Source organism: Papaver somniferum, chromosome 7 (assembly GCF_003573695.1).
Source record: "Papaver somniferum cultivar HN1 chromosome 7, ASM357369v1, whole genome shotgun sequence".
Taxonomy (NCBI): Eukaryota; Viridiplantae; Streptophyta; class Magnoliopsida; order Ranunculales; family Papaveraceae; genus Papaver; species Papaver somniferum.
The window spans coordinates 65,496,916-65,569,004 of NC_039364.1; the positions used below are offsets into that span (position 1 = coordinate 65,496,916).

The 72,089-nt window shown below is 38.1% G+C and overlaps 3 protein-coding genes across 5 annotated transcripts; 1 reads left to right on the forward strand and 2 right to left on the reverse strand.

Annotated features, from left to right (window-relative positions):
• Nucleotides 1-1,656: 1,656 nt before the first annotated feature.
• LOC113294712 lies at nucleotides 1,657-5,877 on the reverse strand. Its single transcript, XM_026543089.1, has 4 exons — nucleotides 5,824-5,877; nucleotides 5,593-5,751; nucleotides 4,717-4,938; nucleotides 1,657-1,689 (listed from the first exon to the last, which is right to left on the reverse strand). Exons 2-4 carry the CDS (start codon nucleotides 5,737-5,739, stop codon nucleotides 1,657-1,659), a joined length of 402 nt encoding a protein of 133 aa, XP_026398874.1. The 5' UTR covers nucleotides 5,740-5,751; nucleotides 5,824-5,877.
• Nucleotides 5,878-24,322: 18,445 nt separating this feature from the next.
• On the reverse strand, nucleotides 24,323-32,367 carry LOC113297505 (endonuclease MutS2). 3 transcript variants are annotated; one of them, XM_026545990.1, is made up of 22 exons: nucleotides 31,946-32,367; nucleotides 31,743-31,871; nucleotides 31,209-31,376; nucleotides 31,027-31,110; nucleotides 30,740-30,790; nucleotides 30,205-30,261; nucleotides 30,050-30,132; nucleotides 29,139-29,262; nucleotides 28,993-29,052; nucleotides 28,124-28,378; nucleotides 27,956-28,000; nucleotides 27,794-27,874; nucleotides 27,521-27,668; nucleotides 26,905-27,032; nucleotides 26,711-26,758; nucleotides 26,465-26,595; nucleotides 26,234-26,316; nucleotides 25,990-26,093; nucleotides 25,524-25,594; nucleotides 25,029-25,333; nucleotides 24,735-24,895; nucleotides 24,323-24,545 (listed from the first exon to the last, which is right to left on the reverse strand). In XM_026545990.1, the coding sequence occupies exons 1-21, from the start codon at nucleotides 32,216-32,218 to the stop codon at nucleotides 24,738-24,740; spliced, it is 2,586 nt and encodes an 861-aa protein (XP_026401775.1). In that variant the 5' UTR covers nucleotides 32,219-32,367; the 3' UTR covers nucleotides 24,323-24,545; nucleotides 24,735-24,737. The 3 variants fall into 3 exon arrangements, with proteins under 3 accessions (XP_026401775.1, XP_026401777.1, XP_026401776.1); XM_026545992.1 differs by having other exon boundaries at nucleotides 24,323-24,895; XM_026545991.1 differs by lacking the exon at nucleotides 27,956-28,000 and having other exon boundaries at nucleotides 24,323-24,895.
• Nucleotides 32,368-32,393: 26 nt separating this feature from the next.
• Nucleotides 32,394-35,517, forward strand: LOC113297506 (O-methyltransferase MdmC-like). The gene is made up of 9 exons (XM_026545993.1): nucleotides 32,394-32,821; nucleotides 32,911-32,964; nucleotides 33,152-33,235; nucleotides 33,526-33,651; nucleotides 33,900-33,967; nucleotides 34,446-34,515; nucleotides 34,668-34,733; nucleotides 34,818-34,895; nucleotides 35,002-35,517. The coding sequence occupies exons 1-9, from the start codon at nucleotides 32,513-32,515 to the stop codon at nucleotides 35,041-35,043; spliced, it is 897 nt and encodes a 298-aa protein (XP_026401778.1). The 5' UTR covers nucleotides 32,394-32,512; the 3' UTR covers nucleotides 35,044-35,517.
• The last annotated feature ends 36,572 nt before the right edge of the window (nucleotides 35,518-72,089 follow it).

Below are 72,089 nucleotides of genomic sequence, written 5' to 3' on the forward strand. Positions count from 1 at the left end.
ATGTTTGATTATCTGAAGACTCTCACTGACAAGATGTCAGAGAAAACTCAAGGAAAGGGAAAGGAAAAGGAGAAATCCTCAGATGCTGATCCTGAGGTTGTTCCAATTCATACGGTGGATGACGACGAAGTCCGCAAAGCCGCAGACGATCCATCAGCGAAGGAACCATCAAATTTCATTACTCGAGAAGATTTGGAGCGCCTTTTGGAGAACCGTGGAAAGGATAATACATCACATGTCCATTGTCACCAGCCTCCATACCCTGCCACTACGCAAAGGATTCCTCTTCCGAAAGGTTATACTTCTCCGACCTTCACTATGTATGATGGAACTGGCAACGCTCGAGAACATGTCTTTCTTTTTCTGGAAGCCTTAGGGGAACACGAACACAACCATGTTGTTCTCCTCAAGGAATTTTCAAAATCTTTGAAAGGCAGGGCATACACCTGGTACAACAACATCGCACCAGGGACTATCAAAAATTGGGGAGAAATGATTAATGCCTTCTACAGAAAGTACTTCTTTGTGTCAGAACAAGTCACTCTCTCTGATTTTGGAAGAATGTTTCAAAGACACAGTGAAAATCCCAATGACTACGTGAAGAGATTCAGAGTCCAGGCCCTGGACTGCCATGATCCAAATGTCATGGAAAAAAAACTTGTGGACTTGTGCATCAATGGCATGATCCCGGTCTACAGAGCTTTACTGGAGAGTCTTCGTTTCCATACTTTCTCGGAGCTTCACGAAGTTGCGAAGAGATCGGAAACTACTGCACCTGCTCTATTGGAAATAGCAAAATCTACAAAGGCTGAAGAATCACGAGACACTCGAGGAAGCATACCTCTGATCAACAAGCAGTACAACCTATGGACCTCCACAAACGCTGTTGCAGAAGGGATCAAATGGAAAGCCGAACCTCCGCATAAGCGTACCACAACTCCTTCAAAACACAAAAGAAGGATAAACAAGATGCACAAGCCCATGGCCAATGTACAGAGACTCCTAATCAAGATGCACCCGACTTTCCCCTTCCCATTGAAGAGGTGATCGAATTACTGGATGCCTGGATCCAAGACGGTGCAATCAAATTGCCATATGTCAGGAAAGGGACAACAGAGGAAGACATGGAAAATCCCCGTTACTGCCGCTTCCACAGGTTCGTCAATCACCCCACAAGTAGCTGCGAAGTTTTGGAACGCATATTCAGGGAAAAAGTTGAGTCAGGAGAACCTAATCTGGGGGCTGAAGGAGTGCACATAGATCCCCTCCCAGTCAGGACTTTCTCCATCTCTGAAGAACTAGTCAAAGAAGCAGTCCAGTCATTGATAGAGCATGTCTGCGAATTACTCTATCTGTCGAAGGCGCAAAGTGGAGACATGTTCACAGATTTGAACCACATAGTGTCTGGAAAACTCCTATTGATTCCAGAAGTACCTCCTGAACCTTCAGCCACTGACAAAGAAATGTATGACTGGGGACTGCTCACCACGGTGCATATTAAAGGAAATGAATTCAAGAGGGCATTTGTTGATGTCGGCACTGCCATCAATATCATTCCTTTGAAAACTATAGAGCTGCTGGCATTACTCGACAAGAGGCTACTCACACTCCCATGGCAATGAGGGATCATGAAGGGACTTCCAGAGACGCATATGGCTACATCATCCTCAAAGTCAAAGAAAGCTCAATCTGCACAAAGACCAAGTTTTACATAATCCGGGAAGACCCATGATATGACATGATCCTTGAAAAAACTTGGATTAATGCCGGAGGGATGGCTCCAACGCCTTCAGCACATCCTACTGTCGAAGAAGGCTCTGACTTGGGAGAAATAGAGGATACCCCACCATTTAAGCATCTGTAGGAAGTTAAAACTTTAATGGAGCTCACACATAAACCCGGAGAAAGGGCACACGCCATTGTCAAAAGGTTCCGTACTCAGGAAAGTCTTATCCCTCTTCATGCGACAATAATACCAATGTTCAAATATGCTACTCTAGTCCGGGGACTTCTCCCTGCTAACAACTTAGCAATTAAAAAACGCTACGAGTGGATAGTATTACCTCAACAATATTACACCAAGTGGTTAAGCACAGAGCCTCTTCAAATTGGTCATTCTATCGAGAGATTCATTGGTGAAGACGTGGCTAAGCATGACAGACAATATGCTGGATACTCCCCTTTGCACTGAGTGTCCATATGTGCCGCAACCATGGAATCAACAGAAAATATTCAAGGCGCGGATCACTAAACCGAACAAATTCAAGGAAGGAGATTTGGTTTTCAAGGAAACTATACGTGATTTCCATTATGCAAGGAACTCCAATTGGGAAGGACCATTTATAGTTGTTAAGTCCATAACCGGAGGATACTACAAGTTGATCAACACAGATGGCAGAACCCTGCCAGTAATTCACGAGAATTGGCTTAAGGCATTTGTCTGAAATTATTGAGCATTTGAGGTACTGGACGTTTGAGCATTCATGGCGTCTGGGGTTTGTCACTTAGAATTTCCTTTCATTGTATTTTAATTCCTCCAAAACGTTTGCAATACTTGCAATCAGTATTTGAATTCAGCAATTTATCCAATTCAGTTCATTTTACTTAAAGAAAATCTCTACCAAATCCAAAAAGAAATCCTCAATCATCTGCCCAGTCTAAAACCAATCGATATCAAAACCACAATAAAACCTCACATCTCTTAGAAGTTCAGGAGATTATGAAAAGGAAAGAAAATCAGCAAAGAAAGACTTCCGCTCATTGATAGGCACATTTTTGTGTCTTATATAATCTCAATTGTATATATTATTAGTGCTCGATTTTATATTTATTATGTCTTTTTATGTCTTTGTAGGTATTTATAGAGAAATAAGCTCTTGCGGCGAAATTGGCTCGAAAAGTGGTGTTTTACACCCCAGGATAAAGTACTAAAGGCACCCCAGAAAAATTACTAAAGGCACCCCATGGGAATGTGTTATTCGGACTCCAGCAACGGATAAGGGGCGACCACTGGATAAGAGGTGTCCTTCTTCTGAAATTCAAATTTCATTTTTGGCGGGAAAATTTCCTTCTTCACTGGCAGATTTTTGATCGAAGTTTTGAACGTGTTCTAGGGAGATTCAATGGCTGATTTTTGGTAGGAAATTGTGATATGGCCTAGCAAACACGTTGTGGGCTTTTGGTTCGATCAGAATTAGCTAGAATCGGCTAGGCAATCCACGAGTTGCAAACAGGGAAAACACGTACAGGGAGAAGATATCCACGGGTTCTGGAAGAATTTGTACGTGTTCTGATGATGTGTAATGACTTGAACGACTTGTTGGAGCGTGACAAAGATAAACAGGGATATTTTTCACGTAATTGACAGCTTCAGATACGTGATCGAGATAAAAAAAGGAAAGAAAAATATATCGTTTACTGCCGAGTAATGGGAGAATATTTGGAGTGTTTGATCAAGATTTTATGAGGCTATTGGGTATAAAAAAGATTCTCGAGAGTCAGAGAAGGGGGTCGAGACTTTTGGGGCAAGCTTGAGGGTGAAGGTCGAAGCCACAGAACCGGAGCAGAGAAGTGCAGTCGAGGAAGAAGAAGACAAACCGTCACCTTTTCTTTCAAAACTGCAACAATTTTCCAACAATTACTTTTTTGTCCGTAACAGTCAGCTCTGTAACAGCGGGTTCTGTAACAATTATATCCGTTACAAATTCGATTTTTCTTCAATAAAACACATATTCAGCCATGCATTATTATTTTGAGCGTGTTTTTGATATGAGGAGCTAAACCCCAGCACTGTTACGACGGAGGAAACCCTATTTCACAATCACTTGGTAACTATAATTGATTCTTTATGACTTTTGCACTTGTTTTAATCGATTTATGATTTTTCTTGATTAGTTGTGATTTTGTTTGATGGCGCATGCTGGGTCTTAGGTACTTTTGATGCGTCATGCTTGAGATTTACATCTAATGCTTTATAAAATCTACTTTAGGCAATTTATTAGAAAATAGTCAACAGAAGAGCTATAAGTGTTATGAATCATTATATGAACCAATTGAATGTGAAGTATGGTGGAATCCGAAGTCCTAGTATCTCTCGATAGTGTGACAGTCTTGTGAATATATTTTCATTATTTTTAGTGTTTTGTATTGTTAAGTCTGAAACCAAATCTTATTAAGTCCGAGTTGAACGAACTTTTATTTACCACTTGAAAAACTACATCACTCATCTGCATCCTTCAAGACTTGCAAGGCTGCCTTCTCCATGTTCAACTCCTCAGTCAGCTTGGCGATCTTGTCTTCTTTCTCCAGCACAAAATCATTGGGAAAGGGTATGTTATTCTCACACGAGTTCTTGATATCATTTATCTTCTTACGAAGCCACTTCACGTTGAATCCAAGTCTTTCAGAATTCTCCAAGTTGAACTCCCAATCAAAGAGTACATCTGGAGTCACAGTATTTCTGGACCTAGCGCATATATCACTTACGACACGCAAGACAACACTTACTTGCATTGTTAAAGCATAAGCGCGTCCAGGATCCCTGTTAACAATGATGTGACCAAACTTCTTCCGTATTTTCTCGTACAAGCCCGCATATCCAATGGGAACGCTGAACCCACCAACTAGTTCATGATATGGGAGTGATGCATCAAGTGGAGGATCAAAAGCAACTCCTGCACTTGGATATTAATACACCACTATACGGTTCTCAGTTACTGGAGCAACTTCTACAGTCAAGGCAACAACTTCTTCAGTATTCTCTACTGGTAGCTCAGTTTCTTCTATCACTGAACCAACAACAATCGGGGATTCCATAACTTCAGTGGAAACCTTCTCATGTCCTTTAAGTTCAGGGATGGTTGTATCTTCATCAATAACTCCAGGGCAGCTCGAGTTATCCTTATTGGTTTCAGTATCCTCAACTTCGGTATTTGACTCCTAATGCGAAGATTACATGAGGTTAGAGAAATATAAACATGAAACCAAATGAGATCATAAAATACAATATACAATCATTCCAACATCATCAAGGTTCATCATTATACACTCAAGGAACGCGCAAATAGCAATAAAGTCATGAAAATACGTTTTGCGGCAAGCTCGTCTGAAGAGACTGTACTCTTCCCTGTACTAGATGACGAACTAGGATCAATCTACAAGGAATCTGAGGATGAGTTATATACCATTCTCTTAGTATTGATGTCATCTACCACATATCAAAATTTCACAACAATCCGATGAACGAGCAAAGAGATGTGGTCAAAACATCGAACAACGTACAGTGTGAAAAAGTTCTGAAAATCTCCTGGAAGTTTACTGTTTCGCCCTTTTCAGGCCCTGAACACGCTCAAAACTTAAAAATCTTCTTCACTAAAGCTTGGAAATCCTCTGGGATTAAAGATACATATGCAGACCATGGAAATCCGACTTCAGATGAAGGTTTTATGGTATTTTTGCTAAAAGACTGGGTTCTGAATTTTCTGACGACGAATTTCGACGAAGTTTTTCGTATATGCACATGGATTTTCATTCATTCATTCACAAATAAACAATTTCATACTTCTATGAAGAGGTTACAATATATGTGCTTACTTGGGGAGTCTCCGAAGCGATCAAAGAATCGGGATTGCCCGTGTCAACATCAAGAGGCTCATTGCTTCCATTCGGTTCCGAACCTTTGGAATTTTCTTCATCTCTATTATCAGAGGATGACCAAGTATCAGCACTCTCCACCTCCATGGAGACATCCTCCTGGACATATTCTCAAACAATTAGCATTTTACATATGAAGCATTATATTTGGCTATGAGGAAGAGTACTCACGTCATTTTCTTCTTCAACGCTCGAATCAGAAATTGTCTTCCCAGCAGCAGAGAATTGAAGACCATCAATACTAGACGGAGCAAAATTCTGTAACCAAATAAAAAATGATGTTTTTACGATCCTAGTAATAGGGTGGAAGAAGTCACGGCAGAAAATTGTCGAAAACTCACCAAAGAAACATCCGGGGACTTTATGGTGTTAGGCAACAGCTTACAATTCTTGTTCCTACCTTCTCCACCATGAATAACTGTTTCAGCTTCTGAGAAATTCACTTCAATACGAGGTCTCAAAGCACGAACGTCCTGCAAAAGAAATTGAGGTGATAATCAAAGGCAATTATTTCAATTTTACAAAGAATGTGCAAAATATACATACTAGTGAACATCCTGGAGATGTCTTTCGCTGATCGCCATCGGAGATGTGTTTCAATCTGGGTCGAGAAGCAATCATATCAGCAGAAGGAGGCTCTTTCACCAAAGGTTTACTAACCCTTACGAAATCATGTAAGCGTTCAAATTGCTGGTTCCAGAAATATATATAACCCGGAGTTACATATGTAACTCGGTCAGCACAAGGGAACCAAAAAGAGCTTCCTTCGACATGTGTACGGTCTAAACAAGTCTTAATCTGTTCCACCGATGGTTTGCTCCTCCGAAAAGTTGGAACGCATTGATCCATACCCATCTGACGGGATGCTCTGTCAATATTGTAGTCCTCCACTGAAAAGTCTCCACATGTTGCTGCTATTATATAACCTGGAGTGCAGCTCAACATGAAGGATCTTTCGCCATCGCTCAAGTCAGCACCAGATTTCAAAGCCATGCTTTCTCCAGCATTGAAAGTTATCAATTGGGAAACATGAGGGGGAATCAACACCCAGGGACGAAAGATAAACGCAGACTCATCATGTACTACATCAATGAAGCGCGTCTTCGATTGAGGTTGTTTTGTTGACCAACGCATAATCCTGCCGTTATCCTTCTCGGGGAAAATACGTCGAGAATCAGCAGCATTCAACCCTTGCAAGATACTACGGGGAATAGGTGCATACTTCTGGAAGCGTTCCCACATCAAGGCCTGGAGAAACATCGTATTGGCATAGCATTCAATCATCATAAGCCGTTCGAAACACTGGATTCTATAACCAAGGAGTCCAGGTTAGAGTACAAAGAACCCAAGAATAAGCTACCTATGGGAATTTGTTCACCTTGAGCCATCTTAATGGCAAAAGGGATTACAAACGGCTTTAGAAAAGTTCCGGCGTCTTCAAACACGTCCCTGGACAGCCATAAACACAAGAAAGCAGCAATAGAAAACATACCGTCAGGTTCGTCGAGAGGGTCATCTCGTGTCCACCAGTGTGTTAACCAGTGAGCATAACAAACTTTGCCAGAAGCCTTGTTAATTATCTCCATCTCAGCTGTTAAGGTGTTGGAAATTGCTTTCTCCTCCGTCAAAAGCTCTTCAGGAAAGTTACCTGTGATTGGAAAATGCAATAAAGCAACTATATCTTCCAAGGTAATAGTAAACTCTCCCCAGCTGCATATAAAGGTAAGAGTTGGAATGCACCAGCGAGCGAGAAGGGCCACAATACCTCGTGCATCATGAAAAATATACAAATCTCTGGATGATTGAATATCTCTGGTAACATGTGCTCTATCCATCATAGCTCTAACACGAGGAAAACCCAGCATGTGTCTTGCCCATCCAGAAAATTTATCTAAAGGTCGTCGAGAGAGTTTGAATTCTATAATTGAGGCAAGGAAAAGTCCTCGTTCAAGGCAAAACCGAATAGCTGCTCGAGGAGTCACCAAATTCTTTTGAATAACCGTTCTGGGATTTATCAAAAGGCGGAATGCTGGAGTTCTGAGACGTCTTTCAGTGTCTTGCTGAACCACGAAGAATGCATCATCTATATTTGGAAAATTTTTGATTCCAGGTGCTTCTTCTTCTTTCATCACCAATAGAAGTCTCATCCACACACGTATCAGCTCTGGAAGTGGTCATTTTCCTGGGAGTCAGACATCCTTGCGAAGTAGATGTAATGTGCACAAAGCATTCTACTTCAGTATATTATCATACCAGGTGCAAACTTCAACAATAGATGGGTCATATAATCGACAACATGATACTTATGGAGACATCTACAAAATGGTAATTCTTGACTCTACCTCTTTACAATTCCACTAACAATAGTGATTGGGCCGCAAGAGTTAACACTCCAAATAGTTCGTTCCTTGAAACCTGCAAAAGAACGAAGCTTATTAATTTTCGGAACTGATTTTTCATAAAGTATAGACACAATTTTCATAGTATAAACATCCAAACTGAGCTTTGAAATTTACACCAAGACAATATTTCATCATGAATAAGTTTTTCTAATCTCGAGGGTACTCAAAACCCATGTTTTGATTTTACAAAAACAAAATTAACGTGAATTACTCACGTAATTTTCGAATTTTTATCTCATGTGGACAAACTCACGTGAATAAAATATGTCAATTTTCATATATGTCACGGTTCATGATAAAAAAAAATCTATTTTCCTTCGTACGATTGTTTTTCTTTGAAACGAAGGTTCTTTCGGTTTTGTGAAAAGTTCACATCTTTTAAGATAAAGTTTTGGTTTCCATGAAAGCTCATAAACAAAATTTTATCACTGGACACAGGTCTATTTAAAAGAAAAATCTCTCCCAAGTTAGAGATTATTGCTAGTCTCTTGAACCAATGATCGAACGAACATATGTTTAATAAAATAAGGGTTTTTCTACAAAACTCACACTAACATATACACATGTATAGAATTTTAACATGATCAAATCATGAACAACTCATGAAATCAGCAAACAAAAGAAAAAATAAATTACCTGGTCGGTGTCGGCCGGAAGTTGGTCGGACGGTGACGACAACTCCGGCGAATTTTTGCTGCTCCTCCTGATGCTCGGGCGTGAAGATGAGAGGAGATGAAGATGTTGGTCGGTTGTGGGAGAAATAAAAAAAAAAAAGGACTAATCCCTTTTATATCAAATTTTATTTCCAAAACCTAATCCCATAAGGATTTCCTTTTCGAGCCCGGCCCGTGAATCCTAGACCAACCAAGGTTCCACCATCAAATCAGCGGTTCTACGCCAATTTATGCTCGCTGGATGACGCTCTATTAGGCCACTGGGGTTTTCGCTCAAACCATGGTTTGCTCGTTTAGTTTAAATCCGGTAACATCTTATCTTATAAGTTCAATTACTTACTTTGTCTGTACCTAGAAAATCACCATTCAATGCTGACTGAGGAACATGACGACTGTCCCTCACTAAGCAGGGGACTTAATGTAGATGGTGGATTTTTGACAAGGGTAAAATCGTAAAACCATAATTATACATACTCCGGATCCGGCAATCGGATGAGTAGTGAGACTCATGTCTCTCATTAAAGCATGAAAGCTCATGCCATAAATCTCTGACTGAGAAGGCTGTCTCTCAGAGTATATGTAGATGTGTAGTCTCCCAGTTGAGGCCACGACACATCTCATGAATACTGAGCAATTTCAGTAATTATTTCTGTATAGAATCGAAAGATTGGACGGCTCCTAGACAGCATGCCTGCTAGTATAGAGCAACAACGTCTTCAGGATGCAACCAAGTTTTCCCTGACTATATAGGAGAAATATGACACTCCAGCAAGTTCATATTGCTCAACTCTCAGATAATTAATGCTCCTAAACAGCATGCCTGCTAGTATAGAGCCATCTATTAATTATCTCTGATCGTAACTGAATATGCATCTATATTCTATGATTCTTCGAATATTTCGTTACTTCAACTTATGGTTCTTCTCAGCAGAGTTCGATGGGTTAGTAATAAATATTCAACATACGGGCATCTGAGCATCGAATAAGCTCTGACTAAAATGGTGCAAGTGTATTTAGCAATAATGCACAGACCAGCATCTGAATGCACAAACGAGCATTTCGGAACACGAAGGAACGATCAACCTATGCAAAATAGGAAGAAAAATAATAATAATAAAATATTAGTAAAGGCGCCAGGGGACTGGGCTCACCATCCGGCCAGTCACGCCGTGACCAGTCCCACGCCAAATTTTATATTTTATCATATTTTATTATTTTTCCCTAATCTCATGAAAATTCTCTCATTTGAGCAAATCTCCTTCGTTTCAAGGAAACTCCCAGTCTCATGGTGTTTCCGCACGCCAAGGAAATAATAAAATAAGAAAAAGGTGTCGCGGGACCAAGCCCACTAGCTGGTCGGCCATGCCCTAGCCGTGGCTGGTCCCACACCTCATGGTTCCTTATTATTTCCCCCATTCCATGAAAACTCCCTGATTGCATGATTTCTCCCTAAACCCATGAAAAGTATTATAAAATTAGGGAAACCGTGCGGGACCTAGGCGGCAGGTCATGTCCTAGCCGGTCCCACACGCCCCTTATTTTATTATTATTATTTGTTTTGTTTTCCTTATTCCATGAAAACTCTCTGATTTCAACAAAATACCTTGGTTTCTACAAAACTCTTGATTTTATGATATTTCCCTAAAATCATGAAAATAACATAAAATTGGGAAGAGTGCCCTGGGACCGTGCCTGTTGGTCGGCCGACCATGCCCTGGCCATTTCCGGTCCCACACTCCATCATTTTCTATTTTTTTATTTTCCAAATCTCATGGAAATTCCTTAATTTCATGAAATTCTTCAGTTTTTATAGAATTTCTCTCAAATCAGAGAAAAATACAGAAAATTATATAAAATTGGGAAAAGTGTTGCGGGAACAAGATTGCTAGCTGGCCGGTCATGCCATGGACGGTCCCACACTTTGCAATCCCCTATTTTATTAAATATTTTTCATCATCTCATGAATTTTTCCTACTTTCGGCAAAACCGTGGATTCTGCATATTTTCACAAAATGTTGCTCAAACGCGCATCGGAAAATATCAAAACTCTCAGGACTGAGACACGAACATCATGGTGACACGGGCACATCCCATCGACAGACCAAGGGTGGCCCTAAGGCTTGCAAATATCCGGTCCCACATGTTTTAGTTATTTTGACCTAATTTGCTCAATTGCCAAACTCTTTTCAAACAATTGAGGGTTTGCTCAAATGACCATCAATTGGTCCCACCACCGCCAAGGGCCGGTCTCATGACCTCTTGGTCGGTCCCTCATCTTTTCATGGCTAGGTTTTACTACCTATCGCTCACACGAGCATCATTTTAATAAATGATTAAACCAGCATTTAATCATTCTTTCACCAACTGTCTTCAAGAGACTTTGGTATTTTTGCTCATTCGAGCACCTGGGTGTTACATGGTAGACTCATCATCCCATGTAGCCGGTCCCTGCTTCGCTCTGAGGTTGATTTTCAATAAGTCATCAGTTCATTAAAATTAGGGTTTTGAATCCAAAGTTCTGCAAAACATAATTCTGAACAGATTCAAATACTGATAATTTTATGTTGATCCCGTGATCAACACTTTTATTTATTATACTCGGCCCAACAATCAGTATCTTAAATTAGTATTTTATTTGGTCCTGCTACCAACAATTCATCAAACGAGCAATATTTGCTCAGACTAGCAATATTTTCTCAAACCGGCAATATTATTTGCTCGAACTAGCAATATTTGCTAGATTAAAGAATATTGGTTCAACTATCAATATTCAACAATTCAGCAACACAGTTTGCTCAACTTATCAATATTTATTTGACAATGAAATTTTTACCTCAACAGGCATGTTCGATCCATGAGTCTCAGAACATTTACAAATTATGTTCAACTCAGCAATACAAGGACTCATCGTCCCATAAAGTCAGCAACTGACTCCATAATCACGAGACATCAATTGTGTCACATGGGAGATATTAACTAGGGTTTTGGTCTGGCGGTCTAAGACACGTGTGTCTAAACACACGAAGAGAATGTGAGCAAGTCGTGCAATCAGTTGGAAGAGTCAGCAAAGTAGTGGGTGGAAAATTAACCAAGTCTCTGCACGATGAGCAACTGGTTTTGACATGATTTCCCACTTCCCCACTCTTTGACTCCAGCAACTGTCACACTTCATGGAATCATGGTGTTTTCAATTTAGAAATATAAAAGACCTCTGAATCAGGATTGAAAAGGACAAGAATTTCTCGACAAGTTCATACAGACAATCTTTCGTCTACACGAACTCATCGTCTGAGAAATCACTCTCAATTGAGTAAAATTCAATCATTCAGAACTTTCCTGCGCTGAATTCACAACATACCTACAATCTCAGATCACCATTGATCCCACACATTTCTCAGCTTCCCTCCTACAGATCAACCCATCCTCTCTTGTGATCGAATTGACTCTGGAACGACCATTGTTCTTGGTTTAGGCCGGAGTCCTACAGATTGATCTCTCGAACTTAAAGCACTCCCTTCTTGCAGTGCATCTGTGTGAGGTTCAACATTTCGCTCGGTTCAAGGAGTCTCGACACGGACGTCTCCTCAATTCCATAAAAACCAACAGATCGTTTTTCCCCATCTACAGAGACAAGATGCACCTTTAACACAATCAGACTGTATTGGGGTGAAAAATAATATGTTCACCACAAGGTTACTGCACGGAAATTTCAATACCCCCTTTTGTAGATCGTTTAGACCAGTTCTTTTCTGTAAAGTTCTAACTTTTTTTTTAGAAATCAACTTCTTAGGGGGTGAGTTGAATTTACATACCTCGGAAGGATTCGATTTCAGAACAAGTTTGAGCTTGTGTTGCTAATCGATTTGCTCTTCGTTGCATTTTGTTGACATATCTTAATTTGTGTTTGTACTTGAAACAATTTGAGAGTTCATGACCCTTAACAGTACAATAAGAACATGCCAATGTGGAGGATGATTCAGGCACCATAGCCAAACATGCTGCTAAACATATTGAAGTACCTGAAACATGTGAGATAGATTTTTCACTAGATAGAGTAAAATCCATTTTATCCTCCAAAGTGGTCGAAGAAGTTTCTACAAGAAGAATATCAAGATTGATGTAGGTATTGCTACAATTATCAAAATTAATATTTTCGCCAAGGAGTTCTACACTTGATTTTTCATCTTCGTTTGAATCATAGTGATCATACATTTCATCAAGAGTTGCAACAAGACCTTTGTTTCTAGTGTATTTTCTATGATCGGGACACTCATTAGCAAAATGATCAAAACCTTTACACTTGAAGCACTGTGGCATATCCTCATCATCAGTGTCGACTGTGTCCCTGTTTTTAGGAGGAACATGATCATGAGGTTTAACTGATGATCTGGGTTTATCTCTGGTGAACCATTTACTTCTCTTGAAAAGAAGATCTCTAAACTGTCTTGTGATCAGAAATACTGAGTTGTCAAGATCTTCATCTAATGAATCAATCTCTATAGGATCATTCACAGAGTTGCCAACACTTTTACTTTTGTCAAGTAATTTAGCGTTCTTTTGTGCTTTGAATGCAATATCCTTTCCGGATTTGGATATGAAAATGCGGGGGTCTAACAACCACACCCAACAATTCGTTTGACAATATGAGAGGACTTACTCCAATACACTTTCTAGAGAATCAACTAGACAGTCAGATTCAACCTAGATTAAAGTATATCAAAGAGTTTAATATCTCTAACTCTTAATTCAATCTGCAATCAGCAAATAGAAATCTGCGAGCCCGATCGAATAAGAGGAGTAACTTGAACGGTACCAAAGACCAATGTTCAAGTGTCAATCAATGTAAATCGAAAACAAAAGGTTGGATATTCTAATTGATTGATCTTAACGCACAACCTATGATATATCAATTATATAACAAAATATAATGCAGAAAAGAAATAACACAGACACCAGAATTTTGTTAACGAGGAAACCGCAAATGCAGAAAAACCCCGGGACCTAGTCCAGATTGAACACCACACTGTATTAAGCCGCTACAGACACTAGCTTACTACCAATTAACTTCGGACTAGACTGTAGTTAAACCCTAATCAATCTCACACTGAGTCAAGGTACAGTTGCGCTCCTTACGTCTCTGATCCTAGCAGGATACTACGCACTTGATTCCCTTAGTTGATCTCACCCACAACTAAGAGTTGCTACGACCTAAAGTCGAAGACTTGATAGACAAATATGTCTCACACAGAAAAGTCTATAGTATTGAATAAGTCTGTCTCCCACAGAAATACCCAAGAGTTTTTGTTCCATCTTTTGATAAATCAAGGTGAACAGGAACCAATTAATAAATCAGACTTATATTCCCGAAGAACAACCTAGTATTATCAATCACCTCACAATAAACTTAATCGACTAGCGAAACAAGTTATTGTGGAATCACAAACGATGAGACGAAGTTTGTTTGTGATTACTTTTCTATCTTGCCTATCGGAGATATAAAATCTCGAGCCAATTATTTCAATTGCACTCAACACGAAAGAAAGAGCAAGATCAGATCACGCAACTACAAATATAATAGTTGGGTCTGGCTTCACAATCCCAATGAAGTCTTCAAGTCGTTAACCTACAGGGTCTCGAGAAGGAACCTAAGGTTAAAGGAGAATCTACTCTAGTTATGCAACTAGTAACACACAGGAGGTGTGGGGATTAGTTTTCCCAGTTGCTAGAGTTCTCCTTTATATAGTTTTCAAATCAGGGTTTGCAATCCAAGTTACCTTGGTAAAAAAGCATCCAATAATCACCGTTAGATGAAAAACCTGATTCAACCAAGCTAATATCTTTCAACCGTTAGATCGAACTTAGCTTGTTACACACAAATGAAATGTACCCTCATTTAGGTTTATAACCGTACCTAAACGTGTACACCATGTTGGTTCACAAATAGTTAACCGAGGTTACCCATATGATTACTCTTATATCAATCTTATTCATCTTAACCATAACTAGTTCAAATGACTTAAATGAAACTAGTTAACAGTTGTTTAATTGTTTATAAAATACAATTCAAATCAAATCGGTTTGATTCACTTGAATCAGTCATGAACATTATAGCCACGGTTTGCAAAGATTACATTCCTTATGATTTAAATGTTTAAGTCCATGAACTGACCGACTTGACAAAGTAACCAGCTTAAGTATGCGTACGGGTATGCGTACTTAAACAACCTGTTTTTGAGTTTGTTAAGTGTTAGAGCATAGCTCGGTTGAACCCACCAAGCGTTGGTATGTCAAGTTTGCTTGTCATATTTTAGTGAACCAAAACTCATTTAAGAGTCACTTGATTAAATGTACTAAAGTCAACTTTGTATAGGTTAGCTTGAAAGTATTAGGCTATGAGACATTACAAGTATTGCGAAGACTTGAAGAAGTGAAGAAGTAAGGAGATACAGCCACAACATCATCCTTACACTTGAGGTTAGTGATATTTGACTTGAAATGTTTCATTCCCTAACATATCTTTCAAGTCGTGCATATTGAAAACAAAATTGCGAAGCATTAACACTCTAGATAGACATAATATTAAGGAATACAATACGAGGTTTATTGCTTAACCATTAAACTTTGTAGATAAGACATCGACGTAATCATTTGAATGCTATTGTGATTATGTATGGGTATGAGGTGAGGATTTCATCCTAGTAAACAATATTTTACATGTGTTTTAAGGAAGTAAGTTCATGAACTTAGTTTGTGAATCGAAAAGGAAATCACCAGGCGTTATTGAGATTGTTATTCATTACGTATCTTATGAACGACCAATATGTGCGATTAGTACAACCGCTCATGACTTGTTTGTGTTCTTGGTAAAACTATTCACATAAGGCCTGACTTATGTATTGGTATGACTTTTATAAGTGAAACCGATATTAAGTAATCACCTGATGGTATGATCGAGTTTGTGTAGTTTGTAAGACCTAACTTTGGGTAAAGGGGAACCGATCCTAGTAAGAGGTGCAACACATCACAAAGGGGACTCGATCCTTGTATGAGGTGTAGCAAGGTTTATAGCAGAAAGGGGAACCGATCCTATGGACATGTGCAACACGTTTTTAGGCAAAGCGGAAGCGATCCTATACACATGTGCAACACATATAAGTTAGATACCATATATATGTGGGGAACCGATCCTAGTACCTAGTCAACCGAATTTTGGGAAGCTGGTGTGACTATGCACAGTACTCACATGGAGGTAAAATCGAAACTTGTTTTGGTAGAACCGTTAAGCCCATGATTTGTGATTGAGTATTCTTGATCAATCACATAGCTCTTGAAAGTCAGATGAACCAATTCTAAACTTGTTTGGAAGCGTGGTAAATTGGTTTCAAGTGTGTAAGGACTTACAAAGTAAGGATGTCGCCACACTTTGAACACGTGCATTAATGCGTATCTTTTATTGTTCAAAGATATTCCTTAATAGCTAAAAGGAAAAAAATCCCAGGATCGAAATTAAATAAGTTAAGAATCTTTTAATTAAGGTTTTTAATTATATATATGGAAAATAAGAATTAGTAATGTGCATTTACTAGTTAAAGATTTTCCAAGGAGATTTTCAATCATTATTATTGGACAGAGCATTCTCAGGAATTATGAAAACCGAATTTGGAAATTATTATTGAATATCTTGAGAATATTTTCGGTTTTGGAAATTCCTTGGTGTCCAAACTTCCTTGTCTATGAATACTTGAAGTTTGAATTTCTAGCAAACTAATCCTTCGTAACAACAGACTTCCTCTTTGTTGTGTTGTTACTGGTGTAGCCGCCTATTCGGAGAGGAGAGTAACTTAATTAGGCGAAATCTCTTACGACCGCTCAGTTTAAAGTCTTCTTTGGGATTAAGAAGCTCTAGCGTGTACCGTTGGTGGGAAACTAGATAATTGCGGTTTATCTTTTGTCTTCTTTGATTTGATTGACTAACGGTGGTTGAACTTTGATTGCACCTAGTTTGTTTATGATTGAGAATCTTCTCTTCTGATATAAGATTCACTCAAACTAGTTCAGAGTTTCGACATGGATCTTTAGACTGTTGTTAGTTCTAAAGACGCTTGTGATAATCCGTTGTTAACAGACTTCGTTATGTGCGTGATTGATCACAAGAGATTCAAGTGATTGTGTGCAGGTTTTTATTGAAGATCTGAAGACGAAGAAGATATTGAAGATTTATGATTTGTGGGTTCATAATCTTTGGTGTGCACAATAATTGTTTCGGTAAAAGAGGATCCAATTAATAATCGGTTTATCTTTGCGATAGATTGGATTGATTAATTGAGTAGATCGGCATCAACACAATTCTTTGGATTAATAGTGTTGTTGGCTTAATCTTAAACGATTACTTCGGTAATTGAACATAAGATAGATCTAAGAACCGACCAAAGGAGTTTATGTTAAGATAAACGGAAGAGCCTTTGTCCGACTCATATCACTTGGTTGAATAGAGTTGATACCAAACAAATTTGTTGTTCCTTTACTGTTTGGAATACGAACCAAAGTAATTGTTCCAAGTACGTGACAAAGGTTGGAGGCATGGGAATACAGATGGAACTAGGTGAACTATAGGTTTAGTTGCTTGGTCTCAACTATACGAAGTTAGGTGTAATTTTGTGTAGCGGCTTAATCTTGAGAGTATTCAATTCTGGACAAGGTCCCGGGGTTTTTCTGCATTTGCGGTTTTCCTCGTTAACAAAATCTTGCTGTGTCATTTACTTTTATTTTCCGCATTATAATTTTTTTATTATAATTAAAGTAAATTACACAAACGTTAATTCATATTTACTTGATAAGAAATCCTATTGTGTTTGGTTAAGTCCGAACCTCTGTATCAAGTAAACATACTTCGTTGTTGTATTGTCTCGATCTCGTATCCATAGACTATCACACGAAGTGTGAACCGATAAGTTGTATTGTCTCGACTCAGTCCATAGACAATCACTTTCTGAGAAAGGACTTATAGGAAGTAAAAGTTTTAGCTTGACGTATATTTGGGTACCCTCGCCTTTTCATTAAGTTTCCAAACTCAGCAGAAATTTTCGGTTCAAAAACTTCCGCCCGTATGCGTAAGGGTACACATACTTAAGGTGACTAGTTAAGAGTTTTTCCAAAACCAAACTCAGCAGAAATTCTCGGTTCGAGAACTTCCGCCAGTATGCGTACGGGTACGCATACTTAACTTGTCTCCTTCACCAATTTCGTATACACACATATGCATACTCTTAGCTCCCGGTTTATTGACTTATACACTAATGTGCGAACACACTATACATGCTTATATCCAAAGATGGTTACATCATCAACTCTTTATTTCAATCATTGAAACTTTCTTCTATAATGACAATAGCCGTTTTCACACACTATTCAAAGCAATTTTCAAGATATTAAAATAATCATTGTCGAAACATTCCAAGCCTACATAAAATGATTGTATCACACAAACCATGTAATATGTTACTCGGAAATTTTCTCATGATATAAGATGAACTTGGTCGAAGCGAAAGCTTACCAACACATATTTCGAGAAATATGTAAGCGAGATATACTCAACTCGCAAATGTGTATAAAGAAAACCATATCGTAACACGACTTTTGTCTCAATATAGGAGATAGTAGAAATAGACTTTCCAAGTGATATATAAGTTCAAGTCTCCATATACGTTTTGTCGAAGAAGTTTCACAAGCTCCCCTTAGTAATTCTTCGTCTTCAAGAGATGAACGTCGAGAGATTTAAGCTCAACTACACTATCTATGTCCTAGTCCGAGAATCTACAAATAGGCTAGAAATCAAGACTTATAGTTTTGATCACTAACATTGACAAACATGCTTGAGATAGCAACGCATGCGAGTTCGACCAAGCAATGCTCTAAAAGGATATATGCTCATGATCAAAGATCTTTAACTTCCCAACAAGAGTATTTCTGGAAAGTGTTTCAAGGTTATTCCCTTCAATGATGGCATGTTTCTTAGAATCGTATCTAGCTGGCAGCGATCTGAGAATTTCATCACAATGTCCTTTTTCAGGAATAATCTTATCCAATGCAAAAGATGCATTAACAATTTCAGACACTTTGTGATTAACTCACCAAATGAATTTTCATCATCCATACGAAGGTTTTCCCGTCAGAATTCAGCTTTTGAAGCCTAGCTTCTTTCTCAGAGGTATTCCCTTCAAATACGGTTTCTAAGATATCCCAAGCATCTTTAGACCGAGTGCAAGTAGTCACATGGTGCTGAAGATCTGGGGTAATGGCATGAATGATAACATTTAATCCGTCAGAATTTTGCTTTGCAGCGAGAATCTCGACATGATCATACTTACCAATATCCTTTGCAACAATTACACCGTTTACTGTAACTAATGGAGGATCATGGCCATTAACAACACAAACCCATGATTGAAAATCACGCGCTTGAAGAAAGGCGCGCATAACAATTTTCCACTATAAGTAATTCGAACTATCGAAGATTGGCGGTACGTTTATAGAGATAGCACTTATGTCCATAGAGTCAAATTGCTACAAACACAGACTTACGAGGTCTTAGAGTGTTTGCCTGCTCTGATATCAATTGAAAAAGCGGGGGTATAACAACCACACCCAATAACTCGTTCGGAAATCTGTATGGACTAAACTCCAATATAATTCCGAGAGCACCAACTTAAAAGCGAGCTCAATCAAGAGATATATCAAAGAGATTTATCTATATTTCTCAATGCAATCAGCAAATCGTATAGATTCCTTGAGCCTGATTGATATGAGAAATAATTTGGACGGTACCAAAGACCAATGCCCAATTGTCAATCAAGTTATATCCAACAACCAAGGTCAAATTTATAAAATGATTGAACTACGCACAACCTGTGATATTTTAATTATATAAACAAATATAATGTGGAAAAGAAATAACAAAGACACCAGAAATTTTTTTAACGAGGAACCGCAAATGCAGAAAAACCACGGGACCTAGTCGATATTGAACACCACACTGTATTAAGCCGCTACAAACACTAGCCTACTACAATTTAACTTTAGACTGGAATGTAGTTGAGTCCTAACCAAGTCTCACACCGATTAAGGTACAGTCGCGTTCCTTACGCCTATAAAATCACGCTGGTTTCTGTGCACTTGATTCTCTTAGCTGATCTCACCCATAACTAAGAGTTGCTACGACCCAAAGTCGAAGACTTATAAACAAATCTGTCTCCCACAGATATGTCTATGCTTTATTCGGTTTTTTTTCCATCTTTTGATAAATCAAGATGAACAAGAACCAATTGATAATCCGGTTTTATACTCCCGAAGAGCATCCTAGAAATATCAATCACCTCACAATAACCTAACTGATTAACAGAAAAAGTTATTGCGGAATCACAAGAGTCTGAGACGAAGAACTGTTGTGATTACTTTTTATATCTTACCTATCGGAGATAAATCTCGAGCAAATCTTAGAGAAGATAGTACTCAACACGATAAAACAAGTAAGATCAGAATACGCAACTACAGAGAAAATAGTTGGATCTGGCTTCACGAATCCCAAATGAAGTCTTCAAGTTGTTAACCTAATATGGTTTTGAAAAAACCTTGGTTAAAGGAGAATCGACTCTAGTTTGCAACTAGGACACAGGAAAGTGCCGAGATTAGGTTTTCCAGTTGCTAGAGTTCTCCCTTATATGGCCTTTCAAATCAGGGTTGCTTATAATCAAAGCTAAGATAGCTTAGTAACAACGCATATTCACCATTAGATGAAATCCTAATTTAAGATTCAAGCTAAGTCTGCTTAAAAATAAAGCAATTAATCTCCACCGTTAGATGGTCTTAGCTTGTTACACACAAATGAAATATACCTTCATTTAGATATGGGTAACCGTACCTAAACGTGTATATTGAGTTGGCTCAATAACAGTTAACCGAAGTTAGCCATATGAACACTTTTGTCTTAACCATATTCATCTAACACTTCTAGATCAAATATAATGATCGATCAATCAATCATGAAAGACAATCAAATGAATCTAATTGTGTTTCAAATAGAGTTGTTAAATTTTTCACTATCTCATAGAAATATACATGAACAAATTGAAACAAAATCGGATTGATTTGTAATTCTACAAAGTACTTATACAAGAATCAATTCATGTACAGTAAGCTACGGTTTGCAAAGATTGCATTCCTTAATTCATAAATGTTTTAGTTCATGAGTATGAGAATCATACTTAACCGATTTTAGAACTTAATCACTGTGTTCGCAAACCAGGTATGCAAACAATAGCTCCATACCTTGGCCTTGTTCAGCCGTTCGCAAACTAGGTACGCGAACAACCGTCCCGGACCCAACTCTGGTGAAACTGTTTGCATACTAGGTACGTAAACAAGGTTTCCGGACCTTTACAGGTAAAACCGTTCAAATATTAGGTATGCAAACAAGGTTCCCGGACTTGAACTATAACAATACAGTTCGCATACTAGGTATGCATACCGTGTTGTATCCAGACATAGTTAATTGTTCTAAACTCCCATTTCAATCATTGAAACATCCTTAGAAGACGACAATGGCTGTCTGGCATAAACCATTAACTTCAAGTAATTCTCAAATGATCGAATGATCAATACGAAACTTTCCAAGCTGACATCAAATGATTGTCTCATACAAATCATATAAGATGTTTCAAGGAAATTTTCACATGATCATTTTTTGACTTAATATTTAGTTTCCAACAAATAAATTGTCTCCAACTAAACCCGTTCTCCAATTAAACTCGTCAAGAATAATGATGAACACAGCTAAAGCAAAAGGCTTCCAACACATATTTAGAGAAATAGATAAACGAGATAAATTCAAATCGAAATATGAAATGTGTATAATGTAAAAGTCTATATAGCTATACGACTTAGTCTCATTAGAAGATAAAATAGAATAGACTTCTGAGTGATAGATAAGTTTTAGTCTCCACATACCTTTTGTTGATGAAGTTCCACCAAGCTCTTCTCAGTAGATCTTTGTCTTCAATCGATGAACGCCATGATGTATAAAGCTCAACTACACATTCTATCATAATCCGAGACATAACTATAAATAGACTAGAAATCAAGTATATAGTTTTGATCAACCAAACTTAACAAACAAGTTTGAGATAGCAACACTTGCGAGTTCGGCCGAGCAGTGCTCTGACAGTAGGGACCGATGAAACTGAGTTTTTGATGGAGAGAAGGAGATCGAGTGATATTTAGGAAATACCATGCAAACACACGTTTGGCAACATGACTATTCTGGTCATTTCCTTGTTGTAAACAATTTTGAACCTCCAGATAAATAAAAAATCCAGTTAAACCCTACTATTAATATTTGGGCCTAGGACCAAATAATAAATGTGAAAACTACAGGGAGACCCATTTTCAGCTTTTCTCCACTGTGAAACCCACGGACGGAAATCTTCAGGCGCACCCATTTTTTCTGGGATAAATTTTTCTCACGCCCATATTTTTTAAAACTATTTCTTCTCTTCTTCTTCCTTTGTTTTTTTTTCTCCCATGACTTCCTTTATCAGTGAAACGATGACGTTGTGGTGATTCAGAGTTACAGTTTCAAATCAGTGAAGAAGAAAAGGTGATAGCGTTGTCGCAGGAATATTTGATGGTTATCTGGGTAGCTTACATTGATTTACAGGAAATTGAAGAAGCAAGTGATATTTTTTGATCAATTACGAGTTGGGTTGGAGTTGGATCTATGTTTGGAAAAGACTTTCTTGAGTTTGGGGATGATGTAAGGAGAATGAGGAGTTCCTGTCTCTGCTATTGATTCATATAAGATGTTTTTTTCTTTGCAAAATTGAATATACAGAGTTAGGGTTTGTCGGATTGGGACTGATTATAGGGTTTTGAATGAGATGGTGGTACTGAAGATGAATCTGGTGGTCACTGTAGCTAATGAAATCGATAGAGAAGAACTGACTTCAGGTGGGTATGTGAGAGGTGTAAGAACATGGCAAAGTTTGGATTAGTGTTTGAATTTGGCGAGAATATGGAGATGATGAATCTGACGTTGATTAGAAGAGATGATGGGTTTGTTTTGTGGAGTTGCGGCTGTTGCTATGAATTAGTGGTGTTGTTGATTTCAATTTGCAGCCGAGTGTAGGAGATGAAAGTGAGTTATTGATGATGATTGCAAGTAATGGTTGAAGCTGAGATGGAACTGGTGGTTGAGCTGAGAAAGAATGGAAAAGAGGTGGTGTTGCTGATTATGGTTGAATGGAGCTCGATTCAGTTCAGGGAAATGATTCAAGCTTGCTGCGTTTTCGAGAGATTCAGTGAAGAGGGCACTGTGTGGTGCTTGATTGCTATGAAAATTCTCATACAATCTACACTGTTTTCCTCCCCTTGCTAGATGGACAGTTTTGAGATGTTTTCCAGGTCCAAAGGAATGAAATTGGGATTTGTCTAGAGAATGGTGAGTAATATTTATGGTAGTTACACCACATGGGTTACATATGACCATCAACCATCACTACCAACTCAGTCCATCACGTGATGGCAAAGGGGATATAAATTAATAAGTAAAACCGGGTGGAGCAGAGCTGGATGGTTTACGTTAGTGCAACTTAGTTAATCGTTCTATTTCTAATAAAAGATGAACCAAGAGATTATGTACATGGTTATAGTAGAATATTCCGAAGAGAACCAAAACGATTGTGGCCTTTTTTGTTTGCAACAGACAGTGTCTGCATAACATGTTATGCAGTCGTGAAAATAGATGCACAACCTATTATGTATCTACAAAATTTGTTGTATAACTTGTTATGCAGTCCAGAAAACGGTTGCTTAACACGTTATGCAACAACATTTTTGTCACTGTTGAAACCAACAAAAATAAAGACTGCATAACTTTTCATGCATCTACAATAATATCTGCATAACATGTTATGAAGTCGTGAAAATGGATGCATAATGCATTAGAGAAAATTGTTGCACAATCTTTTATGCATCGAGAAAATAGATGCATAATGCATTATGCATAATTTTTTATGTAGTTACGCACTAATACAATGGCTACATAACTTGTTATAGATGCATAGCTTTGTTATGCAGTGGAGAAAATGGTTGCATAATTCGTTATGCGTCTGCAAAATGTGTTATGCATCCTTTTTGGAGTCTGCATATGATCACCTCCGATTTTTTCGTGAAAAACAAAAATTTGATATTGTTGTTTGTACTCGTTGTGTAGCTCTCTTTAAAAGATTTCCAACGATATAAAAATTGTAAAATTCCAAGGCGCGGTTTTTTAGATATGTTATATCCAAGTTGCGTTACCAATTATACCCCTGAAAAATGTGGATGCATAACCCGCCATGTGGATGCATAATGGGCCTGACAACGAGAATATTATTTTTTTTTGGACCTGCGCCTAATTTTCCCATAATAAATCTCCGTTGAGATTTGATATCACTCAGCAACCCAGCAAGTGTTGTCCTGGCCCAGCTCAGCCCAACCCAATTTACAGCTCTACTCAAAAGGTAAAATAGGAAAGAGGGGAAGGCAAAAGGCAAAACATAATAAGGAGTAATACCCTCGGTTTCTTGACCTTTATTCATATATGTTATTTAGTTCGAACATTTGAGGTACAATTGGCATGCATGTAAGATAAAAAAGACCAGTATTAATGCCTTAAATGGAGAGAAAAATATTTACAGTTCCACCAATCTGAGTGATCTTCTTCAAAGTTCTTTCAGATGATTTCTGGTTACTCCCTCATAGAGAAACAGGTGCAAGTTTAATTCTACAAACAAAAATATACTAAATTATATAAGACGATGATATATATATGGATAGCTTCCTCATTTCTTTGACCACACGTTGTTTTCTCGGACTTCAATGTCCTCATACAGAATGGGTTTCAAGAACTTCTACCTAGCTGAATATGAAGTTTGGGATTTAGTACATGGAGTTCAGGTTGTCATAATATTACCTCTCAGGCTTGTATATCACTTAGTTTCAACTTCAATTTCAGGTTGTTGGCTTGGATAGTAATCAATTGTTTAGATGTCTCTACTTTTAACACGATCGCTTTCTTACCGAGTGAATGTACATGTACCCAGTCACCAACCTTGGGGAACTGAATCCTTTTTTCTGCAAATTTATTATGACGAGCAAGAAGCTAATCTTCAGAGAAAAACCTTGGCGGGCAAAAGAGTAAATTATACTTTGCCGATATAGAAGTTGTTGACAGGGTAATGTTTAAGCATGTGTGGACTGAATTTACCTGCTTGTAAATCTTTGATGCTTTTACTGGAATCAGCACTAATGTTGGAATGGGATCGATTCATGCTATCTGCTAGATGTTGTTGCTTGTTTTCTGCTGCAACACTCTGACTCTTAGTTGCTGGAGTACCCTGAGGATGTTTGGTGACTGATGCTCGAAATTCTCGTAATTTCTTATGAATTAGAGAACGTGCTACTGCTGCAGCCTCATAGACTTCTCTCATTTTCTTGTATTTCTGCACTGTCTCATGTTCGGTGATCCTTTGCTTGGCGGCTAACAGATTCTCATGAAGCACTTTTGAGAGGCTAAGAACACGACGATATGATCAAAACAAAAAAGCAACTAACAAAACAATTATCACATTACTTCTGAAATAACAAAAACACAGAGATGAGTTCTTTATACTAAACATGAATTTATCTTTTTATGTAGCTAACAGCTATGAATCTATACTTCTGAATAGAAAGAATGTCTTAAGCCACAGTACGACCTTACCGTATATGATGTTGTGCCTCGTGAGTATGGTCTCGAAATTCTTGCTTGAACTGTTCCATATCATAAATTACCTGCACCCAGATCCAACGGAAGTATAATAGCATAGTTAAGCAAATATGATTAGAGAACATCTTAACTTCAATGAATGCATCAGTGATAGAAATGTAAGCCAGAACTAGGGTATTCCACACTAATAAACCGCATAGATACTTCATAGTGTTGAAGATGATGGCAGTGGGGACCCAAGTGGAGATGACCCAAGGGCGTTTTACTGATAAATTAAGTTCGGCATAGCGGAAATGAACTACTGCGAACATGTGCCAATAGAATAAGGAGACAGGCCGATATGAAAGAATCTTTTCTACAATATGTGCACCAATTTTATTGGCAGAAGTACAACTGTACAACAACAGAGCTCTGGTTATGGCTAATTTTCTTAAAGCTTGTACGAGTTAAAGAATGTTACCCTATCAATCTCCGCACTAGCTGTTCCATAAAGTTCACGGGCATCATCAATAATAATGTTGGGTAGCCCTAATCTTTGAGCAATATTAATTGCATTGGACCGTCCTGTAGATAGAGAAATATGTTTTAGAGGAGTTCAAATAGCGGCTCTACATCCATTGCTTCATCAATAGGGAAGACTGAAACAGTAATTTACATCCTACAGTATCATAATAATTAATATTCAAATTTGAGACAGAAAGAACCTGGTATCCCCCAGAGTATCTTATAAGTAGGCTTCAGCTTGACTTCATCGAACTCCATACATGCATTCTCAAATGCATCATTACTGCAGAAAGAAACTTTTCAGAATGCCACCTAATTTGACGGTAGCAATGTGCATCTTCTAGGAATCACGCACTCTAACTGAATCGACAAAAGCCAGCACAAATTGAATGATTACCAAATAGTATTAGCGTATAATATTTAATCGATACCTATATTTGAGGGTTTTTAGTTCGCCATGGTGGGTCGTTGCTATTGTTAAAAATGCTCCAGCTTCAGCAAAAGATTCTAAAACTGACATCCCAAGTGCTGCTCCTTCTAATGGATTAGTTCCAGCACCAACCTTGTAAATGTGCACGGAGTTGCTCAAGATTTCAACCAGAAAGGCTCCACTAATATTAGCTATATTTATATAAACTGCATGCCAAATATAACTTATCTGCTAAATTTATACTTACTTCATCTAGAAGCACTAGTGACATATGCGTAGCCTCTGCTTGGATTCCCTGTAAAGAAAAAAGAGTAATGAGGTTAAATCAAATCTGCAACAAAGGCATGGCATAGGATGTAATAAAGTTTCGGAGCCACTTGGTGGGACACAGATCTGGACATGGCTATCCAACTTTATAATGATTCAAAATGGAAAACTTACACTAATTCGTTTCAAATGACCAGAAAATGTAGATAAAGATTGGGACAATGACTGTTCATCACCAATATCAGCAAAAACAGCATCAAACCAGGGTATTCGAGCGGATTCAGAAGATAATACATACAGGCCTGAAACATGAAGCAACAAGACAAACCCAAAAGTTTGAAGACTCTTACCCGAGATATTCATCAACAAGAAAGTGAGTACAGAACAAATAGTTTGATATGCTTTAGCTCAATGGCCAGATAGCTATGCAAGTGATAAAGCTAGTACATTCAGTTATAGTATTAAAACCCACATAGGATCTGTAGGCATTAGGCTCTAGGCACCAAGACAACCATATAAGAAAGCCAACAGTTTCTAGACCAACTAGTCGAACAATAATATGCTGTGTGAATTAAAGTTTTATTTGAATTTCCAATTGGGAACCCCTTCTCCTTTGCCAGGAAGTTTAGAGCTTTTGTTAGTGCTTAAAGAGACAATTATAGCAACTACTACAACCAAGACTAGCACAAAACCGCACTTCCAATATCTTACTAAAAATTCTACACAACATCAAATACATGAGAAGAGAAATTTTAATTTTCCCTGATAAAATTCTACAATATATATCTACCTGATTTTGCCATCATTGCAGCTAGACCAACTGTCTTTAAGCCAATCGTTTTACCACCCGTATTAGGGCCAGTTATAACCAAGACTCTAGTTCTCCTTCCAACAAAAAAATCGACAGGAACAGGAGGAGATTCTTCCAGTTTAATAACCTATTAATTAAAAAAAGAAAAATCCTTAAGCACATAACTTCATAGACGTCCCGGACAAGATGTATCAGAAAGCCACAGCTAAGGTCCGTATAGAGTACTGAAATATCAAATGATTAGCTTCTCACCTGCATTTCTAAAGAGGGAAGGTGTTCAGTTAAATTTTCTGCAAGTGACATATATTCCTCTTGGTTTCTCCTTCTGGTTTCCTGGAAGAAAATGAAGGAGAAATAGAGTCATTAAATTTTGTATGCATCAAGCATAAACATCCACATGAGGTGAATCCATACCCCGTAAACCAAGGTACAAGAACTAAACTTGAACATGCCTATCTTCTACAGAAGCACACAGCGGCATCAGAAGAAAGATCAACAAGCCGAAGTTGCATTAAAAATGAGTAAATAGAACAAACACAGAACACTAAGAAATTAAGCAATCAATCTGGTTCCAGAAAATACTTCTTTTGCATCTTTGACATTTTTTTTGGCTTTCTCCAAATTCTGTCGATGCTGGTGAAGTAAAAGAGGATGATAAGCATTTGGCAGATATAGTGTCCATTGCCTCTGAGTGGAGTCGGACGACAAGGTATCCTTGACAGTTTTGTCTCCTGTAGGATGGAGATCAACAGTGGAACACCCACTCTTTTCTTCCATGAAAATTAGATCAGGTAATGCTCCTCCAAAAGAAAGACTATATTTTGCACGAGCAACTACCTGCATTTCGTGGCAATTAATTAAAAATGGCATTCATGGCTAGTGATGGGCTAACTTAAGCAGCAGTCAAGCAGTGCATGGTGGGCCAAATTAGGTTCATATTAAGAAAGTTACTAACTGCAACATAAAAAATAAATTTCCAAGTTTCCAACAATAGATTGTATAATCTTTGTTAAAATTGTCCATGTACATATATGCATCACAGAGATGTGATCCTTACAGTGGCTATCATATGCATTTATGGAAACTCTTTTTCCTTGTATATCGCTTAATGACCATATCTCGAACAACTATATAGATTACTATAGAGCAAAACAAAAATAGACTGGAAAGAAGGGAATAAATATACGACCGTGTCCCACATGTCATCATGCACCTACTTACAATTTGAGATTAAACTAGTAGCCGTCATGAAGCTTATACAAATTCCCTTTACCTAAATTGTTCGTGTGTATTTTTTTCAGTTGTACAATATTCTTGATTCATCTCCAACAAGAATCGAATCAATATGTAACAGCCGTGTGGCGGAGACTATACTATAACCCCTACGTGTTATACAAGTTCCCAAATACAAACCCTATGAATATAACATAGCCAGGATGGAAGTGACTCACCATATCAAGTTGAATTACAGTATTCAAGGAATTATGAATATCATCCAGGTTTTTCTCAATCTGCAAAGCAAATATTGAACCTATTACCAAAAGAAAGTATTTACTCAATAATTAGAAGGACTAGAACTAGATGAAGTTTCTCAAACCTTCTCCGTTAACTTCATAAGGACTTCTTCCTCTGCCTTGGCAACTAAAAGTCTAGCTTGTTGCAACTCATCATTTAATGGAATGGCAGAGAATGGCTCCACCAAGCTTCCAACACCTGAACCACTAAACATAAATGCAGTTCATTGGGTCTAAAATACTAAAACTCTATTTTCATGGAAACAAGATTGAAATTGTGAACCAAAGATTGAAAACCAACTATTTCTTCTTGTTTATTGATTATGGCTAGTTCTGAAAAATTAGGAGTTCAACCCCACATCAAAATTGTGTAACAAAACCAGTAAAAACATTAACTTGCACCAGGAATCTGTTGTTGCATCCATTTGTACATCGGAGATGGAAATAACATACATCGAGAAAAAGGCAAGTTCTTGTGGAGGGTTCCAGGGTGTTGCATATTTTTCTACAAGTGCGAGTAATTAAAACATTTGGGCTTTGATGAAGACACAAGGGTCAAACTTGATTTTTGCCAAACGGGGTTGCAATCAAAATCACTGAGAAGGAACTTTAATGTTGTTGTGGTTGCTGGAAAAAGATGTGGACAAACTCCTCCTAGGTCTAGCCTTAGGTCTAAGTATCTTGCAAGTGGATTTCTCTACAATGATACACCATCCTCGTCTCCAAAGAAAGGACTAAAGGAACCACTCCAAGAACCTAGGATGTTAAAACACTCGATGGATGTAGGAACTGCACGGACATGAAATACTTCACACCAGCGAAAGCTTTAATTTGATCAAAAAAAAAAATTAAAAAAAAAACAACCTTCCACTGAACTTACTAAAATCGTGAAAATGAAAGGGAAGCACAACATATAAAATGTTATTTGAATTACTCTTGCCTGAAAATTATTAGATTGAACAAGGATGGAATTCAACTTTCACATTCACCATACCCAGAAAGCAATATCCCCATGACGTTTATAGGTTGGTCAGCTTCTGATTTCACACACCATCTTCCATTTATATGACTCACTTCCTAAGGTGACAACAAAAAAAAGAGTTAAATTTAAACCACAAAAGGACCTCAGAAATAAATTTGCTAACTTACCAAAGAAGAAGTCCCCTTCAGTTCATTCCTAACTAAGCTGTCCATGAGTTGATTCAGCTGAATATGGAAACAAAAGAGCAGGTGCCAAGTAAGAGAAGTAATTGTTATAAAACAAGTATAAACAAGGTTACGCATGAACAACAAATGCAGAACATAATCTTATGAAACCATTATGCAATATTTATTGATTAATCATAAAAAGAAACTGCAACACGATAAACAGACTTTTAGAGGTGCAAGATTATTGTGTTTCAGGACCGCACGGAGACTCTCTAAGGAGTGCTCTAACATATATGTTTGAAAAGAAAAATTAAGCTTCAGTATGTTAACAGCCAATGAGAAGGTTTTGTCTTCCTATTCCATATATGGAGAAAGACGCTGTAAGCAGATCCTTAATAGCCATAAACAAAACAAAAATCAATACTGATGACCTTCTTGGTTGATAAATGTGATGGGTGCTTTAATACTGACAAACAACACTCAATTTCCACATGCATAAAATCTGCAAATCTTAACTAGAAAAAGGAATCACTACCTTCCTCTCTAATGTCCGTACTTTATCACGGGATTTCTTGAGGGTTATACTCTGTAAACAGAAAATTAAAAGTTTTACCATCAGATAAAGATGAAAGTACTATGCGAAGATGCTACAACAAAATCAAATAGGAATATAGCAGCTGATTAAAAAAAAAGAGTCTTAGTGCAGATAGATTAAACTACATAGAAAACAAAAGAAAAAAAAATCTCCATTTAAAGGAAACGGTGAGAGTATAACATTTTGAAAAAAAAAAGCAGTAAAAAATTATGTAATAAAGAACAAACCGCAGAGTCTTTGACAGAACCACCTTCATCTATGACTTGTACTATTGACTTAACCAATGATTGATTAATAGCCATACCCGTTATCTGCAATAATGGAGAAGTTGAAAAGGAAACTCGTCAGTGTAAAAACGGGTGCAGAAGAGAATATAATGACTATTACAGTAGTTTAAAACACATTTTACCATTTCTGTCAGAGGCAGGAAGCGGTTGTACCATTCTGAATCTTCCTTGACTGCAACTTTCAAATTTAGCTGCAATATCTCTGTAAACTGTAGAAGGGAAGCAACAGCAAGTGCTTCCTTGCCCTGCATTGGCATATTCCTCATAGCATGCCGAAGAGCAGATTTCACCTAAAAGAATTATACAATTTATAATTACTCACCAAAATGAAAAAGTTAACATGCATCTATTCCAGCAATTAGTCAATATGCAAGAAAAATAATCAAAATACCACATAAGTTATTAAGTAGAGAACATAGAAGTATGTTGAGACACCAGATACAAACACACTACCTACCCGCTTTCTAATTTACCTAAAACACTATTTCAAATTACACATATTTATACTCAGTGTTAACCAACATTTGTGATTAACAACCAGCTAGGGATACCGCAGTTGGCCAGGGCCTGATTCTCACACTTGGGGTTCGAGTGGCCACTGTTACATTTAAAACATAGACAACTGATTCAAACATCATTAACATTGTAAAACCTACCTTAGCAACGTTGATGCCTGTAAAATCCAGACCACCAAGACGATACTTAAGCATTTCAATAGCAGCAGTAGTTTCAGCTAAAAGATTCAAACTCTCTTCATAACTCTGGCTTAATGACCACAATTGTTCCTGATAAGACACAATTTTTTTAGTATAGAACCTTAGTCATCAATAACAAAGCCCCAGACAGATAGAGAGAGTACCTTAGTTGCTTCACGACCTAAAGAAGTACCCGCAAAAGAAGCAACACAATCACAAACCTTATCCCACTCCAAAACCCTTAAACTGTTTTCAATAACAGATGATCTGTGATGATTATAAATTTCTTTTGAATCTGACTGAAGAGGTTTTAGGAATGATTGAACTCCAAATTTGAATCGAAGAGAAACAGATCGATTACTGCGAATGGTGGAGCTGAGATAGAGCGGTGGTGAAAGTATCATCTGTGATTGACTGTATATTGTCATACCATTCATTATCCCTAAACTGACAAGGAAATGAAATGGCGCGACTTCTCCTTTCGGGGGAATTAATGGCGCGATTTGCAGATGAGCGGGGGTAAAAGAGGATAGGGACTTGGGGATGATAAGCTTTTCTTTTGCACGCCCACACTGAGCTGGCAGCCCGCTACGGTTTGGCGGGTGTCGGGTGAACGATTCTCGGTTCTTACCTAGACACACCCTAAGCAAAGAAAGAAAACAGATTAACCATGAACGGATGAACCTACGGTAGACTGTATCAGAAAATCGTTTCCCTCCGTTGTCATTCTCATGGCAAACCAAATTTTATCGCGTCCTGCAAATCCAATTCAAACTTTAACTTTTCTCAACTCAACTTGCAGTCTCTTAAAGAAGTCCCCATTCCTTAAACATAAGAAATTCTCTCTCTCATCTGCAACTCCAATTAGAAAATCAATCACAGACTTTCAAATTAGGGCATCACAATCCCACACTCTTACTAGAAATTACTGTGCAGACTCTGTGGTTGTTCAGGAGGATAAAAGTTACGGAAACAAACAGATTATTAGTGTTACTTCTCAGCTTTACGGTTACATACTTTCAAATGTTCGCGAACCAGAGGTGATACTGTAATGTTTTCTCTTGTTATCTGATTTTTTGAGTTCGAATTTGAAAATTATATCTAATTGATTTGAATTTGAAGTTCTTAGATACTGAAGAAGCTTCGAGAAGAAACGTCTTCGATGAGAGGCAGTCAAATGCAGGTGAGAAACTGAAGTTTAAATTTGATTGTTGTTCCGGTTAGGTGTTTGAGCTTAAAGCATATCGTAAGAAAATGTTGTGCTGATTAAAATGAACTCAGTATGCATGAAACTGATTTGATATTCAGGCAAGTTACGATTAAAAATGGACTTCTCTTTGGTGTTGAGAATGTTTGTTTTTGACTAATAGGTATCTCCGGATCAGGCTCAACTGCTTGCAATGCTTGTACAGATTCTTGGAGCAAAGCGTTGTATAGAAGTTGGCGTTTATACTGTACGTTTTTTTTAATTGTTTTACCATTTCCATCTTACTTATACTTTAATAGGAAAGAATGTACAACTATTCAGGTATCAAGATCTGGATGAGTTCAATTTCTTGTTAGTCTTGTTTTCTTATTAACTGTTACAGTTCCTTACTGTAAGAACCGTGTCAACTGATTCGGAACTTATCTATGTAAATTTTGTAGACGACATTTGGCTCCGCGTTAGTGTTAGCTGATGTTGCTTTCCTTCACAGTAAAGATGCTTCCGTATTCTGCTGATTCACTTTTATTTATATTCCAGGGGTACTCATCTTTGGCAGTTGCTCTAGTCTTGCCAAAATCAGGTCGTTTGGTAGCGTGCGAAAGAGATACAAATTGTCTTGAGATTGCAAAAAAGTACTATCAACAAGCAGGTGTCACTCACAAGGTACGCGGTTTCTTATTGGTGATGTTGAGTAGCAAGCTTAAAAGCTTATAATTTCTTAATCAACTCAAGTTACTCAATTACTACATCAAAAAGTTTTCTGCTTCACGAAAAGCTAGTTTGACCAGTAAATCGAGTCTATGCAAGAAAGGACAGGATGCCATTTTCCTTACTCGAGTCATCCAAATTGATTGCTTTCATATGTAGTCCTACTCTTACATTTTTTGGATGTTTACCTTTTCATGGTCCAGGTGGACATTAGACATGCATTAGCAGCAGATACACTAAAATCACTTATTGAGAATGGAGAAGCTTGCAGGTAACCTCCTTTTCACGCAGAAAATTTCCTTATTTTTCAGTTAAAAAGAGAACTTTGAAGTGCTGTAAGGATTCTACATACGCCTTTCTACCATCACACCTGATTTTGTTGTAAAATCTGATGTACAACATGTGTTTGGGTCAATAATCCATGTAGAGTTTGTTTCTTCTCGGTTATACCTTTAAAATAAATCAGCACTTGTTTGGTCATCTTTGTCCATATTTGGTTCGCATGTTGGTTCTGCTCCCCTAGTAAATTAGTTTTTTTTTTGCCTGATATCTCATGCTTGCCATGTTTACAACAAAGTACAGTAGCATTGATTTTTTATTTTATTTTTATGTTTAATCTAGTGTCATAATTGGTTATACTACTACCACAAGTTTCAGCATATATGAAAACTGGAAAATAATTTTTTGAGTTGTCTATATGGAAGTGAATGGTTTTCTTCTGATAATGGTTTACTTTTTTATTTGTGCAGTTATGATTTCGCATTTGTTGATGCTGAGAAGAAAATGTACCATGAATATTTTGAGTTGCTTTTACAGTTGGTAATGCTCCAATGATAGATGCTTTTAGTTTAGACTTATTCATCTAAAAGAAATTGGCTAGTTTGGTTCTGCTACTTTCTTCCATTTGATCATCTAGTGGTAGTTTATAGTAAGGGAAAATAACTTATTCAGATTTTGCTACGAATATTTAGGTGAGAGTTGGGGGTGTAATTGTTGTTGACAACGTTCTCTGGCATGGAAAGGTTGCTGATCCACAAGTAAGATAATAAGTAATATAATTATCTCCTCAACGGTCCGGCCCCGGGATGGCAGCTGAACCTTTACTTGTTTTTTGTTGTCAGATAAATGATCCACGGACTGTAAGCATAAGAGATTTCAATAAAAGCGTTACAGAGGACAATCGTGTTAGTGTAAGTATGGTGAGTATACAACCTTCCTGTGCAGGAGTTCATGGTTTTCCTTTTCCTTCCAGCAAGTTTAGGATGTCATTTCTTAGTTTCTTATACTTACTTTTGGCGGTTTTAGGTACCTATTGGAGATGGCATGACAATATGCCGCAAGCTGTGACAGTAGATGATTGCTGGTTAATCCAGATCCAGATTCACATGACATTTTCTGGCACACCTTCAATGAAGTGCAAAAAACACTTCTCCATGTGATGGTTAACATAGTGTTCACAAGTATAACAATATCACATGAACCACATTAATTCCCACAATTTTCCTTATAAATGGCTCGTCCCTGTCAGTATGTCGTTGCAAAATAGCAAACATATTCTGGATTTGAAGAGAAGTCCCCACTCCCCAGTAAAGAGACCAACAGCGACGACAGTGGGAACAATCAACTTCTTCCCTGTTTGGTAGAGGGTTTCATTGTTCAGATCAGATGTAAAAAGTGATCAAATCATGAAGTCCTAGCAGTTTTATTTCTGCTCGCCTGAGGATTGATATTTTTTTAACGTATTTTCAGTTGCCGGATCATCCATAAAATGACTGCTGAGACATGTGACATATTAATGGCTACATTTGCTTTTCTTTCTTTTCAACCTCCCATGCTATAACCAGTACATCCAGTGAAACGCCATCATGGCACTGCACTGATAGTCAGTGGCATAGGGAGCGCATTGGCCGAGAACATGTAGCTTCACAGCCGGAGACAAGTAATGCCACTGGCTTGTGCAGCATGCGATGTCGCAAAGATGCATGTCCGAGAATTCTTAGTTGGCCCCGCTCAAGGAATGAATTAAGGATGTGATACAAGTTAGGGAATGACTTAGGCGTTGGCCTAAGGCTTGGCCAAGGCCTTGGCAATGCATGCACAACAGTGGCAAGGCCAAACATGCTATTGTTGCATATTTGTCGGCCAAAAGAATGCGAGTGATGCATATACCATATGAGCTTAGATAAACAACAAACTAAGACTTGGAGGGGCATAATAGCGTCCAAGAGAGTAAAGTGCATGGCCGGACCAAGTGTTGCACCATCATGGTGCATTATGGCTCTGGTTGGCGGTTACGGATCAGTTATGCGCATCACATGCGTGGCAGAGTTTGGAGGTGGATTGGAAGGGTTATGAACATGGTTTATAACCTTCGTTTGGCAAGAATAATCACCAAGGAAAACTGTAACATCAATTGGCGTACAACACAAAAGCATTGTTGGCGGTTACGGAAACTGCCTACGGACAAATGGTTGTCTTTAGGCCTATGCACCTGCTAGCACACAATTTTGGCACTATAAATAGACCAGGATAATAAAGTACTCAGTAGTCTTTGTTTTTGGTAGAAGAACCCCTTGTTAGCAGATTAAGGGTTAAGCTTAGTTCGAGTGAATAAGCTTGTAAAGTCCCTTGGTGAATAAAGCTGTTATCTTCCCCTTGATGCAATGAAATGGATTCGGTTTGCATAGCTTTGGCTTTTGTTATTCTTTCTTTCCCTTAATCTCGTGAGTACGTACTTGCATAGCGAACCCTCTAGCACTATATGGTATATGGGAAGTGTTAACAGTTGAAGAGAGAATATCCTAAGTCTTTCATTGCTAAGCTGAAGGATTGTTGCTGATTGTACTTGGTAGTGCAAACATATAAGCTGAAGCACTTGTAGCTCATAGAGTTGCGCATAAAACCATTATGTTGCCGGCTATAGGCTTATGCCACGTTTTTTTGAAGATTTTCTCTCGTCAGATTGAGATGTTGATTGATAGATTATCAGATGTAGAAGATAGGATTCGTGAAGAGGTGCACATCCTAATGATGTTAACGTTAACGCAACTCTGATGAATCGGTATCTAGGCCTTGGATAATTATGCTACTAAGTTGCTACAATCTATCCAAGTTGCGTATACAAAGCATACTAATTTGGAAGGCCAAATCAATGTTGCAAAGACCATGTTCATAGATTCGCTCGCGGAACTCAATGCTGAGAAAAATGGTGCGAATGACTAACACCACTGCTGGTGGTGGGGATTTTGTGAAAATGGAAGTCCCTGAGCCAAGAGAATTTTCTAGTGCACGTGATGCCAAAGAGCTTGAGAATTTTCTATGGGATATAGAACAATACTTCAAGGCTTCCAGAACTGCTGAAGATCAGAAAGTTACTCTCGTTAGCATGTACCTGGTTGGTGATGCTAAGCTTTGGTGGGGAACAAGGGCAATGACTACTTATCTGCTGGTCGTTATGTGATCATGACTTGGCCATCATGAAGGAGGAACTGATGAATCAGTTCTTGCTGAGTAATGTTGCTTGGTTAGCACAGGAGAGCTTACGTAAGTTTAGACATACTGGTACGCCCCAAGACTACGTAAACGAATTCTCATCTCTGATGCTAGATGTTTGCAACATGTCAAAGGAAGACAAGTTGTTTAACTTTGCTTCTGGTCTACAACCATGGGCACAAGCTGAAGTCCGACGGCAAAGTACCAAAGACCTACCTTCAGCCATGGCCATTGTAGACAGTCTTACCAATTATCGATCAGTTAATAATCTCGACTGATCTGAAAAAGGATAAGGAAAAGAAAAGCCAGAAGCATAAGGACAACAAGAAAGGTCTGAAGATGAAGCATAAGCACGTACCAAAAATTGATTGTACATTTGCAGAAAATAAGATTAGCGAATTCTTCTTTTGCAAAGGTCCTCATCTGGCTCGAGACTGTGCGAAGAGAGAAAAGTTATATGGAATAGTCAATGGGGAGAGAGAAGAAGCTGAGGAAGTACATCATGTCAATCCGATTCAACTATGCAATTGCACAGAATCGAACAACACAACAAAGTCTGATGAGTACTGGTTTGGTCTTGGTGAAAATTGGTATCCATAACCACAGATTGTGGGGGATGGCCGATACTGGTGCATAGCATACTGTTATGAGCTTGACATTGGATGAGTATCTCGTCCTGGAAGTGTACAAGGCTAATCATTGTATGAAGACTATGAATGACATTTCCAAACCTATCAAAGGAATGGCAGTAGTAAATGTTGAAGTTGGCGAATGGAGAGGAACTGTTGATGTGATGGTTATGCATCTCAATGAATTTGAGATGATTTTAGGGAATAACTTCTTTTTAACTGCACAAGTTATGGTGATGCCTCGCCTGAGTGGGTTGTTTATCCAAAACCCCAAGGCTCCATGTTTTGTTAAGGGATTGAAGAATGTGAGTATGTTGATATGAGAGTTGATAAAGGTCGTCCTAGTGAATACGTGCCAAAGCACACATTTGAAGGAAGATGCACGAGGAATTTGGAATTACTATGATGGACTTAAGCATACTATATTCTCCTTAATCATGAAAAATATGGATGGGGGCGTTGTTGCAATCCTGTAGAAGTTGCGCCTAAGCCTAGTTTGTTGAAGTTTGGAAATTTAGTGTTTTTTTTAGCTTGTTATTGTTTGAAGTTTAGTGTTGTTGTTCTGTTAGAGCTTCTCCAATGGTCATGTGGTCAGCTTCACCCGTGGCAGTAGGGAAGACATCATGTGCCTTATTTTTCGGTTAATTTTCCAAAATATAAGGAATAAAGAAAATCCATCTCCAACCCATTTTGTTTTATGACTTTTCTTTGCCTAGTTGTCCTCTTATTTTTAGATAATATTTATTTGAAATAAATAAAGATCCTTTTATACAGAGTTTGTTGGTAGTCTAGCCACCAACTGGGCACCAACGCCTTTTTGAATTGTAATTCCTATTCTATGAAACAAAAAGCAGCCATTGTCACAGTGTGCATTGCTGTTAGCGAGGCAGTTCTTCAGTCTCTTCAAAAATGTGACTGTGTCTTCGCCTAGTTCACCTAACGTGGTGAATGCGAGAACACCTAGACCGTATCCATGAGTATCACAGGTGGCAAGGTATTTATTACGCTTGCGAAGAACCGTTTTCTCTATACCTTGGCCTGGTTTGAAGTAATGGATGTCACCAGTGAACGGTGAAACACCGGTGATATCTAGGCATGTGTCTTTTCCATTCTCCCAGTTATAGACGAGCAAATCAGCTGGAAACAAGGTTGTATTATGGTTGGAGGTGAACCCCAGAGATGCTTCTTTCCTTGCCGAAACTCCAGCTCGAAAGCATATATCTATGAAGACGTCACGTACAAGGTCGTGACGGAATTTATTGCCGACTTCACTAGCGCAGTGAATTTATTGCCTCAATACCATGTTCCTCCAAGACTTGATGTGGGAGCATCTCGAGAGTTACGCTCCAATTCCCCGTAGCATCTTGCAAGGACCCAAGGTCGATACTCGTCATGCCTTCCTTGAGAAGAATAACGGCAGGATCATGCGCTGGTCTAGAAAGTAACCACAATATAAGATATGCCCATGGGTGTCGGTTCCTTCTCTCTTCTCACAATTGATCACTTTCAATACTGCTGAAGAGAATATCATGTTGAATACTGGTGCTGGTCTGAGCGAAGGTGAGAGATCTTTTGTTTTGAGTTGTACTCCTGGTTTCTTGATATCAGTAATGAATGGAGAGTTCCAGGTAAGAATACAACATTGATAGAGCAGCTCGACATATGGGCGTCGACCAGTGTATCCCAGGTCACCGAATGAACAAACCATCAGTTAAGCATTTGAAGGCTAATCTGGACTGCACTCATGCGAAGGGTGGTGAGTATTTATTCCCATGCTCTGATCGTCCTAATTTCGTGACTCCGAGTTACATAGACTTCTGGTGTCAGCAACTTGGGCGTTTGCATGAGTTTGCGATGGATGTGAAGTCCCCAGTTCGAGAGTTTCCTTCTCTTGACATGATTTCTGCTCGACCGATACGGAGATACCTTTCCAGTGGTGACAAGAGGAAAGCGTCTCCAAATGCGACACATGTAAGTGTTTTCCTCATGATTTTAGCAAAATCATGACATTCACACTTTTAATTGTATTGTTGACTCCATGGTAGGATGGTCGTGCTGTGAGGCCTATAATTGATGTAAACTCTCCGGACCTCCAAGAAAGTCCCCAGGGTGGAGAAGGAAGAAGCAAAACAGCTCATAGAATGATACCGAATAATGTGCAGTCCCCTGCCGCTTCTTTGGTAAGTTGTTAGCACTTCTCTTATCGTTACAATTTCCTTGTCAATGTAATCAGGATCTTGAATATTACTAATTTGTTTCAGAATTTTTCTCCATCGGTTATTGACGGTCTTCACCTTGTTTCTAAACGAACAATCCAGGAATCCAGCACCGATGACGAAGTGGATGTAAGTATTCTTTGCGTAAGTAATTATGAATTTCCTTGATTAAAGTAATGACGATTATGGTTGACACGTCCATGAGGAGATTTATGTGGAGAGCCAACATGGCCATGCTACTTGTTCATCTTCGAATGGTGGAGGGAAAGAGAACCTTCGAGAGTCAGAGCCGAATGGAGATAACAATGCTACTAATGTTAATGCCGATCATTCCAATCCTTCGGACGACTTGGGGAGCCCTCAAGTAAGTATCTATTTTGTATTATATTCATAAAAGTATAATGTTGCTGTTTTGTTGATGAATAAATGAGAATCCCAATGAATATATGAGAAATTTTGCTGAAATACGTCACCAGAAAATTCAGACCTCAGTTTTTTAGTTAAAATGCTGTAGAGTCTTCATTCGACGTCGGATTTTCGCGATTCGCATATGTATCTTGAAGCCCAGAAAATTCCCAATCTTTGGTAAAGAAGCTTTTTGAGTTTTGCGCATGTTTAGGGCCTGAAAAAGGCGAAACAGTAAACTTCCAGGAGACTTTCAGGAATTTTTCAGCTGGCATGTAGTCCAATGTCTTGGCTAGAACTCCTTACTCGTTTATCCGATTGCTATGAAATAAAGATATCTTGTATAAAACATCCATACGAAGATAATGGTATATGACTCAACCTTATATTCCTTATCTCCCAGTTCACCGTTGAATGCAAGGCAGCGTAAAAACTCCTCAGCTGAGTTTGTTTGAAAACGTGTTTCATGACTTCTACACTATTTGTGCATGTCTTAGGTGCATTATAAGGAACTTATATTATGTTAGTTCACTTACTTTCTGAATTTTATGGTTGCTTTTGGTTTCCATGCTCTAATCTCATGTAATCTTCATATTAGGTACCAAATACCGACGTTGAGAGTAATGGAGCAAATATTGGTGATTCGACCAATGTGGTGAACCAAAGAAGTGACATAACCAGCTCTGCACCTCCGGGTTATGAGAATATCATTATTGAAGCCGTGGAGGAAACCGAGACTCTAATTGATGTTGAAACCGAGCCAAGAACAGAAAAGACTGTCCCAGAAGAAGATGTTACAATGACGATAGAGGATGTTCCAGTAATTGAGAATCGCATAGTGATATACGAGTATCCTAACGCAGGTATTGTTTGTGAGCCTCCATTTGGTGCGCTACTCCCATGTCACGTATATGTTGGTGGATTCAGCGTTCCCACTAGGTATGCTAGCGTGTATGAGAAGTTGTGGGAGATGTATGGTCATATTGTCGTTGCAAGAGATCTTGAACGCACCTACTTCTTAATTATGCAATTAGGAAACATATTGCGTGTCATAGATGATATTCGTACCAGGACCAGAAGTACCGTCACTCGAGATGTACTCTTTGATTGGGAGTACAACTTGGAGAATTCTGAGAGACTTGGCTTTAACTTGAAATGGCTTCTTCAGAAGATCAACACCATCAAGGATGCAGCAGTGAATAATATCCCTTTTACTAGTGATGCCGTGATGAAGAAAATGGCAGAGATTGTTGAGCTGACCAAAAAGCTATACTTTGAGGGCTTTGCAAGTCTAGAAGAATGCTGAGAAACAGAAAGCGGCTTTGCAAGTCTAGGAGAATGCTGAGAAACAGAAATCATACTTTGAGGGCTTTCTTTAGTTTTCTAGGAGAATGCTGAGAAAGTGGCTTTGCAAGTATAGGAGAATGCTGAGAAACAGAAATCATACTTTGAGGGCTTTCTTTAGTTTTCTTTCCGTAATCTCCTGAACTTCTGAGAGATGTGAGATTTTACTTTGGTTTTGATTTTTTGGTTAGTTTTGAATTTATGAGTGACTGAGGGTTTTCTTTTGGATTTTGAATTTGATAGAGATTTTCTTTAATAAAAAAACTTTTGATAAATTGCTGAATTTCAAATATTGGATGCAAGTATTGAAAACGTTTTGGAGAAATTGAAAATACAGGTAAAAGAAAATCCTAAGATGCAAACGTCAGATGTTTTGAGCATTTGTCTTGGACATAAAACACCCAATGCTGAATGCTTCATGCGTCGAAAATCTTGAGCCAATTCTCATGAATCACTGGTATACTTGTCTTTCCCTTGATGTCAACCAACTTGTAATATCCTCCAGCAACTGACTTAGCAATCATAAAAGGTCCTTCCCAGTTAGAACTCTTTGTGGAGTGCAAATTGCGTCTGGTTGCCTTGAGAACTAAATCCTCGTATAGTGGGATTCTATGTTGGTGGAGCTTTCCAATTATGCAGCACATGTGGACAGTCATGCAAAGGAGAATATTTAGGGTATTGATTGTGAAACTCAGTCATTATCCTAGCAATGACCGTGTTAGTGAGACAATGGATTTGGAGAGGTTCTGCGTCTAACCATTTGGTGAAGTATTGCTGAGGTGAGACTAACCACTCATAGCGTTTGGTAATATCTAGATTTTGAGCAGAACTGAGTCCCCGGACTAGAGTAGCATATTTGAAAGTTGGTAATACATATGCATCATGGGGAATAAGACTTGCCTGAGTGTGAAACCTACTGACTAATTCGTGGGCGCCCTCCCAAGGTTTTTGTGTGAGTTCCATCAAGGCTTCGAATTTTCCCAAGTGCTCGAAATGTTGATCATCTTCCGAGTCAGAGCTTTCTTCGATGAAGAATTGTGCAACTGGAGATGAAGATATTGCAACAACTTTTCCATCATGAATCCATGCTCGCCCAAGAATCATGTCATATCCTGGATCCTCCTTGATTATGAAGAATTTAGTTTCTGTCCAGGTTGAATCATTTCTTATATTTAGAATGATGTAACCGTAGGCATCCCTGGAGATTCCTTCATGGTCTCTGACTGAGATAGGATCATGAGTTGCTTCTTGTCGAGTGATGCCAGCAGCTCTGAGGGTTTTCAAAGGGATGATGTTAACGTCGACCAATGCTCGCTTGAATTTATTTTATTTGAGGTAGACCCTAGTGAGAAGTCCCCAGTCGTACATCTCCTTGTCTGTTACTGGAGGTTCATAGAGTATCTCCTGAACGTCTAATCGCCTCCCAGACACGATATGGTTCAATGCAGCGAACATATCATCTCTTTGAGCTTTCTATAAGTACAGTAACTCGCAGACATGCTCAATTAGGGATTGGACTGCTTCTTTGACCGTCTGCTCAGAGAGTGCGAATGTTCTGATCGGGAGAGGATTTTTGTTTACTCCTTCAGTCCCCAGTTCCCCTGAGTCGGCATTTTCTTTGAATATGTGCTTCAAAGTTCTGCAATCACTTGTTGGATGACTGACATACCTATGGAAATGGCAGTAGCGTGCATTTTCCATTTGTTCCTTAGTTGGTTCCTTTTTGACGGAAGGCAATTTGATCGCACCATCTTGAATCCAAACTTCCAACAGTTCGATCACTTCTTCAATGGGAACAGGGAAGTCGGGCGCTTCCTCATCATTTTGTTGATGCTGAACTGGAGGTTGTGCATTTCTAGCCTGGTTGTCCTTCCTTGGTGCTTTTGGAGGGTGAGATGTCGGAGGAGTATTCTTGTGTTGTTGTGTCTCAGCTTTCCTCTTGCTCCCTTCAGCAACATTCATGGAAGTTTCAACATTGTACTGCTTGTTGATTTAAACGCTTGTTGGTGCTGCTCCGAGCATTTGTTTTCTTGACTTTGACAGTTTTCGTTCTTTCTAATAAAGTTGGAGGGGTGGTTGTTGATCTCTTGGCCGCTTCATGAAGCTCCGAAAAGGTTTGAAATCAGAGATTTTCCAACAAGGCTCTATAGACTGGAATCATTCGGTTGATGCACAAGTCCACAAGTTATTGCTCAGTGACATTAGGATCATTACAATCCAAAGCTTGAATCCTGAACTTCTTCACATAGTCGTTCGGATTTTCATTATTCTTCTGAGTCATCCTTCCTAAGTCGGAAAGAGTAACTTTCTCAGAAACAAAGAAGTATTTCCTGTAGAAAGCATTAATCATCTCTCCCCAATTAGCTATGCTCCCTGGTGCAATGTTGTTATACCAAGTATATGCTCGACCCGTCAGGGATTTTGAAAACTCCTTCAAACGGACAACATGGTTGTGTTCATGTTCTCCTAATGCCTCCAAGAATCGAGAAACATGCTCTCGAGCATTTCCCGTTCTATTGTAGAGTGCGAACGTTGGAGAAGTGTAACCTTTTGGGAGAGGGATTTTTTGTGTAGCAGCGGGATATGGAGGTTGATGACGGTGTACGGACGACGCATGGCCTTTTCCCCGATTCTTCATAAAACGTTCCAGGTCTTCACGGGTGATGAAACCGGCAGGTTCAGGTTCTGCAGCTTTGCGGGCTTCATCATCATCAGGGACCGGATAACTTCGGGATCCGTAGTTGTAGAAGTTTCCTTGCATTTCCCTTTCTCCTGAGTTTTGTCTGACATCTTATCAGTGAGAGTTTTGAGATAATTACATAACTCTTTCTGAGTAGTAGCCATATCAGTTTGATTCTTGGAGAGAACTTCCTGGACTTTCATGAGATCAGCGATGGTGGGTGGATTTTCTATGATTTCTTCAGGATGCCGCCCGAAGAGAGGATGATTTTCGATATTGGTGTGAGGAGGAGTAGTGTCACCACCATTATTAGAAGCAGGAATGGTTTCGGGAATTCCATCGTTGTTGCTAGTGCTAGCGTTATTTGTGTTAGGATTTGTAACTGAACCTGATATAAGACCAACCATTTTGCGAAAATGAGAGATTGCAACCGAGAGATTAATCTCCCACTGTGGTCGCCAATCTGTGGATGGGGAAAAACGGTTTGCTGGTTCTTTAGGGAAGTGAAGAGTCGAGCGTGCTATCGAGACTCCTCGACCGAGCAAACTGCTGAACCTCACACAGATGCACTGCAAAGGGAGTGCTTAGATTCGAGAGATCAATCTGTAGGACTCCGTCCTAAACCAAGTCAATGGCCGTTCGAGAGTCAATTCAGTCACAAAGAGGGATAAGGGTTGATCTGTAGGAGGGAAGCTGAGAATTGTGTGGGATCAATGATGATTAAGGATTGTGGGTGTGTTGAAGGTTTCTGCAAATTGAAGAACTGTTGAAGTTGAGTTCTGTGAATAAGTTCTGAGCGATTGATGGAATTTTTGAGAGTGATTGCTCGAAAAATTCTTGTATAGAAGAATGTTGTCTTTTCAATCACGGATTCATAGACTTATTTATATTGTCAGAATAGCGAACACACTGATCCCAGTAAGTGTGACGGTTTCATGAGTGAAAGAGTGGGAAAGTGGAAGATCGTAGTGAAACTAGTTCCAGGTCGTGCGGAGACTTGGTTAACCGTCTACACACTACTTTGCTAACTCCTTCAACCGTTGCACAACTTACTCACATTCTCATCGTGGATGAATCCACGTGCTGTAAGCCACCAGACCAAAACCCTAATTGATATCCCCCATGTGACGTGATTGAAGTCTCACGAATCGTGGAGTCTGTATGACAGACGTGTATTTGATTAGTCACATTGACTGATTAGACAATGAGTCTAGGGTTTGTTGAATTGAGTATGAATGACGAATTGCTCAGTAGAACATTCGAGTAACTGAGCAATTGCTCGACGCATTACTGGATATCGATGGTTGCATCAATACTCGAGCAATTAAGCAAGTATTACGAATTACTGAATATTGATAGTTGGGCGATATTGAGCAAGTATTGCTCAATTCGACAAATTACTGAATATTGAGAGTTGGATCAATATTCGAGCAATTGGGAAAGTATTGCACAATTTGACGAATTACTGATAAATTATTGAATATTGATAGTTGGATCAATATTCGAGTAATTGAGCAAGTATTGCTCGATTCGACAATTATTTATTTATTGGTGATGTGACTCAATAAAATATTAATTAAAATATTGGTAGATTACCGAATATTATATAATTAATCCGTATGTTGTTTACTGGATTAACATAGATTTATTTAGTGTTTGAACTTACTCAGAATGGTGATTTGTTGAGCGTTTGTTTGAAACCTTAATTTTGAGAAATTGCTCATTGATTGACGAACTGCTGATAATAGGTCATGAGCGAAGGAGGGACCGACCACATGGGACTGTGGACGTCCATGTGGTGCATAATTTCTCGAGTGAGCGTTCACCAGGGTCCTGAGTTGACCAATTGGTGAAGAAATGACGATTAAATTCCGATTTCATCATTTATTGAAATAGCGCTCGATTGAGCATTAGGTGAGAAAACCTAATTATAGAAAAGTAAGGGACCGACCAAGGTGGCATGAGACCGGCCCTTGGTGGTCGTGGGACCGCTGGTGGGCTTGCACAAACTCTGAGTTAGTTGTGAAGAGTTTGGACCCAATATGAGCGATTGCACAAATTAGGTCAAAAGTGTGAAAACGTGTGGGACCGTCTTGTTGCAAGCCTTAGAGCCGCCCTTGGTCGGTCAAGGGAGCATTCCCGTGTTTTCATAATGCACGTGTCTCAGTTATGAGAGTATCAGCATTTTCTGATGTGTGTTTGAGCAATATTCCGGTCCCGCAACACCTTTCCCTAGTATTATTACTTTTGCGAAACTATACGAATATGGAGAAACCACGAAAATATGGAGAAACCATGAGTTTTGCTCAAACAAGGAAAGTTGCTGGAATGGGGGAGTCTTCATGAGTTTATGAAAACAACAAAAATAAGGAAAATAATGGAGGAAGCATGGGACCGGCTCGGCCGGCCGGCCGGTGAGCCCGGCCGGTGAGCGCTTCTCCATTATTTTAATATTATTATTTTCTCTCTCCTGTTTTATGCGGGATTCCTCATTCGGCCATATTTTGAATGTGTGTTCGCGCACTTGTGTACTCGTTCGTGCATCATTTTTGAGTACACTTGCACTATTTTATGGGGATTACTCAGTAGTAGTCCAGATGCCCGATTGTTGAGTATTTATTACTAATTTATGAAATTAAGAGGAGAATGATTCATGAATCTGAGTAATAAAAGTGAGTAGTTTTTTATTATCAATTCATAGGATCAGCCGTGGATTCGACCATGAATTCAGAATAATAAAATAGGTATCACCATTCCATGGGATCGTGGATTCGACCATGAAATCAGAGTAATAAAATAAGTGGTGATATTACCATTTCATGAGACCAGCCATGGGTTCGACCATGAAATCGGAGTAATATTTATTACCATTTCATGAGATCATCCGTGGATTCGATCATGAAATCGGAGTAATACATTTATCTATTACCATTTCGATCATGAAATAGGAGTAATGAGATAAGATAGATTATCTTCTAGGAATTCAGTGGTGAATGTCACAGTAGAATTTAATCTCTTGCGTATAGTCAGTTAAACAGCGAGTGTTTCCGAAGTCTTGAAGACGTTATTGCTCTCAATTTTATGGAGAACCTCCTGGGTCTATACACGATCTCTCTAAATAGTCAGGGAACAGTGAGTGTCACCGACGTCCTGAAGGCGTTATTGCACTCAATCTTACGGAGAACCTCCCAATCGTTCTTCTATGTAAAGGGGGGTCTCTCTCATGTGGTCAGGGTATAGTGAGTATCACCGACGTCCTGAAGGCGTTATTTCTCTCAATCTACGGAGAACCGCCCAATTATGTTATTCTACATAGAGGGCACGACGAAATGACAGGGATCGAACACTCATCTAGTGGAGGCTTTTCGAAAGACATATTCATCATGGATTCGTAAAATATGAGTCGTCGCATGCCTGAAAGCAGTGTCAGAAAACATGCAGTATCATGATTTTACGGTTTTGCCCTTTGTTGAAAATCCACCATCTACATCGGCTTCCTTTAGTTTCTTTCCATAATCTCTTGAACCTTGAACTTCTGAGAGATGTGAGATTTTATTTTGGTTTTGATTTTTTGATTGGTTTTGGATAAGTGAGTGATTGAGGATTTTCTTTTGGATTTGATAGAGATTTTTTTTTTTAAGTAAAAGAACTTCGATAAATTACTGAACTCAAATACTGGATGCAAGTATTGCAAACGTTTTGGAGGAATTGAAAATACATGTGAAAGAAAATCCTAAAAACGAATCAGGTGTTTCGATCTTCATCCGTGTCTCGAACAAGTAACACCCCGGAGCGTTGAATACCTCAGGTGTCAAAAGTTTTGAGCCAATTTTCGTGAATCACTGGTACACTTGTCTTGCCCTTCATATCAGCCAATTTGTAGTATCCTCCAACTGCCGACTTAGCAATCATAAAAAGCCCTTCCCAGTTATAGCTCCTTGTGGAATGGAGATTACGTTTAGTTGCCTTGAGAACTAAATCCCCTTCATGAAATTTGTTAGGTTTGGTTGCTCGTGCCCTGAATATCTTCTGCTGATTCGAAACTCCTCGTACAGTAGGATTTCATGTCTGTGGAGATTTCCAATCCTGTGGCACATGTGGACACTCACGCAAGGGAGAGTACTTAGGATATTGGTTGTTATATTTGGTCATTATTCCATCAATGATTGTATCCCTGAGACGTTGGATTTGGAGAGGCTCCGCGTCCAACCACTTGGTGAAATATTGTTGAGGCGAAACTAACCACTCATAACGTTTGGTGATAGCTAGGTTATGAGTAAAATTGAGTCCCCGGACCAAGTTAGCATGTTTGAAAAGTTGATAATATGGACACATGAGGGGGAATAAGACTTGCCTGATCACAGAATCTTTTGAAGAATTCATGTGCGCTCTCTTCGGGTTTTTGTGTGAGTTCCATCAAGGCTTCAACTTTCCCCAGATGTTCGAATGACAGATCGTCTTATATTTCTTCCGAGTCAAAGCTTTCTTCAATAGAGAAATGTGCAATTAAAGGTGTTGTAGTTACCTTTTCAGCATGAATCCATGTCCGTCCGAGGATCATGTCATATCCTGGATCTTCTCTGATTATATGAAACTTGGTTTTCGTCCAGGTTGAACCAACTTTCATCTTGAGAATGATGTAACCATACGCATCTCTAGATATTCCTTCGTGAATTCTGACCGAGACAGGAGCATGAGTGACTTCTTGTCTAGTGATGCCTGCAGCTCTTAGAGTATTCAAAGGAATAATATTGATAGTTGTGCCAACATCGATTAGCACTCTTCTGAATTCATTTCCTTTGACATGTACTGTGGTGAGCAGTCCTCAGTCATACATCTCCTTGTCAGTGGTTGGAGGTTCAGGGAGCACTTTTGGAATGGAGAGACGTTTTCCAGACACTATATGGTTCAAAGCCGTGAACATATCCCCTCTTTGAGCCTTTGACAGATAAAGAAATTCGCAGACATGCTCGATCAATGATTGAACTGCTTCTTTGACTGGTTGTTTAGAGAGCGTAAAGGCTCTGATTAAAAGAGGACTCTTGTGTGCCCCTTCAGTCCCCAGTTCTTCTGAATCGGCTTTTTCCTTGAATATGCGCTTCAAAATTATGAAATCACTTGTCGAATGTGTTAGAGCATATCTCGGTCGACCTCGCATGCGTTGCTATCTCAAGCATGTTTGTCAATGTTAGTGATCAAAACTATGAGTCTTGATTTCTAGCCTACATAGCTAAGTCTTGGACTAGGATAGAAAAGTGTAGTTGAGCTCAAGGACTTCATGGCGATTCATCATACAACAACGAAGATCTACTCAAGGAACCGTGGAACTTCATCAACAAAAAGGTATGTGGAGACTTGAACTTATCTATCACTCAAAAGTCTATCTCTTTTATCTCCTACTTCTTATGAGACAAAAGTCGTATGCTATATAGACTGGATCATACACATTTGATATTTCGAGCCGAGTATATCTCGCCTATCTATATCTCTAGATCATGTGTTGGTAAAGCGTTTCGCTTTGATCAAGTTTATCTTCACTTAGTGACGAAAGTCAAGAAAAGTTTCAATTACTTTGAGAATTGCTCTTACGCGAAACGGTCTGTGAATAACGGCTATATAACGTCCTCTGAGAATGTCTCAACGATTGGAATGAGAGTTTAGATTACATAACCATGTATTCCTTAATTCGAAGTTTTCGAACTTTGTTGATTGAGAGAAACCGGAGGAATTGGCTTTGCCAAGTCCGCGAACCCAGTCCGCGAACTGACGGAAGTTCTTGTACCGAGAATTTTTGCTGGGATTTTATAAAAACTCGTTTGCGTGTCAGTCTGCGAACTCAGTCCGCGAACTGGCGAAAGTCTCTTTGCCGAGATTTTCTGCTGAGTTTGGAAAACTCCACCGGTTGTCTTAAGTACGCGAACTTGTTTGTGAGCTTAAGAGGTTATGATCTAAAGATGTGCTCTGAACATGAAACTTAAATTACTAAGGAATGCTTTATGCAAACCGTGGTTATAAAGTTCATGAGTCGATTCAATTGAATCTAATCATCTTTGTTTCAATTGTGTCTTGTGTAGTTACATAAGATCTCATAGCAATTGAACAACTCTTTAACTAGTTAAATTGAGTCAACTGAACTAGTTATGGTGAAGAAGAACAAGGTTAATATGAAATGCTCATATGGTTAACCTTTTGGGTTACTATGTTGAACCAACATACACGTACACGTTTGGGCATGGTTTTCACAAACCCAGTAAACGTCTACCCAAGTGTGTGTGACAAGCTAAGTTTTCGATTTAACGATTGAGAAATATTAGCTTGAATCTAAATCAGGTTTTCATCTAACGGTGAATATGGATTTCTTTGTAACTAAGGCAAAACCCTGATTTGAAGACTATATAAAGGATACATCAAGCATTGTGCAAAACTAATCCCCACACGTCTGTGTGATACTAGTGCGCTCACTATAGTCGATTCTTCTTTAACCTTTGGTTTTCTTCTCTAAAACTAGGTTAACGACTTAAAGACTTCATTGGGATTGTGAAGCCAGACCGATACTACTTTTATCGTAGTTGTGTGATCTGATCTTGCATCTTCTATCGTACGAGTACAATCTTTGATTGGCTTGATATCGTGAGAGTTTTCCGATAGGCAAGATAAAGAAGTCACAAACATCTTCGTATCACTGTTTGTAATTCCTCGACAAACCGCCTGTGTAGTCAGGAAGGATTGTACACAGGTGATTGATTAATCTAGGCTGTTCTTCGGGAATATAAGAACGGATTATCAATTGGTTCTTGTTCACCTTGATTTCATATCTTAAGACGGAACAAAACCTAGGGTTTATCTGTGGAAGACAGATTTATCCTTTGATATACTTTTCTGTGCGAGACAGATTTGTTTGTTATCAAGTATGCGATTTTGGGTTGCAGCAACTCTTGGTTGTGGGTGAGATCAGCTAAGGGAATCAAGTGCGTAGTATCCTGCTGGGATCAGAGGCGTAGGAGTACAATTGTACCTTGGATCGGTAGGAGACTAATTGGGGTTCAACTATAGTCCAGTCTGAAGTTAGCTTGGAGTAGGCTAGTGTCTGTAGCGGCTTAATACAGTGTGTATTCAATCTGGACTAGGTCCCGGGGTTTTTCTGCATTTGCGGTTTCCTCGTTAACAAAACTTCTGGTGTATGTGTTATTTCTTTTTCGCATTATATTTTATATAATTCAAATAATGCAGGTTGTGCGTTCGTGATCATCAATTGGAAATCCAACCTTTGGTTGTTGATTGATATTGATTGATCCTTGGACATTGGTCTTTGGTACCGTCCAAGTTATTCCTTGTATTTGATAAAGACTCGCTATTGATTTTATCTTGAGTAAAAATCAAATCAAGAGAGAGATATTAACTCCTTGAGATACTTTTATCTAGATTGAGTCTGACTGTCTAGTTGATTCTCTAGCAAAGTATTTCGGAGTTAGTCCATACAGATTGCTAAGTGAAATATTGGGTGGTGGTGTTAGACCCACGCTTTTTCAATTGGTATCGGAGAAGGCAAACACTTTAAAGACCTCAAAAGTATGTGTTTATGGCGATATGACTATATGGACCGTAAAGTCTCAATTAACGCTTCACCAGGTTTGAAAAACAACCGCAAGAAAAGGTCTGATAAACTGTTTACTCTTCAAAAGAGATTGGAAGAAAAAATCCGGATCTATTCTGGTCTTGTTGCAGAAATTGCAACTCTTAAGGATTTGATATCCAGTGAGAGTCTCTCATTGAATCTGAGAGAATCGAGTTTTTCTTTTCCAAAGAATTGTCACCATTCAGATAATGTTCTACGATCGCTTGTTGAGAAAACTGATGTGACTAGGAACCAATCAGACAAATGTCAAGGGTCCGGGTCATATGGATGCTCATCGAATCATCCTCAACAATCCTGTATGTCTTCTTTAAGGAGTCTGGAGGCTGCAAGTAATACTTGCAAGAATACTTTGCAACCTTATGTTACTCAAAAAGGACATACAATTCTGACAGGAAATTCCAAACAGAAAAATACTAGTAATATGAGTAACCTTGCCCTTTGTTCTACCTCCTCCCTTCAATGGTGTAGTGACAGTCGTTGTGGTCTTTTTTTACATGTGTTAGGCGATTCTCCACTTTGTGTGTTGTCTATCGCTTCTAAAAGAGGAGTAGACTCTACAATCAGAACAAAAAGAGAACTTCCGGTTGGTTGCTATTCTTCTCAATTAGAACCAGAAAATGTTGATACAACTCTAAACAATCTCTCTTGGAAAAAGATAATGGATGATGAGTTAGACCAACTTCACAGACAAGTTGTGTGGAATCTTGTACCGTGTAAGTCCAAAATCTATAATATTGATTCTAATTGTGTTTCCAGGAATAAGGGAGATTATTTAGACAGTTTTAGAGGTAATCTCAGGCTCATTCCTCAAGGACACTCACAAGTTGAAGAATTTGAGTCTAAAGAAACGTTTGTTGCTACGGAATGCTCCTTGTCCTTTCCTACTTATAACTGTAGCAAGTCTTATGTGACAAGCGCTTCCAGGAACAAAAGAAGAAAAATCTCTGCTCATAGAAAGTCACTATGGGATAAACAAGGGGAGATTTTTGGTCCCATCATGTCTACCTAACCTTAGACGTTCGCGTCCCCATGTTTGTCTTGGGAAAATGGGGATTTGCGTCTTTTTGGCTCAAGAAGTGTATTTTTGGTTATTTTTGCTTATATCTATATAAATCTCTAAAAATACAAAAGCTTTTGTTTATCCAGAGTTTTAGTCGATCGTAAACCGGAGTCTCAAAAGTTCTGTTCCATGGCACCTATTACTAGATGCAACACAAGCAGGAATGCAACTCTGGCAGCTAACGTACGTCGGTGTACTGGAATTCCCTCCTTAAGATTGAAGAAAGTGAAGGCTACAATTAATGGTAAAAATTCTTCCTTGAATTGGTTCTTGACTTCTTATCAAAGTAATGAAAACTTCAGGAACCTGGTAAAAGATTTCATCAGCAAGAGAAACAGCTTAAAGTCTCGGATTACTGCATCCTTAGAAGATATTGTTCACTATGAATGAATGTTGTCTCAATCCACAAACACTGTACGAAAACTAGAAAAAGAACTTAGTAAGTTGACAGTGTTTTCAAAATATTTGGAGTTGAATGATCCCTTTGTCAATGGACTCTTGAATAACATGAAAGAGTTCTCTGAAGAAACTTTGGAAAAGTTTATTATTGCCTAATATGTCTTCTTTTTGGATTAGTTGGAAGAATAACTAGTGCTTTGAATAGCGATGATTGTGACTACACATAGTTATTTTTGTTTTCATCTTCTTATGTTATTTTTTAGGTTTATTGGTTTTTAAATTCTAAAAATATTTGGAGGATGATGTTATTGCAGTATTGATCGTTATGATTTTGTGATATTGCAATTTGATTATGGGATATGTATTATTTGCGTCCGTGAACTTGAAGGTCCCATATGCTGTCAAAAGTAAAGTCGTTCATGAATTGGTATTCGTATTAATGAAAGGACGAATAGACTTTTGACAATTACAAAAGTTATGCCTATGCAGTCATGTATTTGATGGAAAATATGATAAACTATTTTGTTTGACAAGGATAAAGTCTATTATGTCGTTATGATGGAAAATAGAATAGATCCTTGTATGTTATCCACGGTATTGATATTCATTGATCCATTTTGTTATGTTTTACCGTGAAGGCTCCATTGTGTGTCTTATGTTGAGCACGATACAACTAAGTCGATTTTTCTTATTGGCTTTGTTGGTTGTTCCATAAGATGCTATATATTGAGCATTATGAACTAAATTGATCATCTTGGTTGGTTATTTAGTTATTTTCTACGAAAGTATTCTTTTGTCGAGCAAATCCTTTGACAATTAAATTGATTACTTTTGTGATTAGTTTGGTTGTTTAGATTAATTATAAGTTCTCTTGTAATTAGTCTAGTTGAGTTTTCATATATTCCACAAATTCTTGTGTTGAGTATATGAACGGCTATACTAATCATGTTCTATTGGTTGATGTAGTCGTATATTCCGTAAGGTTTTTCCTTGTGTTGAGTATGTGAACGATTAAGTTAGTCGTCTCCGTATGATTACCTTAGTCGTAGCTCCGTAAGTTTACTTATGTTGAGCACCTTCAATTAAATTGATCACTTTTGTGGTTTGATTTAGTTGCGTATTCCAATTAAATTAATCATGGGTTTTCTTGTGATTAATTTGGTTGAGTTTTGGATATAGAAAATCATTTATATGGTTTTTTGGTGTCCAATTTAAAAATCCTTCTTTTCTTTCGAAATTAAGGTCGCTCTTGTTGTTCTTTCGGGAATGACATCAAATGAGGGAGAGTTCTTTTGAACTTGTGCTTAATGGTAATACCTTGTGGGGTGTGCGGCTGTGGAATTTTATAGCGGTTATCTTGTATCTTAAAACTCCTTGATGAATGCATTTAGCTTAGGCTTTATGATTGCATCTAAATTAAGTTGGTATGTATTTTTCTTTTAGTCTATGAAATGTCTCTTGTGGAAATTTCATTATGATCCCGTTCTTGTACCTTTGCCAATTTTATTGACAAAAAGGGGGAGAAATATTGTAGTTCACACTACAAATACATATGGTTTTCGGATCATTGCGTAAGGGGGAGTGGTTTCCATGATCGAGATGGAGTATTGACTAAGGGGGAGTGATACATATCACCATAGTATTACTGTTAAAGTCGTGATACAATTGGACTTTGATGTTACATAATAATACTATGACACTGTATAATAATGATCGAGAATCTCGATTTCTCTCATTGTTATAGATACGGATCTTCAACAACGGTGATGCTAAACTTACAACCTTTGGGATCATTTGAGTACTTGGAAGGACGTAGATTTCAGGGAACGTTGAAGATTAGACTATGGAATAGGAGCCACTAAAGTTTATCTTTTTTTTGTATTCCATATGTATTAATAGTTTTGTCACTAAAATTGACAAAGGGGGATATTGTTAGAGCATAGCTCGGTCGACCTCGCATGCGTTGCTATCTCAAGCATGTTTGTCAATGATAGTGATCGAAACTATGAGTCTTGATTTCTAGCTTACAAAGCTAAGTCTCGGACTAGTATAGAAAAGTGTAGTTGAGCTCAAGGACTTCATGGCGATTCATCATACAACGACAAAGATCTACTTAAGGAACCGTGGAACTTTATCAACCAAAATGTATGTGGAGACTTGAACTTATCTATCACTCAAAAGTTTATCTCTTCTATCTCCTACTTCTTATGAGACAAAAGTCGTATGCTATATAGACTGGATCATACACATTTGATATTTCGAGCCGAGTATATCTCACCTATCTATATCTCGAAATCATGTGTTGGTAAAGCGTTTCGCTTTGATCAAGTTTATCTTCACCTAGTGACGAAAGTCATGAAAAGTTTCAATTACTTTGAGAATTGCTCTGACGCGAAACGTCTGTGAATAATGGCTATATAACGTCCTCTGAGAATGTCTCAATGATTTGAATGAGAGTTTAGATTACATAACCATGTATTCCTTAATTCGAAGTTTTCGAACTTTGTTGATTGAGAGAAACCGGAGGAATTGGCTTTTCCAAGTCCGCGAACCCAGTCCACGAACTCAGTCCGCGAACCCAGTCCACGAACTCAGTCCGCGAACTGAGGGAAGTTCTTGTACCGAGAATTTCTGCTGGGATTTTCCAAAAACTCGTTTGCGTGTATGTCTGCGAACTCAGTCCGCGAACCTAGTCCGCGAACTGGCGAAAGTCTCTTTGCCGAGATTTTCTGCTGAGTTTGGAAAACTCCACCTATTGTCTTAAGTCCGCGAACTTGTTTGTGAGCTTAAGAGGTTATGATCTAAAGATGTGCTCTGAACATGAAACTTAAATTACTAAGGAATGCTTTATGCAAACCGTGGCTATAAAGTTCATGGCACGATACAACTAAGTCGATTTTTCTTATTGGCTTTGTTGGTTGTTCCATAAGATGTTATATGTTGAGCATTATGAACTAAATTAATCATCTTGGTTGGTTATTTAGTTATTTGCTCCGAAAGTCTTCTTTTGTCGAGCGAATCCCTTGACAATTAAATTGATTACTTTTGTGATTAGTTTGGTTGTTTGTATTCCAATTAGATTAATTATAAGTTCTCTTGTAATTAGTCTAGTTGAGTTTTCATATAATCCACAAGTTCTTGTGTTGAGTATATGAACGGCTATAATAATCATGTTCTATTGGTTGATGTAGTCGTATATTCCGTAAGTTTTTTCCTTGTGTTGAGTATGTGAACGATTAAGTTAGTCGTCTCCGTATGATTGCCTTAGTCGTAGCTCCGTAAGTTTACTTATCTTGAGCACCTTCAATTAAATTGATCACTTTTGTGGTTTGATTTAGTTGTGTATTCCAATTAAATTAATCATGGGTTTTCTTGTAATTAATTTGGTTGAGTTTTGGATATAGAAAATCATTTATATGGTTTTTTGGTGTCCAATTTAAAAATCCTTCTTTTCTTTCGAAATTAAGGTCGCTCTTGTTGTTCTTTCGGGAATGACATCAAATGGGGGAGAGTTCTTTTGAACTTGTGCTTAATGGTAATATCTTGCAGGGTGTGCGGCTGTGGAATTTTATAGGGGTTATCTTGTATCTTAAAACTCCTTGATGAATGCATTTAGCTTCGGCTTTATGATTGCATCTAAGTTAAGTTGGTATGTATTTTTCTTTTAGTCTATGAAATGTCTCTTGTGGAAATTTCATTATGATCCCGTTCTTGTACCTTTGCCAATTTTATTGACAAAAAGGGGGAGAAATATTGTAGTTCACACTACAAATACATATGGTTTTCGGATCATTGTGTAAGGGGGAGTGGTTTCCATGATCGAGATGGAGTATTGACTAAGGGGGAGTGATACATATCACCATAGTATTATTGTTAAAGTCGTGATACAATTGGACTTTGATGTTACATAATAATACTATGACACTATATAATGATGATCGAGAATCTCGATTTCTCTCATTGTTATAGCTACGGATCTTCAACAACGGTGATGCTAAACTTACAACCTTTGGGATCATTGGAGTACTTGGAAGGACGTAGATTTCAGGGAACGTTGAAGATTAGACTATGGAATAGGAGCCACTAAAGTTTATCTTTTTTTTGTATTCCATATGTATTAATAGTTTTGTCATTAAAATTGACAAAGGGGGAGATTGTTAGAGCATAGCTCGGTCGACTTCGCATGCGTTGCTATCTCAAGCATGTTTGTCAATGTTAGTGATCAAAACTATGAGTCTTGATTTCTAGCCTACATAGCTAAGTCTCGGACTAGGATAGAAAAGTGTAGTTGATCTCAAGGACTTCATGGAGATTCATCATACAACGACAAAGATCTACTCAAGGAACCGTGGAACTTCATCAACGATAATGTATGTGGAGACTTGAACTTATCTATTACTCAAAAGTCTATCTCTTCTATCTCCTACTTCTTATGAGACAAAAGTCGTATGCTATATAGACTGTATCATACACATTTGATATTTCGAGCCGAGTATATCTCGCCTATCTATATCTCGAAATCATGTGTTGGTAAAGCGTTTCGCTTTGATCAAGTTTATCTTCACCTAGTGACGAAAGTCATGAAAAGTTTCAATTACTTTGAGAATTGCTCTGAAGCGAAACGGTCTGTGAATAACGGCTATATAACGTCCTTGACTAGCACCTTGATTATCGCCAGCAATTACTTCTTATGGAGAGATTTCTTTCTCATTTTGATTAACACCAGCAGATGCTTCCTTAGAAGGAATTTCTTCTTCACCTTCCAAGAGATCATCTTATGCCCCACTTTCATAATCATAATCACTATCAGCAGGACGAGGAACTTCATCATCATCTACTTCCAAAGGTTCAATTGATGTAGTAAGAAGAGATTTGGACAATAAAATATCATTTACAAGGATTTCAGCCCGGAGATGAACTTGACGAAGAAGTGCTCTCTGATGATTTCTATCTTGAATATCCTTAAAATAAGAAAGATAATCAAGTCTTCTTTCTCCTCGGTCGCGAGAACCAGTAAGGGCAGAGACGAGCAATGCATTTTCTTTGCGAATTTTGGCATATTTAGCCTCCAAAACAGAAATGGAGGAATGAAGATTCTTCTCAGACTCTGCGAAAGGTAGAATACAAAATTTCAATAAGATGAAGAACTCAGAAAAATATGACAAAGAAAAGATAGTTAAGGCAGTCAAAATATTATGACTACCTTCCTTTTGCAAAATAAGGTGTTGAATCAAGGACAGACAACTATTATCCCAACGGTCCATTGCGTCATCAAATTTATCTCCAACTAAACCTTTAAGTCGAGACTGAAGGTTTTTCTCTTTAGAAATAAGAAAGGCATTTTTCTACGCAAGAGAAGAATAAGATTCTTATAATTTGGAATATTGTTCTTTAAGTTGATTCGCCTTTACACTTAAAGCTATTCTACCTTGAATAAGTGTATCTCTTTCAGCGATAGATGACTCTGTTACTTCTTTAAGTTCATTTCTCAAAGAGCAAAGAGATTGCTCTTGGTCATCACATACTTTCTGAAGAATGCTAAGTTGTTGCGAAGATATCGCTATCTTGTTTAAACAAGTTCGCTTCTCTTGAGATAAGGTTTTATTCTCATCTGATGAAGTTTTCATCCCTAAATTAGCTTTAGTTAAAGAATAAGAAAGGCGAGATACTTCATTACTTAATAAATCTTGTCTCTGAACTAATTGGGTATTTTCATTGGTAAGATTATTTACATGACCAAGAGAATATGAATAGAGGTTATCTAATTGGTTATATTGATCCATAAAAATTTCTTTATCAACACGGGATTCTTCAACAACAAATTCAAATTGATATCTCTCCATTATTCGTTTCTGATTTAAGGCTTAACATGCGAAAGAGGGATTTCAAGGATAATCAAATATGGGAAGGATAAAACCATTAAGAAAGCAAATTGAAGACATGGGTAAGAAAATCATACCTCTCAATTCATCATTCTTCTTGCGAAGATCGTCACGATCCAACAAAACATTCTGAAGCTTTTGATTTTCGATACGAAGAGCATTACACTCTTTTTCCAAAGCTGACTGTGAAGCAGCTCTGTCAGAACCTAAATGCTTACTCAGAATTTCTCAAACATTAGACTTAATATGATCAATAGAAGACTTCTTTCCATCATCCATGACTTCAGATAAAACTTTGAAAGCAATATCTATTCCTTCCACGGTTTCTTTCGAAAGAGGAAGAGACTCAGGTAGAGAACTGACAGTGATAGAAGGTTGAGAAACATTCTCAATAGGAAGAGAATAAGTTTCATTCATAGAAGGATCAACAAGGAGGGTTTCAATCATTGAAAGGTCAGCTGAAGAAATGAAGTCTGAGGTAGCTTTTTCGCGAATGGGAGATAAAGGTTTATCTTGCGAAGATGTCGCAGGATATTTAGAAGAGATGAGTAAGTGGAATGGAACGGAAGTTGGAACAATTTTAAGGTGGCGAGATTTCTTGAGAGGTTTATTGACATACTTATCACCCTGCGAATAACAATCCAGATAAGAAACAGAGGAAACAATATTGTTATTAGAAAAGGATATTGTTTCTTACTACCTTCTCATTGGCAGACTTTCTTTTATGCGCAACAACCTTATGCTGCGATTTGGGAATATTAGGGTTCTGAACTGTAAATTTAGTATTGGAGGAGCTTTTGCTGAAATAACAAGAGTATGGGAATCACATAAACAACATCAAATAAGGCAATAAACAAGATCAATTTCAGCAAAACCCATAAAGAAGAAAAAAGAAAACTAACCTTGATGAATCCATGGAAAACAGTAGCAGGAAGATTATTTCGAAGAAAATTACGAACGATGAAGATCTGTATAAGAAATAGTATGAAGATGAAGAAGAACTTAAAAAGATTGAAGAAGAAAGAAGAAAAATTGCAATAACGGATTTGCAGAAGAACGATGAAGTTGCAGAGAAAATAAAAAGAAAAAAAAAGAGAGTGAGAAAGAATATATATAGAGGGAATTTTTCCTCGAGAAGATAAACACGATTAATATGGGAAAATATAAACGGTTAAAAAATAGCGGTTACAAAAGACGTGTCAAGAAACAGATGGAAGAAAGAGTACGTGTGATAAATGCAGAATATGAAGAAATGAACAGCTGCGGCATTTCTCACATCATTCTCTACTTCGCAGAAAAGATATGAGAAGAGGCAAGATGTAGGATCAGAATCTCGCAACAGTGATATCTTAGAGAAATTATCAACAACACAACACAACAGCGTCGCAGAACAATTTCAGAAATGATATAATAAACGACGTCAGCTAAAATCATGAGAAAGATGTGATGGTCCTGCGAAAGTTAGAGAGTTTGCGAGATTAACATTTGTAAGGTTGCGAGAATGTCGCAAGCCATATTTGAAAATAAAGGACAGATTAGCTGTCATCCACTATGTACTTCCCTATAAATAGTCGTTCAGTTGTAAAGGAAAGGGAGAGATCTTTTTGAGTAAGAAACAAGTAAATAGGAGAGAGAAAGTCTAGAGCAGAGGTCATTCTTGATTCCTTTATCTTTTCTTGTAAGAACATTCAAAGATTGATCAATAAAATTAAGAGTGTAAACCTAAAAATGAGTTGAGTAATAATGAAATTATATAAGGGGTGTAGTGTAGGATTTCCTGCAACTACATAATGGCGCTAGAAACAGGGACTTCAAGATCGAAAGTTGAAGATTGTTGTTGAGAATGTTCAAATCAAGAAAGTGATTAAATAAATCAGTGAACCAGTTAAAAGAAAGATGAGTAGAATTAATGAAAATGACAAAAGATTGGAGTGTAATATGATAACAAAAACGATGGTTAATGAATTCCATGAAACATCAAAGGAAGAATACATAAACGAAATTTTGAAGGAAGGAAGGTTATGGCGGTAGAGAAGACATCACCCTTGAAAGATTGGGAAAAGCAAAAAATTACATTCATGGCGGCAGAAATACCAAAAGAAAATTTGAACCACACATCTCCGTTGGTTATTACAGTACCTATTGCGCGAAAAGAGAAGGAGACAACAACAAAATCCATGGGAGAATGGATATTGAACAGAACTTTAATCGATACAGGAAGTTCAGTGGATATAATATTTTATTATGCATCCCGGGGAATGGGATTTAAAGATGAAGAAATGTCCAGTTCAACATATTTTGTTCACGGCTTTGGAAAATCCACAACAAAACCTAAAGGAGAAATAGTGGTACGAATTCCACTTGGAGAGATCGAAACACACGTAACACTGTGCGTGGTGAATATGAAATCACCATATAATATGTTATTAGGAATACCATGGATACATGCGATAAAAGCTGTAGTATCAACGTTGCATCAATGTATTAAATTCCCCAAACCAAATGGAATAGGTGAAATCAGAGGAGATGTTGACAATGCGAAATTATGTCATCAAATTGAAGTAAAGCATTATGAAGGACAAGCAAAAAAGAAACAATTTCGCAGAAAGTTGGCAAAGGAAGCAAAGAAAGAAGAAGAATTTAGAGTATATATGATAAGGGAAAAAGAAGGCAAAGGAATACCCAGCGAAATTTCGGAGGAAGGAGAAGGACCTGTGAAAACAATAAAAGAACCAACACCGATGGGAGAACCTAAACCCAGTTACACTGTCGCAGAACCAACAAAAGAAATAAACGTTGGGACTATAGAAGAACCTCTAATATTGAGAATTGGAACCAAAATGGATGTGGGAGAAGAAGAAAGAACTGTTAACCTGTTGCTAGAATATAAAGCTGTTTTCGCAGGAAGCATGGATGAGATACCGTGAATAGATCCATCAATTGCATGCCACAAGTTGGAGATTAACAAAAATGTGAGACCATTTAAACAGAGAATAAGAAAAATTGCAACAACTTACCATTCCCAAATAGAAGAAGAACTACAGAAAATGCTTGATGCGGGAATCATAAGAGAAGTTAAATACCCAGAATGGATAGCGAATATGGTCATTGTCCCAAATAAAAACAAAGGAATCAGGATTTGCATAGATTTCACTGATTTAAACAAAGCTTGCCCCAAAGATAGTTTTCCGTTACCAGATATTCCTCAAATGGTGGAATCCGCAGCGGGAAACGATAGAGTATCGTCTTTAGATGGGTACAAAGGGTATAACCAAATCCCTCTCGCTGAAGAAGATCAAGAACACACTGCTTTCTTCGCCCCTAGAGGTTTATATTGTTACACGAAAATGCCATTTTTTTTGCGAAATGCGGGAGCGACATACCAAAGAATGGTAGAGAAGGTGTTCGCAAAATGGATACACAAAACATTAGAAGTATACGTGGATGACATGTTATTAAAGAGTAAAGAAGCTAAAGACCATGTACAAGACCTGAGGGAGATTTTCAAACAAATGCGGCAGTATAACATTAAATTGAATCCTGAGAAGTGTACTATTGGAGTGGCATCGGGAAAATTTTTAGGCTACATTGTATCAAAGGAAGGAATACAGGTTGATCCAGAAAAAGTGCAAGCAGTTCGTGACATGCCAACACCAGCAATAATAAAAGATGTACAGAAGTTGAATGGGCTTCTAGCTTCGCTGGGGAGATTCATTTCGCGATCATCAGACAAATGCAAATATTTTTTCGATATACTCAAGAAGGGTGCGAAATTTAAATGCACTGATGAATGTGAAAAAGCTTTTCAAGGGATCAAAGAACATCTTATGAATACAACTATTTTACAAAAAGCAGAATCAGGAGAAGAATTATTGATCTATCTTGCGACGACGTCGCATGCATTAAGTGTTGTGTTATTGCGAGTAGACGCAGGAGTGGAGAAACCCATTTATGACATTAGAAAAACTTTTAATACTTCCGAGAAGAATTACTCAAAGATTGAGAAGTTAATCTTAGCATTAGTTTATGCATCGTTTAAGCTCCGCATATATTTTCAGGCGCATAAGATAAAGGTATTAACAAAAGTATCAATTGAATCAGTGATGAAGAATTCTAAAATATCAGGAAGAGTGGAGAGATGGAATGCACAAGTAGGCCACTTTGATATTAAATATGAAATTTTGTCTTCACCAAAGTCACAAGTTGTTGCAGATTTCTTGGCAGAATTTCCTTTAGAAGAAGATGAAGCAGTAGAAGAAATGATGGATATAGAAGAAGAACGCGGAGATCCAAAAGATTTACTAACAGAACCAAATAGATGGGAGATATTGGTAGATGGATCATCAAATGGAGTTGGAATTGTTTTAATTTCGCCAGAAGGAATAAAGATGGCTTTTACATTCAGATTGGAATTCGCATCTACTAATAATGAAACGGAATATGAAGCTGTGATACATGCCTTAAAATTCGCAATAGAAATGAAACTAGAAAATGCCAGGATCACTAGTGATTCGCAGCTAGTTATTCGCCAAATAAAGGGAGAGTATACTACAACTGAACTATCCTTGAAGAAATACAAGAAGCTCGTTGAAGAATTGTCAGCGAAAATCCAAAAAATAAAATGGAGGCACATTTCAAGAAAAGATAACAGACTCGCAGACGCATTTGCTTTCATCTCAAGCATGATGACAGATCCAACTGCGAGATGCATAAAAATACAAACATATCTGTCACCATCAATCAATAAAGAAGAAGAAGTGGACGTGATGATAATAGACAATGAAGAAGAAGAACAAACAAACAATATCGCAGACTGGAGAATGGAACTTCATGCATATTTGGCGAAAGGAGAAACACCAAGAAATAGATTGGAAGCACACAAATTAAAAAGTCGTGCAACGAATTATGAATTAAGAGATGGGTTGCTATACCGAAAATCCTTTAATGGACCATCACTCAGATGTTTGACACGAGAGGAAGGAGAAAAAGTGCTAAAAATGTTACATAGTGGGGATGCTGGCAATCATAGCGGGGGAAGATGTTTGACACATAGAGCAAAAATGAAAGGCTATTACTGGCCATACATGCACGAGGATGCCAAACAAATATCAAGACGTTGCGAAGATTGTCAGTGGCATGGAAATAAAATACATGCACCTGGAGCACCACTATCATCTTCAACCAGTGTGTGGCCTTTTGGAAAGTGGGGTTTAGATATTGTGGGACCATTTTTACCAGGTTCTGGACAAAGAAGATATTTAATATTCGCAACATATTATTTCACAAAATGGACAGAAGTGAAGGAAGTACAGCATATTCGCGACAAATATATCTTTACATTCATATTCGAAAATATCATTTGCAGATTCGGAATTCCTGCGCAGTTGGTATCTGATAATGGGAAACAGTTTGAAGGACAGAATATAGAAATGCTACTTAATGAATTCAAGATAAAATGTGGAAAGTGTACTCCTTTGTATCCACAAGCTAATGGGCAGGTAGAAGCAACAAACAAAACAATTGCAGATATATTAAAGAAGAAATTGGAAGGACATCACAGAGCATGGTGCGAACAAGTACATAATGCAGTATGGGCTTATAATACAACTAGAAGATAAGCTACTGGAATGTCACATTTTTGTTTAACATACGGAGTTGAAGCGGTGTTACCAACAGAAGTTGTTATTCCAACAACAAAAAGAGAAGCTTGGGAGAAAAATCTTAGTGCAGGTTTGATCTTAAATAAACTTGATGAATTAGAAGAAAGAAGAGAAAAAGCTTTACAACATATGGAGAATTATCAGCGAAGATTAGCCCGAGAATATAATAAACGTGTCAAAGTACGCGAATTCCAACCAGGAGATTTAGTTCTGCGAGAGACACCAATATATCAGCGAGAAAATGGTGGAAAATTAGCGAAAAAATGGGATGAACCTTACATCATTAAGGAGATAGTTGGAACATGAGCTTATAGATTAATGGATCCAGAAGGCAGAGATGTTGGTCATAGACTTGACAGATCGTGGAACATGTTGTATTTAAAAAGATATTATCCGTAAGAATCTTTGAGAAGTTATGGATTCTGAAAAAATAATTGCAAGATTATTCATATCAAAACAAGATCATGATGTGTGAAATTTTCGCAGAGATAATCACAGAACAATGACATAAAAGAAAGGGGCGAACCTTTATGACGTACACCCTAGTTTGCGAATAAAATTTCGCAAGAGGCAAATGTAAGACCTAAAGTACGTCATATTAGGGGGTACCTGTTTCATGGCTCAGGGAAAGGCTGCACCGCCACCGGAACCTGAGTCATGGAGATTTGGGGTCAATAAAGCCCATCCGAGAGAGGCACCTTGGATTCTCAGCTTAAGCATATGACTTGGGTTGGGCGACTAAGGTAATAAGGACTCTCCCAAGGAGTGCAGATCTGATCAAGGCGCCGAGGTACACGGTTGAGTCAAGATTGCCAGGGACGTTTGAAGCGTACCTTGCCATTCTTAACAAGTCTTGGCTTATACTGCACTCGGCCCGAAGAAAACCCCACTTACGGTGCAGTCTCTTAACTATAAGCCCTATAGGTAAAAGGGATAAGAGGCTGCGAAAACAACTGGTTGTTGTTAAGACTGGATGGGAGGAGTTAACCTTGTATGGTAGAAGTACGCCTCCTTGAAGGGGCAACCAGGGGGGAGATAAGGGCGACACCCTCCATTAGGGAGCTGATAAGTGTCTTAAGACGCAAATGTCATGAGGCTTTCTATTCACAAGGATATTAAGGCTTGTCATATTTGTGCAACAATCCTGAAGAGGCAATAATACAAAAGAAAAAGATAAGACGAGGTCAATGGGTTTTCGCATGAAAGTGCGAAGACGTCCTGCGATTTCGTCGTAAGACGGCAATGTCATGGGGCTTTATTCTCGCAAGAATATTTAGGCTTGTCATATTGTCGCAACATTCCTGAAGAGGCCATAATACAAAAGAAAAAGTTAAGGCAAGATCGATGAGTTTTTGCATGAAAGTGCAAGGACGTCCTGCGATTTTTTCGCAATGACAAGAGGTGGCATAATAAGACCTTTAATTAGGAAGGCAAAATAAGACCACATGATAAAACAAAATATTTATAAGTATTCGTAACAGATTATTTTTTTCAAGAAAGATAATGAGAGGCAAGTATGGGAATCAATAAACAAGAAGCATTATCTTTCTCATCAGCAAAATACTAAAAGGAAAAATTGATTCCAAAGTTGGTTGAAGAATATTATTCGCAAAAGTGATAAAAGTAAGACAATTCAAGAAGATAATTCGCCAATGTTCTCAATATCGCAAGCCTCTCCTTCATTTCGGTTCTGATCTTCGCCTTGACTAGCACCTTGATTATCGCCAGCAATTACTTCTTCTGGAGAGATTTCTTTCTCATTTTGATTAACACCAGCAGATGCTTCCTTAGAAGGAATTTCTTCTTCACCTTTCAAGAGACCATCTTCTACCCCACTTTCATAATCATAATCACTATCAGCAGGACGAGGAACTTCATCATCATCTACTTCCAAAGGTTCAATTCATGTAGGAGGAAGGGATTTGGACAATAAAATATCATTTACAAGGACTTCAGCCCGGAGATGAACTTGACGAATAAGTGCTCTCTGATGATTCCTATTTTGAATATCCTTAAAATAAGCAAGATAATCAAGTCTTCTTTCTGCTCGGTCGCGAGAACCAGTAAGGGCAGAGACGAGCAATGCATTTTATTTACGAATTTTGGGATATTTAGCCTCCAAAAAAGAAATGGAGGAATGAAGATTCTTCTCAGACTCTGCGAAAGGTAGAATACAAAATTTCAATAAGATGAAGAACTCAGAAAAATATGACAAAGAAAGATAGTTAAGGCAGTCAAAATATTATGACTACCTTCCTTTTGCGAAATAAGGTGTTGAATCAAGGACAGACAACTATTCTCTCAACGGTCCATTGCGTCATCAAATTTATCTCCAACTAAACCTTTAAGTCGAGACTGAAGGTTTTTCTCTTTAGAAATAAGAAAGGCATTTTTCTTCGCAAGAGAAGAATAAGATTCTTATAATTTGGAATATTGTTCTTTAAGTTGATTCGCCTTTACACTTAAAGTTATTCTACCTTGAATAAGTGTATCTCCTTCAGCGATAGATGACTCTGTTACTTCTTTAAGTTCATTTCTCAAAGAGAGAAGAGATTGCTCTTGGTCATCACATACTTTCTTAAGAATGCTAAGTTGTTGCGAAGATATCGCTATCTTGTTTAAACAAGTTCGCTTCTCTTGAGATAAGGTTTTATTCTCATCTGATAAAGTTTCCATCCCTAAATTAGCTTTAGTTAAAGAATAAGAAAGGCGAGATACTTCATTACTTAATAAATCTTTTCTCTGAACTAATTGGGTATTTTCATTGGTAAGATTATTTATATGATCAAGAGAATATGAATAGAGGTTATCTAATTGGTTATATTGATCCATCAAAATTTCTTTATCAACACGTGATTCTTCAACATCAGATTCAAATTGATATCTCTCCATTATTCGTTTCTGATTTAAGGCTTAACATGCGAAAGAGGGATTTCAAGGATAATTAAATATGGGAAGGATAAAACCATTAAAAAGGGAAATTGAAGACATGGGTAAGAAAATCATACCTCTCAATTCATCATTCTTCTTGCGAAGATCGTCACGATCCAACAAAACATTCTGAAGCTTTTGATTTTCGAGACGAAGAGCATTACACTCTTTTTCCAAAGCTGACTGCGAAGCAGATCTGTCAGAACCTAAATGCTTACTCAGAATTTCACAAACATTAGACTTGATAGGATCAATAGAAGACTTCTTTCCATCATCCAGGACTTCAGATAAAACTTTGAAAGCAATATCTATTCCGTCCACGGTTTCTTTCGAAAGAGGAAGAGACTCAGGTAGAGAACTGGCAGTGATAGAAGGTTGAGAAACATTCTCAATATGAAGAGAAGAAGTTTCATTTATAGAAGGATAAACAAGGGGGGTTTCAATCATTGAAAGGTCAGCTGAAGAAATGAAGTCTGAGGAAGCTTTTTCGCGAATGAGAGATAAAGGTTTATCCTGCGAAGTTGTCGCAGGAGATTTAGAAGAGATGAGTAAGTGGAATGGAACGGAAGTTGGAACAGTTTTAAGGTGGCGAGATTTCTTGAGAGGTTTATTGACATCCTTATCACCCTGCGAATTACAATCCAGATATGAAACAGAGGCAACAATATTGTTATTAGAAAAGGATAGTGTTTCTTACTACCTTCTCATTCGCAGGCTTTCTTTTATGCGCAACAACCTTATGCTGCGATTGGGAATATTAGGGTTCTGAACTGTAAATTTAGTATTGGAGGAGCTTTCGCTGAAATAACAAGAGTATGGGAATCACATAAACAACATCAAATAAGGCAATAAACAAGATCAATTTCCGCAAAACCCATAATGAAGAAAAAAGAAAACTAACCTTGATGAATCCATGGAAAACAGTAGCAGGAAGATTATTTCGAAGAAAATTACGAACGATGAAGATCTGTAGAAGAAATAGTATGAAGATGAAGAAAAAATTAAAAAGATTGAAGAAGAAAGTAGAAAAATTGCAATAACGGATTTGCAGAAGAACAATGAAGTTGCAGAAAAAATAAAAAGAAAGAAAAAGAGAGTGAGAAAGAATATATATAGAGGGGATTTTTCCTCGAGAATATAAACACGATTAATACGGGAAATTATAAACGGTTAAAAAACAGCGGTTACAAAAGACGTGTCAAGAAACAGATGGAAGAAAGAGTACGTGTGATAAATGCAGAATATGAAGAAATGAACAGCTGCGGCATTTCTCACATCATTCTCTACTTCGCAGAAAAGATATGAGAAGAGGCAAGATGTAGGATCAGAATCTCGCAACAGTGATATCTTAGCGAAATTATCAACAACACAACAGCGTCGCAGAACAATTTCAGAAATGATATAATAAACGACGTCAGCTAAAATCATGAGAAAGATGTGATGGTCCTGCGAAAATTAGAGAGTTTGCGAGATTAACATTTGTAAGGTTGCGGGAATATCGCAAGCCATATTCGAAAATAAAGGACAGATTAGCTGTCATCCACTATGTACTTCCCTATAAATAGTCGTTCAGTTGTAAAGGAAAGGGAGAGATCTTTTTGAGTAAGAAACAAGTAAATAAGAGAGAGAAAGTCTAGAGCATAGGTCATTCTTGATTCTTTTATCTTTTCTTGTAAGAACATTCAAAGATTGATCAATAAAATTAAGAGTGTAAACCTAAAAATGAGTTGAGTAATAATGAAATTATATGAGGGGTGTGGTGTAGGATTTCCTGCAACTACAACTGGGATCATCCCGTTGATGCACAAATCCACCAATTGTTTTTCAGTGACATTATGGTCATGACAATCCAAAGCTTGAATTTTGAACCTCTTCACATAGTCGTTCGGATGTTCAGTGTTCTTCTGAGCCATTCTTCCTAAGTCAGATAGAGTAATCTGCTCAGAAACGAAGAAGTATTTCCTGTAGAAGGCATTAACCATTTATCCCCAACTAGCGATGCTCCCAGGTGCAATGTTGTTATACCAGGTGTATGCTCAGCCGACCTGTCAGAGATTTCGAGAATTCCTTCAGACGGACGACATGATTGTGCTCGTGCTCTCCTAGTACCTCCAGGAATCGAGAGACGTGTTCTCGAGCGTTCCATGTTATGTTGTATAATGTGAACGTTGGGGAAGTGTAGCCCTTCAGGAGAGGAATTCTTTGAGTAGCATCAGGATACAGATGTTGATGACGGTGAACAGATGATGTTTTGTTTTTTCCTCGATCCTCCATGAAGTGTTCCAGGTCCTCACGAATGATGAAGCCTGCAGGTTCCTTTGTTGGTGGGTTATCTGCATCCTTGTGCACCTCATAATCATATGTTACATGGATCGAAGTGACTTCAGGATCAGCAGCCGGAGACGTTTCTTTGGCTTTTCCTTTCTCCTGAGTTTTCTCTGACATCTTGTCAGTGGGAGTTTTGAGATAATTGCACAGCTCTTTCTGAGTGGTGGCCATGTAAATCTGATTTTTGGCGAGAGTCTCTTGCACCTTCATGAGATTATCTATGGTAGGCGGATTTTCTATGATTTCTTCGGGAAAGCGGCCGAACAGGGGATGGTCTCCAATGTTGGTTTGAGGAGGAGTGGTATCACCAGCACCAATGTTAGTAGCAGGAGTAGTTTCTGGAGTACCACCATTGTTGCTAGTGCTAGCGTTGTTTGTGTTAGGATTTGTAACTGAACCTGACTTAAGATCAACCATTTTGTGAAAGTTTGAGATTGCAACCGAGAGATTAATCTCCCACTGTGGTCGTCAATCTGTAGATGGGGGAAAATGATTTGCTGGTTTTTTAGGAATGTGAAGAGACGACCGTTCGGACGAGACTCCTCAACCGAGAAAACTTCTTATCCTCACACAGATGCACTGCACGGGAGTGCTTTGAGTTTAAGAGATCAATCTATAGGACTCCGTCCTAAACCAAGTCAATGGCTGTTCCAGAGTCAATTCGGTCACAAAGAGGGAGATGGGTTGATCTGTAGGAGGGAAGCTGAGAATTGTGGGATCAATGATGATCAATGGTTGTTGATGTGTTGAAGGTTTCTTCCAGTATATGAACTGTAGAGTTCTGTAAATAAGTTTCGATCGAGAGAATTATTGTTTTTTCGTCATCGATCTTTGGACTTATTTATATTGTCAGAATAACAAACACATTGATCCCAATAATTGTGACAATTTCTTGAGTGAAAGAGTGGGAAAGTGGGAGATCGTGGTAAAATCAGTTCCATGTCGTGTGGAAACTTGATTGATCGTCCACCCACTACTTTACTAACTCCCTCAACCGCTTGCAAAACTTACTCACGTTTCTCATCGTGGATGAACACACGTGTCGTAGGCTGTCAGACCAAAACCCTAATTAATATCCCCCATGTGATGTGATTGATGTCTTACGAACGCGGGGCCTGCAAGACAGACGTGTATTTAATTTGTCAATTATTAACTTGTTAGACGATGAGTCTAAGTTTTGTTCAGTTGAGCATGATTGTCGAATACTCTAAGATTCATGGATTGAACATGTCTGTTGAGACGTATAGTTCTTGAATCAACATGATGGATAGTTTGAGCAAATATTACTCGTCTGAGCAAATATTGCTTGTATGATAAATCAATATTACTACTCTGAGCGACGTTGCTCGCGTCTGAATAAAATTAATGAATATTGATAGTTAAATCAATATTCCTCGTTTGATCAAATATTGTTCGTCTGAGCGAATATTGCTCGTTTGATGAATTATTGGTAGCATGACCAAATAAAATATTAATTAAAATGTTGGTATAGTTGGACCGAATATTATACAATTAATTAAGATGTTGATTGATGGATCAACATAAAATTATTAGTGTTTAAACTTGCTCAAAATTATGATTTGCAGAGCATTCAGTTCAAAACCCTAATTTTGATCGGTTGCTGATCAGTTGGTGATTTATTGAAAATCAACTGAGTAAAAGAGGGACCGGCTACATGGGATGATGGACGACCATGTATTTCCCAGGTGCTCATGTGAGCATGTACCAAAA

Coding starts and splice junctions, on each gene's coding strand:
- LOC113294712 (XM_026543089.1), bottom strand. CDS start 5,739: ATGGAGGTGGAGAGTGCTGATACTTGGTCATCCTCTGATAATAGAGAT. Junction 4,939..5,592: donor TCGCTTCGGAGACTCCCCAA/GTAAGCACATAT, acceptor TCTTCGCATTAG/GAGTCAAATACCGAAGTTGA. Junction 1,690..4,716: donor TGACTGTAGAAGTTGCTCCA/GTAACTGAGAAC, acceptor GTCTTTGTGCAG/ATTGAGCTTTCTTTGACTTT.
- LOC113297506 (XM_026545993.1), top strand. CDS start 32,513: ATGGCAAACCAAATTTTATCGCGTCCTGCAAATCCAATTCAAACTTTA. Junction 33,968..34,445: donor GAGAATGGAGAAGCTTGCAG/GTAACCTCCTTT, acceptor TTATTTGTGCAG/TTATGATTTCGCATTTGTTG. Junction 34,734..34,817: donor GAAAGGTTGCTGATCCACAA/GTAAGATAATAA, acceptor TTTTGTTGTCAG/ATAAATGATCCACGGACTGT.
- LOC113297505 (XM_026545990.1), bottom strand. CDS start 32,218: ATGAATGGTATGACAATATACAGTCAATCACAGATGATACTTTCACCA. Junction 31,872..31,945: donor TAGGTCGTGAAGCAACTAAG/GTACTCTCTCTA, acceptor GTGTCTTATCAG/GAACAATTGTGGTCATTAAG. Junction 27,669..27,793: donor TTCCCTCTTTAGAAATGCAG/GTGAGAAGCTAA, acceptor TTTAATTAATAG/GTTATTAAACTGGAAGAATC.